The sequence below is a fragment of the Phyllobates terribilis genome, unplaced genomic scaffold, assembly GCF_046119375.1.
Source record: "Phyllobates terribilis strain yellow unplaced genomic scaffold, ASM4611937v1 Scaffold_10__3_contigs__length_209671492, whole genome shotgun sequence".
Lineage (NCBI taxonomy): Eukaryota > Metazoa > Chordata > Amphibia > Anura > Dendrobatidae > Phyllobates > Phyllobates terribilis.
The window spans coordinates 109830322-109902410 of NW_027362770.1; positions in this window are offsets into that span (position 1 = coordinate 109830322).

Below are 72089 nucleotides of genomic sequence, written 5' to 3' on the forward strand. Positions count from 1 at the left end.
AAAAAAAGATAGATTTATTAAAGTCCATAAATCTTCCCAGAAAAGAAACAGCCTTTCCTTGGCACAAAGGTAAAAATAAAATAAACAGTCCTCAGTACAACAGACAGGGGCACACCCATTTAAAGCACAGTAAGTTTTGGTCAGTCTCTTCCAACAGACTGCTCAGTATAACGCAGGTCTTTTTCCTCCTTCCTTACAGAGACCATAGTGAGGCAGCACCAGCTGCCTTAAATATCCTGTTCCAAGTCCCGAAACTGGGTGTAAGGGAATGCCCAATCCCTCCCAGCTTTAATGGCTTCTCCTAAACTCGGACCCAATATCCAGGCCCATTAAAAACATTTCTTAGCACTATGCATGGTAGAGCCTGCTTTTCCGGCTCCTACATCACCAAGGCTTGGCACCTCGGTGACACATACCTCCCCTCCAGGACCTATCCAGCTGCCACCTTACACCCTATATAGACATATATAAGCTGTCATGCTCATTTTGGGAGCGCCACCAGCCAGTCCAAGCTTTGCGTAGCGATCCTCATCCGAGATATACAGTCTGACTCTTCCCTAAATCATAATAAAAATGCCTTGTACCTCCCATATGCGTTTTCTAGGTATTTATGTTGATGTGACCCCCAAATTGAGAAGTGACTTTGATACTTGGCAAGCAAACTGGATGCTATTGTGCAATTGCGTTAATAGCGAAATGTCGAAATAGGCCAAAAATAAATGCTTGCGTGCTAAAATTTTAAAAAGCAATTAAATGTAATATAAATCGTGTTGATGTGTGTTGTTCCAGTCTTTGTTGCATCTTCTCAACTTTTTCGCTTCCTGCGGGACACACTTAGAACAACTTGAAGCTATTTATTCCCGCTGGCCTTTGCCTTTTTTTTCTTCGTCGTCCACATTTGAAATAATCGGGTTGGCGTTGTATACGTCTGTGTAGCGGGACTTGTTATCTTGTTTCCAGCTGCCCCTGCTGAATACTGCAATGTGCCTGGGCATATACATAAGCAATCTTACTAAGTGTGGCACCAAAGTCATTTAAAATGTTCTCAATAGCTTTTAGGCAGGGTCTGAAAATCACACTCTACATTGAAAACTGCTGATTTAAGACGGCTTTAAATTCCATTGAATAGACTCCATCTACAATGGAAAAGCACAGTGCAAGATGATGCAAAGCAGAGTTTTCATTGTCTGTAGTCAGTGTAAAAGTTTTTTCAATGCCTCTGGCAACTTTTCCTTAGTGAAGAACTGCTGAATAGGAATAATCCCGCAAACACTTCTGGATTCTGCTATGGAATCTGAAATATTTTTATTGAAATAATATTCTCCCTCTGCCTGTTATAAAGACTTTAAATTACCACTTTCATATTTTAGGTGAGATCATATAAAACATACTTAACCCTTAGATGCTATGTCTGCAAAAGGTATGTTATTAAAGTACTTTAACCTTGGAAGGTCACATTAAAAATGAGAAAAGGAAAAGCAATCAATTTAAGGAAATCTACGTAAAGGGAGTCTGATAGCAGTAAGTAACTGTTCAAACTAAGCACAGGCGCTCGTGTACCCTTGGCATGGCCGAGCGGTTCAATGCACCGGGAAATAAGTATTGAACACGTCACCAATTTTCCAAGTAAATAAAAGGTTTCTAAAGGTACTATTGACATGAAATGTCATAGATGTCCATAAATTTAATTTTGTGCAATAATGAGAAATGAGACAGGGAAAAAGTATTGAACACATGACGAAAGAGAGGTGCAAAAAGCTGTGGAAAGGCCTGACACCAGCTGAAATCTATCAGTAATTAGAAAGCTATCCTGCCACTTAGTGAAAAATAATATTACCTGGTTCAACGGGTCAACTGATGGCATATAAAAAGGTGTCTCATTACCAATGTCCCTTCGCAACTTTATTGTTTCAAACATACTGATGGCATTAGTTACAGAAGAATTTCTAAACAACTGAAGGCTCCAGTGAGCACTGCTGGCACCATAATCAGTAAGTGGAAAAAACATCATTTCACCATAAACCGGGCATACCTGGTGCTCCCCGCAAGATTTCAGAAAGAGGAATGAAAATAATTATCAGACGAGTTGTCCAAGAGCCATAGACTAGAAATGAGCGGTGTTCGACTCGAACTGTTCGCCAATCTCAAATTCGAGCTGTTTTGGGCGATGTTCAAGCCGTTCGACGAACACGAACGATTTGAAAAAAATCCGGCTGTTCGAGGTTATGTTCGATAACTTTTCGTGCACCAAAATCGTAACTGGATTTTTTCACAGTAATGCTGTTAATCAATGTTAATACACAGTTTGAGAGTACAGTGGGTGGGGGGAGGGGCAGGGGATGGATCTCTGCAGAAATAATGAAGATCTCCATTTTTTTTTTCTTTCCCGCATTTACAGTGGGGAGGTGCAGTCTGTCAGCCTATCAGCAGCGCACACACGCAGCAAAGTGCTTTTATTCACACAAGCAAGGGCATGTGTCATTGGCTGTGTATGTCACATGTCCTTGCCCTATAAGACCCAGCCATTTTCCACGTCGCCACCATTTTCTCACTGCTGCAGCTGAGTGTTAGACGGCACGGCTGCTGCTGTGGGCGCTATACTTTTTAACTGTGTGAATTGCAAGCGAATTTGCTCTTAAATAGACAGATAGGTTGGGAGTAGGGACTAGTTGTAATTGCAGCCCTTTTGAGGGCTAGGTTACAGCATTTCCTATGACTTTTTGCCAGGCAGGTCTGTTTTAGTGCTGTGCAAGTGTTTTTCACAGAATTTGGCTAAATCTAGCTAAGCAAATCCTTTTGGGCCTCTTGCAGTGTGTGTTAGTCAGTGGAGTAGCCTATCTGTGTTGCAAGCTACACCACCTGTGTATGTATTATGAAATTTTACTGCACCTAGCCAAGTAAAACCTTTTGGGCATAGTAGCAGTGTGTGGTACTCAATCTATTAGGCCATCTCTACTAAGCTCCACCAGCTTTGAAATTAATAATAATTTTTAGCTGCATCTAGCCCAGAAAATAATTTTGGGCCTGTAGCAGTGTGTGGTGCTCAATCTATTAGGCCATCTATACTAAGCTCCACCAGCTTTGAAATTAATAATAATTTTTAGCTGCATCTAGCCCGGAAAATAATTTTGGGCATAGTAGCAGTGTGTGGTACTCATTGTATTAGGCCATCTATACCAAGCTCCACCAGCTTTGAAATTAATAATAATTTTTAGCTGCACCTAGCCCGGAAAATAATTTTTCTTCCCAATAGTGGTAGCAATAGAAATATGGGGCACGCGCCTGGCTAACAAAAATATACGCTTCATAACAAAAAACACCAGCCTAGCGCATTAATAAGATGGCATCATTGTCTCTCCCAGTGCTAGGCCTACTATGCCGGCTAGCATTCCTGTGCCTAAAACACAATGTATGGGTCCGAGCTAGCCACGATGCTGAGGGGTCTAACGCTGCTGCTAGCGCTTTATTACAATTCAATTGGCAGATTTTCACAGAGCTCCTCCCCAATGCCCACCCATCGGGCAACAGTCCCCCCCCCTCTATGGGATCTAGTGGCGAATAGTTGATGCCATTAATCAGAGCGTCAGTTGCCCCGTCGACGTGGCAAGCATACGGTAAGGCATGGGAAGAGTGGGCACGACTAGTAGCAGGCAGACGGGTTGACCAATGTGAACAAGCCAGATTACAAGTCACCATAGAATTTCTCCACCAGCTAATGATGACGGGCATATCAGGTACACTGAGTCGGGTAACAATAGTGAAAACATATATAACCATCAGATCACAAAGTAATTTCTTCCTATCACACATTGATGGAATACCATTATCAAGATACTAGTTCCAAGCTATATTTAATAAATGCCTAACATCTGCAGGGAACCACCGCAAAGATTACGGGACACACTCATTCCGCATAGGCGCGGCCACGGAAGCAGCAAGAGCAGGACTGTCAGAAACGGAAGTTCAGAGGATAGGGAGATGGCGATCCACGTGTTTGGCGAGATACATAAGACCGGACTTGTTATCCTAACGTGGTTTGTTTCTTTTACAGGTGACGCTAAGCCAACATTGTGGGTGATAGGCCACTCGTATATATATTGGGCAGAAAAAAGGGCGAAAGTCCGCCCAGGCAGGAGGAAATTAGAGTTTCATAACACATATTTCAACTGGAGAGGTTTTAGAGGCCTGCAATGGCCACAGGTACTCATGGAGGAAATCAAGGTAGGGAGAGAGGCAAGAGGTCCGGTCATCTTAGTTATACAGGCCGGGGGAAACGACCTAGGTCATCACAAGAGCGCATAACTAATGGCAATAATGAAACTAGACACTGAGCGCTTCAGAGAATTTTTCACAAAACTAACTATAGTATGGTCAGAGATTGTGCCGATAGCGGTATGGCAAGGTGCGCGAGACATCACGGCCATCGAACGGACAAGGCGGGTAATAAATATTCGGATGGCAAAATTTAGAAGAGACAGAGGTGGTGTAGTGATATGACATCGACAACTGGAAGGAGATAAAGCAGGCCTCATACGGCCTGACGGTATTCACTTAATGGATTTTGGACTGGACATATTCCTGTCAGGACTCCAGGACGGAGTGTTACAAGCGTTAAGAGTGATGGATGGGGGTCAGAGTCCTGTATACGAGTACGCGGGATCCTCCGTGGCCTGGAAATAGAAAGGACATGTTGGAGAGTTACACTTGTTAGCCAACTTGCCAGTGTGGAGACACAGGGCATGCTGCAACAAGCTGAATTATTTTAGAAATAAAATGCCTTTCTAATGGAATGAGTATAAAGAGTTAATAAAGCTGTGACTGATCCTCACCCATCCAGTTGTAAGAGTTACATTATTGTATTGTCAAGGAAAGGGGGGCGGTAGGAGGGCTGAGCGTCTGGGTTTGGTTGAGGGTCCCCACAGTCTGCCTAGGCTAGATGCAGTTAAAAATTCTTATTAGATACACAGGCGGTGTAGCTTGCTTCAGAGCTGGGCTACTACGCTGACTAGCAGACACTGAAGCTTTGGAGCAGACCTCTGAGTAAACAACTCTTCAGACTCAATCATCTGTGTTACCCCAAGCCATAGTGTATGTAGTTTCTTATGGTTAAAAGGAGGGGGGCGACCCAACCCACCAGGAATTGACAATGCCAATGTCACGTAAAACACAGCCAGGGGACTCCAAAAAGAGTCTCCATTTTTTCCAAAAATTGTGGCACAGACACCACTTAAGCGGCATCAATTGCCCCAGAGTTGCTTAAAATGGTTGGTGAGGTGATTTTACTAAATCCTCAAGCTTTTAGTCTCCCCAGGATGACACAGCGGTAGAAAAGTCCTTGCGGATCCATGATTTGTTCATCTTTATGAACGTGAGTCTGTCTACATTCTCAGTGGACAGCCGAGTGTGCTTATCTGTTAGCACACCACCAGCAGCGCTGAACACAGAGAGAACGCTGGCTGCAGGGCATGACAAGATCTCCAAGGCGTGAGTGGCGAGCTCCGGACATTTTTCCAGATTAGAAGCCCAAAATGAGCAAGGGTCCAGTGATACAGTCATGGCTTCGATGTTCACTTGGAGATACTCCTGTACCATCCTCTCTAGGCGTTGACTATGTGTCAGACTTCTTGTTTCCTGTGGCCTTGCAAAGGATGGTCTAAAAAAGTGGTGAAACGATTCCACAAAATTGCTGTTACCAGCAGATACTGTGTTACTGTTACGGTTTGAGTGATGAAGACTCGACAGTCTGACGGTTGGCAAGTTAGAACTGTGAGATTCATTACGTGCACCACTGGTGTTTTGTGGAAAAGCACATGTAAGATTCTGTAACAGCCTCTGCTGATACTCCTGCATGCGTGAATCCCTTTCTATGGCAGGAATTATTTAATCAAATTTACTTTTGTACCGGGGATCTAAGAGTGTGGCAACCCAGTAGTCGGGATTACTTAGAATTCTGATAATCCGAGGGTCATGTTGCAGGTAGTGCAGCAAGAAGGCACTCATGTATCTTGCACATCCAGGAGGACCAAGTTCTTGTTGTGTTGGTAGCGAGTAGTGTTGAGCCACCCCCGTAGTGTTCGGGTTCTGTTCGGTTCGTCGAACACCGGGATGTTCGAGGAACTGTTCGTCGAACTGTTCGTCGAACACCTTAGAACACCGTCGAACACCGTTAAAACCAATGGCAGGCAAACAAAAACACATAGAAACACATAGAAAACACCTTCAAAGGTGTCCAAAAGCTGACAAACTGCTCAGAAGACGCTTTCTTTAAAAAAGCCGGCCGGCAATTCAGCAGCGGCATACACCGGTACCCGACAATTTAGACAAGAAGGAATAGAGCCTCACACATAGATTAGATAGATAGAAACATGTCAGTCACATATATATGAAGTACATTGACAGTGTTGCTTACTGTACTTGTCATTTAGTGTAAAGGATTTATTAAAAAATATAATAGTGTTTTCATGCACTGTCTCTTTAAAAAAGCTGGCCGGCAATTCAGCATCTGTACCCGACAATTTATAACAGACAGAATAGAGCTTCACACATAGATTAGATAGATAGAAACATGTCAGTCACATATATATGAAGTACAGTGACAGTGTTGCTTACTGTACTTGTCATTTAGTGTAAAGGATTTATTAAAAAAAATAATAGTGTTTTCATGCACCGTCTCTTTAAAAAAGCCGGCCGGCAATTCAGCATCTGTACCCGACAATTTATAACAGACAGAATAGAGCTTCACACATAGATTAGATAGATAGAAACATGTCAGTCACATATATATGAAGTACAGTGATAGTGTTGGTTACTGTACTTGTCATTTAGTATTAAAATAAAGGATTTATTATTAAAAAAAATTGGCGTGGGGTTCCCCTTAATTTTAGTCTCTAGCGGAGGTTAAGCAGACAGCTGGGGCAGATGTTTGAAGCCTGGGAAGGGGGTAATACCCACGGAGCTTCCCAGGCTACTAATATGAGCCCCCAGCTGAATACATAGCCTTTACTAGCTATTAAAATGGGGGACCCCCCCCAAAAAATGACGTGGGGTCCCCCCTAATTTAATAGCTAGCACAGGCTAGGCAGACAGCTGGGGGCTGATATTAATAGCTCAGGAAGGGTGCCATGAATATTGGCCCCCTCCCAGGCTAGAAACACCAGCCGTCAGCCGCCCCAGAAATGGCGCATTCATAGGATGCGCCAATTCTGGCACTTAGCCTCGCTCTTCCACGCTGCCCTGTAGCGGTGGCAGGGGGTAATAGGGCTGGGGTTGATGTCAGCTTATAATGCCAGCTGACATCAAGCCCAGGTTAGTAATGGAGAGGCGTCTATAAGACACCCCCATTACTAACCCCATAGTCAAAGTTAAAAGAAAACACAAACACCCAGAAAAAAGTCCTTTAATTGAAATAAAGACACAATCCTTTATTGTTCTAAATTAAACCATACTTACCATCATGCCCATTCCAGCTGAAGCCAACGATCTCCTGCAATAAAAGAAAAATAATAAAGCAACATCATCCTTACCTTTCCATGGTTCCCACGACAGCTTCAGCTCTGCTACATCGAGATGACAGGCTGGACCGCAGCAGAACGCAGCCATCCAGCCTGTCATCCCGCAGACACTGAGAAGAGCAGGCATGCTTGCGCTCTGCAGTGTCTGGCTGTGACGGCATAAAGATGAGACGAGTTCATGTCCAATGAACTCGGCGCACCTCATGCTCGTCACTGACAGCGTGGGAAAATTCTCACGCTGAAGCGCTGAGTGCAGGAGAATTCTCCCACGCTGTCAGTGACGTGCATAAGGTGAGCTCATGTCCAATGAACTCAGCTCACCTCCTGCACGTCATTGACAGCGTGGGAGAATTCTCCTGCACTCAGCGCTTCAGCGTGAGAATTCTCCCACGCTGAAGCGCTGAGTGCAGGAGAATTTTCCCACGCTGTCAGTGACGTGCATAAGGTGAGCTCATGTCCAATGAACTCAGCTCACCTCCTGCACGTCACTGACAGCGTGGGAGAATTCTCCTGCACTCAGCGCTTCAGCGTGAGAATTCTCCCACGCTGAAGCGCTGAGTGCAGGAGAATTTTCCCATGCTGTCAGTGACGTGCATAAGGTGAGCTCATGTCCAATGAACTCAGCTCACCTCCTGCACGTCACTGACAGCGTGGGAGAATTCTCCTGCACTCAGCGCTTCAGTGTGAGAATTCTCCCACGCTGAAGCGCTGAGTGCAGGAGAATTTTCCCACGCTGTCAGTGACGTGCATGAGGTGAGCCGAGTTCATTGGACATTAACTCGGCTCATCTGGATGCCCTCACAGAGAGACACTGTGGAGCGCAAGCAAGCCTGCGCTTCTCAGTGTCTGCGGGATGACAGGCTGGATGGCAGCGTTCTGCTGCGGTCCAGCCTGTCATCTCGATGTAGCAGAGCTGAAGCTGTCATGGGAACCATGGAAAGGTAAGGATGATGTTGCTTTATTATTTTTCTTTTATTTCAGGAGATCGTTGGCTTCAGCTGGAATGGGCGTGACGGTAAGTATGGTTTAATTTAGAACAATAAAGAATTGTGTGTTTATTTCAATTAAAGGACTTTTTTCTGGGTGTTGTGTTTTTTTTAAATACTTTACTAGAAATTCATGGTGGTCATGTCTAATATTGGCGTGACCCCATGAATTTTGGGCTTATTGCCAGCTGATAATGCCAAGCTGGCCCTAACCCCTTTATTACCCAGTGAGCCACCGCATCAGGGCCCTGGATGAGTTGGGTACAGCGCCAGAAGATGGCGCTTCTATGAACGCGCCATTTTCCGGGGTGGCTGCGGACTGCAATTTGCAGCGGGGGTGGCCCAGAAAGCTTGGGCCTCCCTGCGCTGCGGATTCCAGCCCCCAGCTGCCTAGTTGTACCTGGCTGGACACAAAAACAGGGCGAAGCCCCACGTCAATTTTCTTTAAATTATTTCATGAAATAATTAAGAAAAAAAGGGCTTCCCTATATTGTTGTGTCCGGCCAGGTACAAATAGGCAGCTGGTGGTTGGGGGCAGCCCGTTCCTGCCTGCTGCACCTGACTGGACACAAATATAGTGCGAAGCCCCACGTCAATTTTTTTTTAATTATTTCATGAATTTCCTGAAATAATTTAAAAAAATTGAAGTGGGGCTTCGCACTATATTTGTGTCCAGCCAGGTACAGCAGGCAGGAATGGGCTGCCCCCAACCACCAGCTGCCTATTTGTACCTGGCCGGACACAACAATATAGGGAAGCCCTTTTTTTCTTAATTATTTCATGAATTTCATGAAATAATTAAAAAAAATTGAAGTGGGGCTTCGCACTATATTTGTGTCCAGCCAGGTACAGCAGGCAGGAACGGGCTGCCCCCAACCACCAGCTGACTATTTGTACCTGGTCGGACACAACAATATAGGGAAGGCCTTTTTTTCTTAATTATTTCATGAATTTCATGAAATAATTAAAAAAAAAATACGTGGGGCTTCGCCATATTTTTGTGTCCAGCCAGGTACAACTAGGCAGCTGGGGGCTGGAATCTGCAGCGCAGGGAGGCCCAAGCTTTCTGGGCCCCCCCCGCTGCAAATTGCAGTCCGCAGCCACCCCGGAAAATGGCGCGTTCATAGAAGCGCCATCTTCTGGCGCTGTACCCAACTCATCCAGGGCCCTGGTGCGGTGGCTCACTGGGTAATAAAGGGGTTAGGGCCAGCTTGGTATTATCAGCTGGCCCCAAGCCCAAAATTCATGGGGTCACGCCAGTATTAGACATGACCGCCATGAATTTCTAGTAAAGTATTTAAAAAAAACACAACACCCAGAATAAAGTCCTTTAATTGAAATAAACACACAATTCTTTATTGTTCTAAATTAAACTATACTTACCGTTACGCCCATTCCAGCTGAAGCCAACGATCTCCTGCAATAAAAGAAAAATAATAAACCAACCTCATCCTTACCTTTCCATGGTTCCCACGACAGCTTCAGCTCTGCTACATCGAGATGACAGGCTGGACCGCAGCAGAACGCTGCCATCCAGCCTGACATCCCGCAGACACTGAGAAGAGCAGGCATGCTTGCGCTCCTCAGTGTCTGGCTGTGACGGCATCCAGATGAGCCGAGGTCATGTCCAATGAACTCGGCTCACCTCATGCACGTCACTGACAGCGTGGGAAAATTCTCACGCTGAAGTGCTGAGTGCAGGAGAATTCTCCCACGCTGTCAGTGACGTGCATGAGGTGAGCTCATGTCCAATGAACTCAGCTCACCTCATGCACCTCACTGACAGCGTGGGAAAATTCTCCTGCACTCAGCGCTTCAGCGTGAGAATTCTCCCACGCTGTAAGTGACGTGCATGAGGTGAGCCGAGTTCATTGGACATGACCTCGGCTCATCTTTATGCCGTCACAGAGAGACAATGTGGAGCGCAAGCAAGCCTGCTCTTCTCAGTGTCTGCGGGATGACAGGCTGGATGGTGGCGTTCTGCTGCGGTCCAGCCTGTCATCTCGATGTAGCAGAGCTGAAGCTGTCGTGGGAACCATGGAAAGGTAAGGATGAGGTTGCTTTATTATTTTATTTTTATTACAGGAGATCGTTGGCTTCAGCTGGAATGGGCGTGATGGTAGGTATGGTTTAATTTAGAACAATAAAGAATTGTGTCTTTATTTCAATTAAAGGACTTTATTCTGGGTGTTTGTGTTTTTTTTAACTTTGACTATGGGGTTAGTAATGGGGGTGTCTTATAGACGCCTCTCCATTACTAACCTGGGCTTGATGTCAGCTGGCATTATAAGCTGACATCAACCACAGCCCTATTACCCCCTGCCACCGCACCAGGGCAGCGTGGAAGAGCGAGGCTAAGTGCCAGAATTGGCGCATCCTATGAATGCGCCATTTCTGGGGCGGCTGACGGCTGGTGTTTCTAGCCTGAGAGGGGGCCAATATTCATGGCTCCCTTCCTGGGCTATTAATATCAGCCCCCAGCTGTCTGCCTAGCCTTTGCTAGCTATTAAATTAGGGGGGACCCCACGTCATTTTTTTGGGGGGGTCCCCCATTTTAATAGCTAGTAAAGGCTATGTATTCAGCTGGGGGCTCATATTAGTAGCCTGGGAAGCTCCGTGGGTATTACCCCCTTCCCAGGCTTCAAACATCTGCCCCAGTCGTCTGCTTAACCTCCGCTAGAGACTAAAATTAAGGGGAACCCCACGCCAATTTTTTTAATAATAAATCCTTTATTTTAATACTAAATGACAAGTACAGTAACCAACACTATCACTGTACTTCATATATATGTGACTGACATGTTTCTATCTATCCAATCTATGTGTGAAGCTCTATTCTGTCTGTTATAAATTGTCGGGTACAGATGCTGAATTGCCGGCCGGCTTTCTTAAAGAGACGGTGCATGAAAACACTATTATTTATTTTAATAAATCCTTTACACTAAATGACAAGTACAGTAAGCAACACTGTCACTGTACTTCATATATATGTGACTGACATGTTTCTATCTATCTAATCTATGTGTGATTCTCTATTCCTTCTATTCTAAATTGTTGGGTACAGATGCTGAATTGCCGGCCGGCTTTTTTAAAGAGACGGTGCATGAAAACACTATTATTTTTTTTGATAAATCCTTTACATTAAATGACAAGTACAGTAATCAACACTGTCACTGTACTTCATATATATGTGACTGACATGTTTCTATCTATCTAATCTATGTGTGATTCTCTATTCCTTCTATTCTAAATTGTCGGGTACCGCTGCTGAATTGCCGGCCGGCTTTTTTAAAGAGACGGTGCATGAAAACACTATTATTTTTTTTGATAAATCCTTTACGCTAAATGACAAGTACAGTAAGCAGCACTTTCACTGTACTTCGTATATATGTGGCTGACATGTTTATATCTATCTAATCTATGTGTGAAGCTCTATTCTTTCGTTTCTAAATTGTCGGGTACCGGTGTATGCCGCTGCTGAATTGCCGGCTTTTCATGTTTCACTGTTGGCACTGTTCCCATCGATTTGGGCAATCACTGTAATGCCACAACCACCATGGCTGTGGCATTACAGTGAGTGGCAGACAATCCCTGCATGATTGGTGCTCTAAATAGCACCAGACATGCAGGACACGCTTTTGGTGCACGAACAGTTATCGAACATAACCTCGAACAGCCGAATTTTTTGCAAATCGTTCGGGTTCGTCGAACAACTCGAACACCGCCCAAAACAGCTCGAATTTGAGATTGGCGAACAGTTCTAGTCGAACACCGCTCATCTCTAGTAGCGAGGTAAGAATCATGCTTCCTTCCTCTGCCCTCTCCGCCCAACCTCGCACAACAGAAATGTGATCAAGGTCTCCCTCATCTGAGTCTTCCATGACCATCGCCAGTTCGTCCTCCACTTCTTTCTCGGCTCCTGAACCTTCCTCAACAGTTTGGCTGTTACCATGCGCCCTGGTTAATCCCTCTCCCCCACCCTCCCATGCCTGCCGCCTTGGTGCTGCCGACCATCTGGACCTTGGAGATGTTATCCCTTCCACATACGACTCCTCCTCTACTTCCTCCACCTCCTCTTGTCCCACCACCTGCCTCCGAATTCTGTTTAACATGTGCTCCAGCATGTAAATCACCGGAATAGTCATGCTGATAATGGCATCGTCAGCACTAAACATATTCGTCGCCATTTCAAAACTGTGCAGAAGGTTGCATAGGTCCCTGATCTGAGACCACTCCTGCAGCATGATTTGCCCCACCTCTGGATATCGTTGGCCCAGGCTATACATCAGAAGGTATTGCACAAGGGCTTGTCGGTGCTGCCACAGTCGCTGCAACATGTGCAGAGTTGAATTCCACCGTGTCGGCACATCGCATTTCAGCCGGTGAACTGGCAGGCCCAACGACTTCTGTAGAGAAGTAAGTCGTTGAGCTGCGGGATGCGAACGGCGGAAGTAAGCACACAGCGACTGTGCCCTCTGCAGAAAGCCATCTAGTACGGGATAGTGGGCTAAAAATTGCTGGACATCCAGGTTCAACACGTGAGCCATACAAGGCACGTGTGTGACATTGCCCCGGCGAAGGGCCACACCCAGGTTTGCAGCATTGTCGCACACGGCCTTCCCTGGTTGCTGGTCCAGTGGAGACAACCTTTCATGAAACTGGGTCTCCAGAGCTGACCACATCTCCTCAGCTGTGTGACTCACATTTCCCAGACATTTCAAAGTAAACACCGCCTGATGCCGTTGAGCCCTACTGCCAGCATAGTAAGGAGGTGTGCAGGATTCCTTCTGCGCAGTTAGAAAGCGGGTGGCATTACCAGACAGGCTTTGGGTGCAGGTGGAGGACCGAGAGGAGGTTGAGGAGTCAGAAGCAGTGGAGGAACTTCTAGATAAAGAGGATTGACGCACAACTCGTGGGGACGGCAAGACTTGGACAGCAGCCCCTTGTCCTGCTGTCACCATAGTTACCCAGTGCCCAGTCAGCGACATGTAACGCCCCTGTCCATGCCTACTCGTCCAAGTGTCTGTGGTGAAATTCACCCTGTCACACACAGAGTTTCCCAAAGAAGCGGTGATGTTGTGTGTGACATGCTGGTGTAGGGCAGGCACACCTTTCTTTGAGAAGTAGTACCGACTGGGCATCTGGTACTGGGGCACTGCGACGGACATAAGGTCTCGAAAATCCTCTGTGTCCACCAGGCGGAAAGGCAGCATTTCTGTAGCCAACAGCTTGCAGATGGTGAAATTCAACCTCTTAGCTTTCTCATGGCTAGGAGGAAATGGTCTTTTACTTGTCCACATCTGAGGGACCGAGGGCTGGCTGTTGTGCTTAGACGGGGTTGAGTAGGGTGTCCCCGGAAAACTGCCGGTTTGTGAGGAAGATGCAGACGGAAAAGTTAGGTTGCCTTGATCCAAAGGTGGTGCTCTCGATGTCGGAGAGCGCTCAACACCAGCTGGTGTTTCCACTTCCAAATGAAATGATGACCTGCCAATCACACTGGCTGTTGCAGGTAAAGAGGTGGCAGGTCTGCGTCCAAAACATGTGTGACTGCTGTCCCCCCAGTCACAGAGGATGAAGAGGTCGCGGATGCACAAGTGGGGCAGACGGTGGTTGGCCTGGCCCGCTAGGCCTCATTTGTAGCACAGTGAGCTTCCCACTGCAACTTATGCTTCATATCCATGTGACGGTTCATGCATGAAGTACTCAAACTATGGATTTTTTGGCCTCTACTTAGCTTTTGGTGACAAATATTACAGATAACACGAGTTGAGTCATCCTTATCGATCTGAAAAAATGCCCAGGCTATGCAAGGCTTAGAGCCCATGCGACCTGAAGAGCCACCACGACTTGTGGTCAGAGGCAGAGTTGTGGTTGAGGATGTAGTTGTTGACGTGCTTCCAGTACTCCGTCTCTGTCCAGGAAGGAGCAACCTAACCTCTTCGTCAATACCATCCTCCTCCACCTCCTCTGCTGACCTCATCGACTGGCTGACTGCGGGATGACAGTAAGTGGGATCTCCAACCTCGTCATCATCACCCTGTGTGCTCTCACACCCGTCGTCCTCAGAGCCAACCTCTTCCTGCCCTGACCGAAAAGTCAAGTTGTCGCTCTAATCAGGTATTTGAGTCTCATCATCGCCTTCATCATTGTCTCCACCAACAGGAGTTACAGTTTGGGAATGAGGGTCTACATTATGCTCAGAACCTTCTTCATCTGGTCCTGGATCCGACTCATAAAGATTCTGGGCATCAGTGCAGATCATTTCCTCGTCTGGATTCACAGAAGCTCTGGAGCAGACCTCCATTTCCCAGGCTATAGTATGAGTAAACAGCTCTGCAGACTCAACCATCTGTGTTACCCCATACTCAGACGGGCAGCTGGAGACTTGGGAGCTGTGAGGAAGCTAGTGCGTTTGGGGTGACAGCTCTGAGGACTGGAGTATTTGTGATGTTGAAGTTGAGGTGGAGGAGAGCCCACTTGAAGGAGCACTTGATATCCGTTGATGCACCTGCTGTTTTTGTGCCTCATCTGGAATTTGCAGCGATGGGCGTGTCCGTAAGAAATGGATCGTATCACATTGACCACGAAAAGAAGCAGACATCTTAGCTTGGCTGGAAGATGGTCTTTCTTCTGCAGATGTTACTCCCCCCCACCACGGTGGGGCTCGACCCACCAGCGGACAGGCACCAGTATTGGGAGAGGGGAGCTAGCCGTCAGGGTCCACCGTGGCTCTGGCACAAACCCGGCGACACGGAGGTCGCACGGGCAGGAACGGACTGGCCGTGTCGGCTACGCACTCCAGCGTAGTCCCTCTGCCCGCTCGGACCCGTAACCTCAAAGAGAGAGGGAGTGCGCGCGCGCCCTAAGCATAGTGCCCGGGAAGCTGCGCGTGCCGACAGCAGCAGGAAGAGGAGCGCGGGAGGACACCGCGCGGGGAGCGGGGAGGTGAGAGGGACAGCATCTCTGCATAGCAGGGGGCAGAGACGCCGATGCTCCAGTCTGGGTGTTGGTAGGCTGATTTTAGATTTTTACTCCAGCCTTTCTTGATTTTAGAAGGGCACGACATGCCTATATCTGTGTCTCCCCCTCCTTTTACTCCTCCACCTTTTTTCTTTTCGCATGACTATATGTACTTGTCACTTTTCCATGTGTTAGTTGTGTCTTCTGAGCAGTTTGCCAGCTTTTGGACACCTTTGAAGGTGTTTTCCATGTGTTTCTGTTTGCCTGCCTTTGGTTTTAACGGTGTTCGACGGTGTTCGACGGTGTTCGACGAACAGTTCGGCGAACATACCGGTGTTCGATGAACCGAACCAAACCCGAACACTACGGGGGTGGCTCAACACTACCAAGGACCACCTGTGATGAGCGACCTGAAATCAGCAGGTACAATTATTTCAAAGAAAACTATAAGTAATGCACTTAACCTCCATGACCTGTATACATGCTCACCACACAAGACTCCTTAGCTGAACAAAAAGCATGTTCAAGCGTCTTTATAGTTTGCTCAACAACATTTAGACAAGCCTGAGAAATACCTGGAGATTATAGTCTGGTTAGATAAGACCAAAATTGAACTCTTTGGATGCCTTAATACACACCATGTTTGGAGGCCAAAAGGCACTGCATATCACCCCAAAAACACCATGCAATGTATTTAACCCCTTTACGATCTTGGATGTATGAGCACGTCCAAAGTAATATCCCTGCACTCCATGCAGGCTCCAGTGCTGAGCATGTATGTTTTCGGGCACATGATGGCTGATCTGTACAGCTGACATGTGCCCCTAACAGCGATCCACCCGCGGCTGTTAAAATGTTAAACGGCACTGTTAAACTCTTACAGCGGCATTTAACATGCATGGGCCAAAAGCACATCACTAATCACCCATTGGTGCCCGTGTCACATGACTGCGGGTCGCTGATGGGTTGGCATGACAACCCGTGCTCTGGAGGAGACCCCTGCGATTGTCATTGCCACGATGCTATGAGCGCTGCCCAGTGGTCAGCGCTCAAAGCAAATGAGCAATTCTACTGCACACACCAGGGCTGAAGCCCTGCTATGTGTAACACAGGAAATGAGAAGATCACAGCTTCTAGTCTCCCATGGAAACTATTGAAGCCAGTGTAAAGTAAAATTTTTTAAAAATATGAAAAAAATACAATATATATATAAAAGTTCAAATCACCCCCCTTTCACCCTATTCAAAATAAAACAATAAAAAAATCAAATATACACATATTTGGTATCACTGCGTTCAGAATCGCATGATCTATCAGTATAAAAAAAGAATTAATCAAATTGGTAAATGGCGTAACGAGAAAAAAAATCTAAACGCCAGAATTCCGATTTTTTTGGTCAACGCAACATTTAAATAAAATGCAATAACGGGCTATCAAAACATCGTACCTACCCCAAAATTGTATCAATAAAACTGCTTGGCGCGCAAAACATAAGCCCTCACCCGGCCCCAGATCACAAAAAATGGAGATGCTACGGGTCTCTGAAAATGGGAACTTTTTTTTTTTGAAAACTTTGGATTTTTTTTCATCACTTAACCCCTTTAAAGCCCATGACGTATTAATACGCGTCTGTGCCCTGGGCTTTAAGAGCCTGATCCGTATTAATACGTCATGGCGATCGCGCGCGCACGCAGGCTATGCGGGCGCGATTGCCGCCGGGTGTCAGCTGATTGTCACAGCTGACACCCGGTGTTATGTGCTGGGAGCGGTCCTGCACCGCTACCGGCACATTAACCCCCGCAGTGCTGTGATCGAAGTCGATCGCAGCATTGCGGTGGCAAGGGGAGGTGATCGCAATACTCACCTCCTCTTCCGGCCTACAGCGCTGTCTGCCGCGGCTTCCCGGATGTTGCCATGATGACCCGATGTCGTCCTGATAACCCGATGTCGTCATGACAACATCCGGGTCACCAGACAGCAGGAAGATTTTTTGGTCATGCGCAGTGCATGACCAAACTATCTTCTCACTGTGCAGCGCTGACTGCCTGCATAGCACATATATGGTGCTCCATCCCTATGCTATGCAGGCGATCAGAATAAAAAAAGTGAAAGTCCCATAGTGGGACAAAGTAAACAAATAAAAAATCTGTTAGAAAGTGAAAAAAAAAATAAAAAAAAAATTGTAAAATATTAAAAAATAAATAAAAAAATAATCCACCAAAAATAAAAATATAATGTACCCATCAATAAATATTATTATGAAAAAAAAACAAAACAAACAATAAAAGTACACATATTTAGTATTGCCGCGTCCGGAACGATCTGACCTATAAAATTCTCCCACTAGTTTACCCCTTCAGTGAACACGGTAAAAAAAATAATTAAAAAACGAAGCAAAAAACAATGCTTTATCATCATACTGCCAAACAAAAAATGGAATAACACGCGATCAAAAAGACGAATATAAATAAAAATGGTACCGCTGAAAACATCATCTTGTCCTGCAAAAAACAAGCCGCATGCACCTCCATTTTTGAAAAATCAAAAAGTTATAGCTCTCAGAATAAAGCGATGCAAAAAAATATTTTTTTCCATAAAATAGCTTTTATTGTGTAAAAGCACCAAAACATAGAAAAACGATATAAATGTGGTACCGCTGTAAACGTACTGACCCGAAGAATAAAGCTACCTTATCAATTTTATCACACTTGGAGCAGAATAAAAAAATGTAAAAAAACCACAATTCCTGAATTGTTGGTTTTTGTTTATTCTGCCTCCCAAAAATCGGAATAGAAAGTGATCAAAAATTGTCACGTGCCTAAAAATGGTACCAATAAAAACGTCAACTCATCACGCAAAAAACAAGCTGTCACAAGACTTTGTCGGCCAAAATATGGAAAAATTTTAGCTCTCAAAATATGGCGATGCATAAACTAGATTTTACAAAAAAATGTGTCTTTTAGTGTGTGACAGCTGTCAATCATAAAAACCTGACATGATTCTGGCATCACTGTAGTCGCACCGACCCGAAGAATAAAGTCATCTAATCACTTATACCGCATTAGGAACGGCATAAAAAATTAACGCTAGAGTTGGGGTAAGGTTGGACTAGGGTTAGGGTTTTTTTTTTCAAAAGTAAAAAAAAAAAAGATGACGATATGGCAACTAGTGTTGAGCGCAAGTGCTCATTATTTGAGTTTGTATTGGGTGCTTGGGTATGCATTGAGTATCGTGGGTGCTCGAGTGACATGCTCGAGTCACCGCCCCATATGCTTCGCGGCCAAAAAAACCTCGTGGGGATTGCCTGCCATGCACGAGCGATCCCCGCATGTTTTTTTTTTGGGTGTCTAATAACCGTGAAACATGCGGGCGGGGACTCGAGCATGTCACTCGAGCACCCTTGATACATGGTGCATACCTGAGTACCCGATGCAAACTCAAGTAGCGAGTAGAGATGAGCGGTGTTCGACTCGAACTGTTCGCCAATCTCAAATTCGAGCTGTTTTGGTCGGTGTTCGAGCCGTTCGGCGAACACGAACAATTTGAAAAAAATTCGGCTGTTCGAGGTTATGTTCGATAACTGTTCGTGCACCAAAATCATAACTGGATTTTTTTCTCAGTAATGCTGAAAATTAATGTTAATACGCAGTTTGAGTGTACAGCAGGGCGGGGGAGGGGCAGGGGATGGATCTCTGCAGAAATAATGAAGATCTCCATTTTTTTTTCTCTTTCCCGCATTTACAGTGGGGAGGTGCAATCTGTCAGCCTATCAGCAGCACACACACGGAGCGAAGAGCTTTTTTTCACACAAGCAAGGGCATGTGTCATTGGCAGTGTATGTCACATGTCCTTGCCCTATAAGACCCAGCCATTTTCTCCGTTGCCACCATTTTATCACTGCTGCAGCTGCGTGTTAGACGGCACCACTGTTGCTGTGTGCGATATACTTTCAGTGTTAATTTCAAGCCAATTTTCGCACAAATCTCCAGATAGCTTCGGAGTAGGCAATAGTTGTGGTTGCAGTCCTTTTAAGGACTAGGTTACATCATTTCCTACGACTTTTATCAGGCAGGTCTGTGCTCTAAAATAGATAGGTTGGGAGTAAAGACTAATTGTAATTGCAGTCCTTTTAAGGGCTAGGTTACATCAGTTCCTAACACTTTTATCAGGCAGGTCTGTGCTCTTAAATAGATAGGTTGGGAGTAAAGACTAATTGTAATTGCAGTCCTTTTGAGGGCTAGGTTGCATCAGTTCCTATCACTTTTTGCCAGGCAGGTCTGTGCCAGTGCTGTGCAAGTTTTTTTCACAGCATTTGGCTAAATCTAGCAAAGAAAATCCTTTTTGGCCTCTTGCAGTGTGTGTTAGTCAGTGGAGTAGCCTATCTGTGTTGCAAGCTACACCACCTAGTTAAGTAAAACCTTTTGGGCACAGCATCATTCTATTAGTCCATCTATACTAACCTCCACCAGGTTGCAAATTCAAAATCATTTTTATCTGCATCTAGCTCTGAAAAAATAATTGGGCTTGGGTTTGTAGCAGTGTGTGGGACTTGTTCTATTAGTCCATCTATACTAACCTCCACCAGGTTGCAAATTCAATATAATTTTTATCTGCATCTAGCACTGAAAAAATATTTCGGCTTGTAGCAGTGTGTGGGACTTGTTCTATTAGTCCATCTATACTAACCTCCACCAGGTTGCAAATTCAAAATAATTTTTATCTGCATCTAGCTCTGAAAAAATATTTCGGCTTAGAGCAGTGTGTTGGACTTGTTCTATTGGTCCATCTATACTAACCTCCACCAGGTTGCAAATTCAATATAATTTTTTTCTGCATCTAGCTCTGAAAAAATATTTCGGCTTGTAGCAGTGTGTGGGACTTGTTCTATTAGTCCATTTATACTAACCTCCACCAGGTTGCAAATTCAATATAAATTTTTTCTGCATCTAGCTCTGAAAAAATATTTCGGCTTGTAGCAGTGTGTGGGACTTGTTCTATTAGTCCATTTATACTAACCTCCACCAGGTTGCAAATTCAATATAATTTTTTTCTGCATCTAGCACTGAAAAAATATTTCAGCTTCTAGCAGTGTGTGGGACTTGTTCTATTAGTCCATCTATACTAACCTCCACCAGGTTGCAAATTCAAATTAATTTTTCTCTGCATCTAGCTCTGAAAAAATATTTCGGCTTGTAGCAGTGTGTGGGACTTGTTCTATTAGTCCATCTATACTAACCTCCACCAGGTTGCAAATTCAATATAAATTTTTTTCTGCATCTAGCTCTGAAAATTTTTTTTCGGCTTGTAGCGGTGTGTGGGACTTGTTCTATTAGTCCATCTATACTAACCTCCACCAGGTTGCAAATTCAAAATAATTTTTATCTGCATCTAGCTCTGAAAAACTATTTCGGCTTGTAGCAGTGTGTGGGACTTGTTCTATTAGTCCATCTTTACTAACCTCCACCAGGTTGCAAATTCAAAATAATTTTTATCTGCATCTAGCTCTGAAAAAATATTTCGGCTTGTAGCGGTGTGTGGGACTTGTTCTATTAGTCCATCTATACTAACCTCCACCAGGTTGCAAATTCAAAATAATATTTATCTGCATCTAGCTCTGAAAAAATATTTCGGCTTGTAGCAGAGCGTGGGACTTGTTCTATTAGTCCATCTATACTAACCTCCACTAGGTTGCAAATTCAATATAATTTTTTTCTGCATCTAGCTCTGAAAAAATATTTCAGCTTGTAGCAGTGTGTGGGACTTGTTCTATTAGTCCATCTATACTAACCTCCACCAGGTTGCAAATTGAAAATAATTTTTATCTACATCTAGCTCTGAAAATTATTTGGGCTTGGGCTTGTAGCCGTGTGTGGGACTTGTTCTATTAGTCCATCTATACTAACCTCCACCAGGTTGCAAATTCAAAATAATTTTTATCTGCATCTAGCTCTGAAATAATATTTCGGCTTGTAGCGGTGTGTGGGACTTGTTCTATTAGTCCATCTATACTAACCTCCACCAGGTTGCAAATTCAATATAATTTTTATCTGCATCTAGCTCTGAAAAAATATTTCGGCTTGTAGCAGTTTGTGGGACTTGTTCTATTAGTCCGTCTATACTAACCTCCACCAGGTTGCAAATTCAATATAATTTGTTTTTGCATCTAGCTCTGAAAAAATATTTCGGCTTGTAGCAGTGTGTGGGACTTGTTCTATTAGTCCATCAATACTAACCTCCACCAGGTTGCAAATTCAAAATAATTTTTGTCTGCATCTAGCTCTGAAAAAATATTTCGGCTTGTAGAAGTGTGTGGGACTTGTTCTATTAGTCCATCTATACTAACCTCCACCAGGTTGCAAAATCAATCTAATTTTTTTCTGCATCAGGCTCTGAAAAAATATTTCGGCTTGTAGCAGTGTGTGGGACTTGTTCTATTAGTCCATTTATACTAAGCTCCACCAGGTTGCAAATTCAAAATAATTTTTAACTGCATCTAGCTCTGAAAAAATATTTCGTCTTGTAGCAGTGTGTGGGACTTGTTCCATTAGTCCATCTATACTAACCTCCACCAGGTTGCAAATTCAAAATAATTTTTATCTGCATCTAGCTCTGAAAAAATATTTGGGCTTGTAGCAGTGTTTGGGACTTGTTCTATTAGTCCATCTATACTAACCTCCACCAGGTTGCAAATTCAATATAATTTTTTTCTGCATCTAGCTCTGAAAAAATATTTCGGCTTGTAGCAGTGTGTGGGACTTGTTCTATTAGTCCATCTAATCTAACCTCCACCAGGTTGCAAATTAAAATAATTTTTATCTGCATCTAACCCAGCCAATACTTTTGGGCTAATACCACAGTTTGGCCACTCAGCTCTGCTCGGTTCCCATCCACTGTTTTTTGTGCAAACAACTCCAGAGTTGTCAATTAGTTAACCATCAAAATGAGTGGAAAAAGGCCTGCTGCTGGTGGAAAGGGGAATAGGCGTGTTGGGAAGGGAAAAAAAGGTTGTGTCCGTGGGGTAGGTGTTAAAGCACCAGTAACATCTGCTGAAGAAAGACCATCTTCCAGCCAAACTAAGATGTCTACTTCATTTAGCGGACAATGTGATAAGATCTCTTTTTTTACGGCCATGCCAATCGCTACAAACTCCAGATGAGGCACAAAAACAGCAGGTGCTTCAACCGATATCAAGTGCTCCTTTAAGTTGGCTCTCCTCCAACTCAACTTCAATATCACAAATACTCCAGTCCTCAGAGGTGTCACCCCAATTGCACATGCTTCCTCACAGCTCCCAAGTCTCCAGCTGCCTGTCTGAGTATGGGGCAGAACAGATGGTTGAGTCTGCAGAGCTGTTTACTCATACTATAGCCTGGGAATCAGAGGTCGGCTCCAGAGCTTCTGTGAATCTAGACGAGGAAATGATCTGCACTGATGCCCAGAATCTTTATGAGTCGGATCCAGGACCAGACGCAGAAGGTTCTGACCATAATGTAGACCCTCGTTCCCAAACTGTAACTCCAGTTGGTGGAGACAATGAGGAAGACGATGATGAGACTCAAATACCTGATTGGAGCGACAACTTTAGTTTTTTGTCAGGGCAGGAAGAGATTGGCTCTGAGGACGAAAGGTGTGATAACACCAGCGTCATGATGACGGGGTTGGAGATCCCACTTACTGTCAACCCACAGTCAGCCAGTCGATGAGGTCAGCAGAGGAGGAGGAGGAGGATGCTAGTGACGATGAGGTCAGGTTGCGCCTTCCTGGACAGAGACGTAGTACTGGAAGCATTTCAACAACTGCATCCTCAAACATAACTCTGCCTCTGACCACAAGTCGTGGTGGCTCTTCAGGTCGCACGGGTGCTAATCCTTGCATAGCCTGGGCATTTTTTCAGATCGATAAAGATAACCCAACTCGTGTTATCTGTAACATTTGTCAGCAAAAGCTAAGAAGAGGCCAAAAAATACATAGTTTGAGTACTTCATGCATGAACTGGCACATGGATATGAAGCATAAGTTGCAGTGGGAAGCTCACTGTGCTACAATGCGGCCTAGCCGGCCAGGCCAACCACTGTTTGCCACATCTTGTGCATCCGCGGCCTCTTCATTCTCTGTGACTTGGGGGACAGCAGTCACACCTGTATTGGGACACAGACCTGCCACCTCTTTACCTGCAACAGCCAGTGTGATTGACAGGTCATCATTTTCTTTGGAGGTGGAAACACCAGCTGGTGTTCAGCGCTGTCCGACATCGATAGCACCACCTTTGGATCAAGGCAACATGTCCGTCTGCATCTTCCTCACAGACCAGCAGTTTGCCGGGGACACCCTTCTCAACCCCGTCTAAGCACAACAGCCAGCCCTCGGTCCCTCAGATGTGGACAAGTAAAAGACCATTTCCTCCTAGCCATGAGAAAGCTAAGAGGTTGAATTTCACCATCTGCAAGCTCTTGGCTACAGAAATGCTGCCTTTCTGCCTGGTGGACACAGAGGCTTTTCGAGACCTTATGTACGTCGCAGTGCCCCAGTACCAGATGCCCAGTCGGCACTACTTCTCAAAGAAAGGTGTGCCTGTGCTCCACCAGCATGTCGCACACAACATCACCGCTTCTTTGAGAAACTCTGTGTGTGACAGGGTGCATTTCACCACAGACACTTGGACGAGTAGGCATGGGCAGGGGCGTTACATGTCGCTGACTGGGCACTGGGTAACTATGGTGACAGCAGGACAAGGGGCTGCTGTCCAAGTCTTGCCGTCCCCACGAGTTGTGCGTCAATCCTTTTTATCTCGAAGTTCCTCCACTGCATCTGCCTCCTCAACCTCCTCTCGGTCCTCGACCTGCACCCAAAGCCTGTCTGGTCATGCCACAAGTTTTCTAACTGCGCAGAAGGGATCCTGCACACCTCCTTACTATGCTGGCAGCAGGGCTCAACGTCATCAAGCAGTTTTTACTTTGAAATGTCTGGGAAATGTGAGTCACACAGCTGAGGAGTTGTGGTCAGCTCTGGAGAACCAGTTTCATGAATGGTTGTCTCCACTGGACCTGAAACCAGGGAAGGCCGTGTGCGACAATGCTGCAAACCTGGGTGCGGCCCTTCGCCGGGGCAATATCACACACGTGCCTTGTATGGCTCACGTGTTGAACCTGGTTGTCCAGCAAGTTTTAGCCCACTATCCCGGACTAGATGGCCTTCTGCAGAGGGCACGGTCACTGCGTGCTCACTTCCGCCATTCGCATCCCGCAGCTCAGCGACTTACATCTCTACAGAAGTTGTTGGTAGAGATGAGCGTTGTTCTACTCGAACTGTTCGCCAATCTCAAATTCGAGCTGTTTTGGGCGGTGTTCGAGCCGGTCGGCGAACACGAACAATTTGATAAAAATTCGGCTGTTCGAGGTTATGTTCGATAACTGTTCGTGCACCAAAATCATAACTGGATTTTTTCTCAGTAATGATGAAAATTAATGTTAATACGCAGTTTGAGTGTACAGCGGGGCGGGGGGAGGGGCAGGGGATGGATCTCTGCAGGAACAATGAAGATCTCCATTTTTTTTTCTCTTTCCCGCATTTGCAGTGGGGAGGTGCAATCTGTCAGCCTATCAGCAGCGCACACACGGAGCGAAGTGCTTTTTTTCACACAAGCAAGGGCATGTGTGATTGGCAGTGTATGTCACATGTCCTTGCCTTATAAGACCAAGCCATTTTCCCCGTCGCCACCATTTTCTCACTGCTGCAGCTGCGTGTTAGACGGCACCGCTGTTGCTGTGTGCGATATACCTTGTTAATTTCAAGCCAATTTTCGCACAAATATACAGATAGCTTGGGAGTAGGGAATAGTTGTGATTGCAGTCCTTTTAAGGACTAGGTTACAGCATTTCCTACGACTTTTATCAGGCAGGTCTGTGCTCTTAAATAGATAGATTGTGGGAGTAAAGACTAATTGTAATTGGAGTCCTTTTCAGGACTAGGTTACATCAGTTCCAATCAGTTTTTGCCAGGCAGGTCTGTGCCAGTGCTGTGCAAGTTTTTTTCACAGCATTTGGCTGAATCTAGCAAAGCTAATCCTTTTTGGCCTATTGCAGAGTGTGTTAGTCAGTGGAGTAGCCTATCTGTGTTGCAAGATATACCACCTGTGTATAGAATACCAATTTTTTTACTGCACCTAGTGAAGTAAAATCTTTTGGGCATAGCATCATTCTATTAGTCCATCTATACTGACCTCCATCAGGTTGCAAACTGAATATAATTTTTTTCTGCATCTAGCTCTGAAAAAATATTTGGGCTTCTAGCGGTGTGTGGGACTTGGTCTATTAGTCCATCTATACTGACCTCCATCAGGTTGCAAATTAAAAATAATTTTTTTCTGCATCTAGCTCTGAAAAAATATTTGGGCTTCTAGCAGTGTGTGGGACTTGGTCTATTAGTCCATCTATACTGACCTCCATCAGGTTGCAAATTAAAAATAATTTTTTTCTTCATTTATCTCTGAAAAAATATTTGGGCTTCTAGCAGCGTGTGGGACTTGTTCTATTAGTCCATCTATACTGACCTCCATCAGGTTGCAAATTAAAAATAATTTTTTTCTGCATCTAGCTCTGAAAAAATATTTGGGCTTCTAGCAGTGTGTGGGACTTGGTCTATTAGTCCATCTATACTGACCTCCATCAGGTTGCAAATTAAAAATAATTTTTTTCTGCATCTAGCTCTGAAAAAATATTTGGGCTTCTAGCAGTGTGTGGGACTTGGTCTATTAGTCCATCTATACTGACCTCCATCAGGTTGCAAATTGAATAAAAAAATTTTCTGCATCTAGCTCTGAAAAAATATTTGGGCTTCTAGCGGTGTGTGGGACTTGGTCTATTAGTCCATCTATACTGACCTCCATCAGGTTGCAAATTAAAAATAATTTTTTTCTGCATCTAGCTCTGAAAAAATATTTGGGCTTCTAGCAGTGTGTGGGACTTGGTCTATTAGTCCATCTATACTGACCTCCATCAGGTTGCAAATTAAAAATAATTTTTTTCTTCATTTAGCTCTGAAAAAATATTTGGGCTTCTAGCAGTGTGTGGGACTTGTTCTATTAGTCCTTCTATACAGACGTCCAGCAGGTTGCAAATTGAATATAATTTTTTTCTGCATCTAGCTCTGAAAAAATATTTGGGCTTCTAGCGGTGTGTGGGACTTGGTCTATTAGTCCATCTATACTGACCTCCATCAGGTTGCAAATTAAAAATAATTTTTTTCTGCATCTAGCTCTGAAAAAATATTTGGGCTTCTAGCAGTGTGTGGGACTTGGTCTATTAGTCCATCTATACTGACCTCCATCAGGTTGCAAATTAAAAATAATTTTTTTCTGCATCTAGCTCTGAAAAAATATTTGGGCTTCTAGCAGTGTGTGGGACTTGGTCTATTAGTCCATCTATACTGACCTCCATCAGGTTACAAATTAAAAATAATTTTTTTCTGCATCTAGCTCTGAAAAAATATTTGGGCTTCTAGCAGTGTGTGGGACTTGGTCTATTAGTCCATCTATACTGACCTCCATCAGGTTGCAAATTAAAAATAATTTTTTTCTGCATCTAGCTCTGAAAAAATATTTGGGCTTCTAGCAGTGTGTGGGACTTGGTCTATTAGTCCATCTATACTGACCTCCATCAGGTTGCAAATTAAAAATAATTTTTTTCTGCATCTAGCTCTGAAAAAATATTTGGGCTTCTAGCAGTGTGTGGGACTTGGTCTATTAGTCCATCTATACTGACCTCCATCAGGTTGCAAATTGAATAAAAAAATTTTCTGCATCTAGCTCTGAAAAAATATTTGGGCTTCTAGCGGTGTGTGGGACTTGGTCTATTAGTCCATCTATACTGACCTCCATCAGGTTGCAAATTAAAAATAATTTTTTTCTGCATCTAGCTCTGAAAAAATATTTGGGCTTCTAGCAGTGTGTGGGACTTGATCTATTAGTCCATCTATACTGACCTCCATCAGGTTGCAAATTAAAAATAATTTTTTTCTTCATTTAGCTCTGAAAAAATATTTGGGCTTCTAGCAGTGTGTGGGACTTGTTCTATTAGTCCTTCTATACTGACGTCCAGCAGGTTGCAAATTGAATATAATTTTTTTCTGCATCTAGCTCTGAAAAAATATTTGGGCTTCTAGCGGTGTGTGGGTCTTGGTCTATTAGTCCATCTATACTGACCTCCATCAGGTTGAAAATTAAAAATAATTTTTTTCTGCATCTAGCTCTGAAAAAATATTTGGGCTTCTAGCAGTGTGTGGGACTTGGTCTATTAGTCCATCTATACTGACCTCCATCAGGTTGCAAATTAAAAATAATTTTTTTCTGCATCTAGCTCTGAAAAAATATTTGGGCTTCTAGCAGTGTGTGGGACTTGGTCTATTAGTCCATCTATACTGACCTCCATCAGGTTGCAAATTAAAAATAATTTTTTTCTGCATCTAGCTCTGAAAAAATATTTGGGCTTCTAGCAGTGTGTGGGACTTGGTCTATTAGTCCATCTATACTGACCTCCATCAGGTTGCAAATTAAAAATAATTTTTTTCTGCATCTAGCTCTGAAAAAATATTTGGGCTTCTAGCAGTGTGTGGGACTTGGTCTATTAGTCCATCTATACTGACCTCCATCAGGTTGCAAATTAAAAATAATTTTTTTCTGCATCTAGCTCTGAAAAAATATTTGGGCTTCTAGCAGTGTGTGGGACTTGGTCTATTAGTCCATCTATACTGACCTCCATCAGGTTGCAAATTGAATAAAAACATTTTCTGCATCTAGCTCTGAAAAAATATTTGGGCTTCTATCGGTGTGTGGGACTTGGTCTATTAGTCCATCTATACTGACCTCCATCAGGTTGCAAATTAAAAATAATTTTTTTCTGCATCTAACCCAGCCAATAGTTTTGGCCTAATACCACAGTTTGGCCACTCAGCTCTGCTCGGTTACCATCCATTGTTTTTTTGTGCAAACAACTCCAGAGTTGTGAATTAGTTAACCACCAAAATGAGTGGAAAAAGGCCTGCTGCTGGTGGAAAGTGGAATAGGCGTGTTGGGAAGGGGAAAAAAGGTTGTGTCCGTGGGGTAGGTGCAGAAGAAAGACCATCTTCCAGCCAAACTAAAATGTCTACTTCTTTTAGCGGACAATGTGATAAGATCCCTTTCTTACGGCCACGCCAATCGCTACAAATTCCAGATGAGGCACAAAAACAGCAGGTGCTTCAACGGATATCAAGTGCTCCTTTAAGTGGGCTCTACTCCACATCAACTTCAACATCACAAATACTCCAGTCCTCAAAGGTGTCACCCAAATCGCACTTGCTTCCTCACAGCTCCTAAATCTCCAGCTGCCCGCCTGAGTATGAGGAAGAACAGATGGTTGAGTCTGCAGAGCTGTTTACTCATACTATAGCCTGGGAATCAGAGGTCGACTCCAGCGCTTCTGTGAATCCAGACGAGGAAATGATCTGCACTGATGCCCAGAATCTTTATGAGTCGGATCCAGGACCAGACGCAGAAGGTTCTGACCATAATGTAGACCCTCATTCCCAAACTGTAACTCCTGTTGGTGGAGACAATGAGGAAGACGATGATAAGACTCAAATACCTGATTGGAGCGACAACTTTAGTTTTTTGTCAGGGCAGGAACAGGTTGGCTCTGAGGACGACGGGTGTGATAACGCACAGGGTGATGATGATGAGGTCGGAGATCCCACTTACTGTCAACCCACAGTCAGCCAAGAGATGAGGTCAGCAGAGGAGGTGGAGGAAGATGCTAGTGACGACGAGGTCAGGTTGCGCCTTCCTGGACAGAGACGTAGTACTGGAAGCACGTCAACAACTGCATCCTCAAACACAACTCTGCCTCTCACCACAAGTCGTGGTGGCTCTTCAGGTCGCATGGGTGCTAAGCCTTGCATAGCCTGGGCATTTTTTCAGATCGATAAAGATGACCCAACTCGTGTTATCTGTAACATTTGTCAGCAAAAGCTAAGTAGAGGCCAAAAAATACATAGTTTGAGTACTTCATGCATGAACCGGCACATGGACATGAAGCATAAGTTGCAGTGGGAAGCTCAGTGTGCTACAATGCGGCCTAGCCGGCCCGGCCAACCACCGTCTGCCATATCTTGTGCATCCGCGGCCTCTTCATCCTCTGTGACTGGGGGGACAGCAGTCACACCTGTTTTGGGGCGCAGACCTGCCACCTCTTTACCCGCAACAGCCAGCGTGATTGGCAGGTCATCATTTTCTTTGGAGGTGGTAACACCAGCTGGTCTTGAGCGCTGTCCGACATCGATAGCACCACCTTTGGATCAAGGCAACCTAACATGTCCGCCTGCATCTTCCTCACAGACCGACAGTTTGCCGGGGACACCCTTATCAACCCCGTCTAAGCACAATAGCCAGCCCTCGGTCCCTCAGATGTGGACAAGTAAAAGACCATTTCCTCCTAGCCATGAGAAAGCTAAGAGGTTGAATTTCACCATCTGCAAGCTCTTGGCTACAGAAATGCTGCCTTTCCGCCTGGTGGACACAGAGGATTTTCGAGACCTTATGTCCGTCGCAGTGCCCCAGTACCAGATGCCCAGTCGGTACTACTTCTCAAAGAAAGGTGTGCCTGCGCTCCACCAGCATGTCGCACACAACATCACCGCTTCTTTGAGAAACTCTGTGTGTGACAGGGTGCATTTCACCACAGACACTTGGACGAGTAGGCATGGACAGGGGCGTTACATGTCGCTGACTGGGCACTGGGTAACTATGGTGACAGCAGGACAAGGGGCTGCTGTCCAAGTCTTGCCGTCCCCACGAGTTGTGCGTCAATCCTCTTTATGTCAAAGTTCCTCCACTGCTTCTGCCTCCTCAACCTCCTCTCGGTCTTCCACCTGCACCCAAAGCCTGTCTGGTCATGCCACAAGCTTTCTAACTGCGCAGAAGGGATCCTGCACACCTCCTTACTATGCTGGCAGTAGGGCTCAACGTCATCAGGCGGTTTTTACATTGAAATGTCTGGGAAATGTGAGTCACACAGCTGAGGAGTTGTGGTCAGCTCTGGAGAACCAATTTCATGAATGGTTGTCTCCACTGGACCTGAAACCAGGGAAGGCCGTGTGCGACAATGCTGCAAACCTGGGTGCGGCCCTTCGCCGGGGCAATGTCACACACGTGCCTTGTATGGCTCACGTGTTGAACCTGGTTGTCCAGCAATTTTTAGCCCACTATCCCAGACTAGATGGCCTTCTGCAGAGGGCACGGTCGCTGTGTGCTCACTTCCGCCGTTCGCATCTCGCAGCTCAGCGACTTACATCTCTACAGAAGTCGTTGGGCCTGCCACTTCACCGGCTAAAATGCGATGTGCCTACCCGGTGGAATTCAACTCTGCACATGTTGCAGCGACTGTGGCAGCACCGACAAGCCCTGGTGCAATACGTTCTGACGTATAGCCTGGGCCAACGAGATTCAGAGGTGGGGCAAATCACGCTGGAGGAGTGGTCTCAGATCAGGGACCTATGCACCCTTCTGCACAGTTTTGAAATGGCGACGAAGATGTTTAGTGCTGACGATGCCATTATCAGCATGACTATTCCGGTGATTTACATGCTGGAGCACATGTTAAACAGAATTCGGAGTCAGGTGGTGGCACAAGAGGAGGTGGAGGAAGTAGAGGAGGAGGAGTTGTATGCGGAAGGGCTAACATCTGCAAGGTCCAGACGGTCGGCAGCACCAAGGCGGCAGGCATGTGAGGGTGGGGGAGATGATTTTACCAGGGCGCATGGTAGCAGCCAAACTAGTGAGGAAGGTGCAGGAGCCCAGGAAGAAGTGGAGGACGAACTGATGGAAGACTCATCAGATGAGGGAGACCTTGATCACATTTCTGTTGTGCGAGGTTGGGGGGAGAGGACAGAGGAAGGAAGCATGATTGTTACCTCGCCACCAACACAACAGGGACTTGGTGCTCCTGGATGCGCAACACACATGAGTGCCTTCTTGCTGCACTACCTGCAACATGACCCTCGAATTGTGAGAATTAGAAATAATCCTGACTACTGGGTTGCCACACTGTTAGATCCCCGGTACAAAAGTAAATTTGCAGAAATTATTCCTGCCATAGAAAGGGATGCACGCATGCAGGAGTATCAGCAGAGACTGTTGCAGAATCTTACATGTGCTTTTCCACAAAATACCAGTGGTGCATGTAGTGAATCTCACAGTTCCAACTTGCCAACCGTGGGACCGTCAAGTGTTCAGCACTCAAACCGTAACAGAACCACAGTATCTGCTGGTAACATCAATTTTGCGGAATCATTTCACCACTTTTTTAGCCCATCCTTTGCAAGGCCACAGGAGACAAGAAGTCTGACACATAGTCAATGCCTAGAGACGATGGTACAGGAGTATCTCCAAGTAAACATTGAAGCCACGACTGTGTCACTGGACCCTTGCTCTTTTTGGGCTTCCAATCTGGATAAATGGCCGGAGCTAGCCACTTACGCCTTGGAGATCTTGTCATGCCCCGCAGCCAGCGTTCTGTCTGAACGTGTGTTCAGCGCTGCTGGTGGTGTGCTGACAGATAAGCGCACGCGGCTCTCCACTGATAATGTAGACAGACTCACGTTCATAAAGATGAACAAATCATGGATCCGAAACGACTTTTCTACCCCTGTGTCATCCTGGGGAGAGTAAAAGCTTGATGATTGGTTAAAATCACCCTACCAACCGTTTTAAGCTTTCAAATTACTAATCATGTTTATCTGTATCTTGACTGGAAAATAATTTGGGCTTTGTAGCAGTGTGCAGCACTGATCCTATTAGGCCATCTATAATAAGCTTCACCAGATTTAAAATTAAAAATAATTTTTAGCTGCATCTAGCCCGGAAAATAATTTTGGGGCTCCGAGATGCGCAAGACACATAAGTGCCTTCTTGCTGCACTACCTGCAGCATGACCCTCATATTGTCAGAATTCGAAGTAATCATGACTACTGGGTTGCCACACTCTTAGATCCCCCAAACTTTTCGATCAACCTTTTCATTTTAATAAAGACCAAAAAAATGGTCATTTTTGAAATTATAAGCATTAGCAGGTTGTTAGAAACTGAAATCAAACAGTTTTCAACTCAAAACTTTATTCTAGGTGATGTTACATTTTCACATAGGACCCCTTGTTCGAAAGGAGCTTCTGAACTCTCTCGTCCATTGAATTTGTCAGGTTTTGGATGGTTTCTGCTTCAATTGTTTTGCATGAGGACAGAATACCCTCCCAGAGCTGTTGCTTAGATGTGAACTGCCTCCCGCCATCATAGACACTCCTTTTAATGATGCTCCAAAGGTTCTGAATGGGGTAGAGGTCAGGGGAGCATGGGGGTCACACCATAAGTTTGACCCCTTTTATGCCCATATCAGCCAGAGATGCAGATGTTTTATGTGCAGCATGAGATGGTGCATTATCATGCAGAAAAATGATCTTGCTGTGAAATACACGGTTCTTCTTCTTGAACCATGGCAGGAAGTGCTGTTTGAGAAAATCCACATACATTATGGAGTTCATCTTTAGCGCCTTCAGGGATCCTAAAGGGGCCGACAATCTCTCTCACCATGATTCCAGCCCAAAACATTACTCCACCTCCTCCTTGTTGGCGCTGTAGCCGTGTTTGCGTGGGGTGTCCATCAACCAGCCATCCTCCACTCCATTCATCTGGACCATCGAGCGCTGCACGGCACTCATCCGTGAACAAAACAGTTTTGAAATCAGTCTTCATGTAATGTTTGGCCCACTGGAGCCGTTTCTGCTTGTGTGAAGTGGATAGAGGAGGTCGACAGGATGGCGTATGCACAGCTGCAAACCTCTGAAGGACCCTGCATCTTGTTGTTCGGGGGACGTTGGAGGCACAAGCAGCTTCAAAAACTTGTCTGCTGCTATGACAAGGCTTTTTTGCCGCTGCTCTTTCAACCTGACGTAATTGCCTGTAGGAAAGAGTCCTCAATTTGCCCTTATCAGCACGCACACGTGTGTACTGTGAATCAGCTACATACTTCTTGATTGCCAAGACAGTTCATCCTGATCATCGCACAATGTTGATTGTAGTCATGCCTTGACCTAAACACTCCACAATTTGTTGCTTCTCAGCAGCCGACACATCCTTTTTCTTTCCCATTTTGGCAGAAAATGTAGGCTGCTTAATAATGTGAGAGAGCCTTCTTAAGTAGTCTTGCCTTTCATTGGACACACCTGCCAAACTAATTAGCACAGGTGTCTGCAATTGCTTACAGTGATATAAAGAGCCCTGACACACATCACCATCAATGAGTTTAACTGACAAACAAACAAATTCTTCCCTTATCACTCCTAAACACTTTTTGCATAATAATTTGGAACGCGGTGTACATGTGCTTTTCCACAAAACACCAGTGGTTCACGTAGTGAATCTTACAGTTCTAACTTGCCAACCGTGGTCTGTATGGAATTGTTCAATAAAGGGCCCAAAATTAAGATAACATAGATGGGAGAGGTCTCTATGAATAGGAATTCCTAAGTATTTGATACCCTGTGAGGGCCAGGCAAAGGGAAAGTTGGACTGGATGGAATCCTATATGGATTTAGGGAGGGAGTCATCGAGGGCCTCAGACTTCGCTGCATTGATTTTAAAATTTTACCATGTAACAAAGTGATCTATTTCAGCCATAACAGCAGGGATGGATATATGTGATTGAGTGATATATACTAGGACATCATCAGCAAATAGAGAGCACTTGTACTCGGTGCCTCCCACCTCAATCCACCTAATATTGGGGTTATGGCGAATTGATGAGAGCAGGTGCTCCATCACTAGGATGTATAAGAGAGGGGACAGAGGACATCCCTGCCTTGTCCCATTGGTGATTGTGAAAGGTGATGAAAATGTTCTGACGCACCCCCTGGGCCTTGGGACACCCGGAGCCGGACCCTTTTTGGTGGATGCTGGTGGTTGTAGTCTTCGTGGCGGCGATCCGGTTCCGTGGCTCAGGGCGGTCAAACCAGTGGCGGAACTATTTATGTGGTTTTGATGTTTAAATGTCCGACTACGCCACCCGTGGATTGCGGTCAGAGTGAACCGCCGCTACAGGGCAGACCGCTAAGGCTGGTGTTGTGGGTGCAGCAGAGCGTAGCATAACTCCCCACAGGAGGAGTATAGCCTCAGGGCAGTGTATGCGGAGGATGGGGGTGATGGTGCAGGGCAGCAGCAGTAACGACACGGAGTCAGTGATGCAGTTCAGGGCCTTTACTCACAGTTCTTATTATCCAGACCATGTCTGCAGGTAACGGCTGCCCACGTCGTACTGTGCTCACCAGGTGAGGGGCTCAGACAACTCCCAGATAACTTTGGAGCGCTTCACAGGACCCCCTTTGTGTGTCCTTTGTCTGGCCTTTCTTACCAACACTTCTGTCCGGCTGCCTCGGGCCTCCTCTTGGTAAACTTGGCGCCAGTTTCCCTGACCCTATGTGGTGCCTTCCTAGCGGGTGGAGCAAGGGGCTGCGCCACATAAAATGTCAGAGCCTCCGGTTTCTAGCTGAGGGTCGTTTCCTGCCTCCACTAGTTCGGGGACCGGTCTCCCCCTTTGGCCTGACCCCTCCACGCAGGTGGATTCGGGCGTGCGGTGGCGACTCGCCCGTCCGCACCCCTGGGATCCCTTCATTCCTCGTTCCTGGAGCCTTCTCCGCTCCTCTTCCTTCCTTCTCCCTCTTGCAGGCCTGGGCCTCTGTTACTAGGCCCGCCTCCGGAGCAGAGCTCATGCAGAGCCCCTGCTCCCTGCCACTTCTGCTCAGACTTCTCTGCACTGAGCTAAGATGGTGCCCACCTTTTATACTCCCTTCTCAATGCACCCAGGAACTGCTTCCTCCCTGCTCCTGCACTGCAGGGTTCCCCTTCCTCAGTGTTCCCTCCCCCCACTCCAGCCAGGGACAGGGACTGTCGTGCCCATCTCAGGGGCATATTGGTCGCCCTGCCCCACGGCAATGTGGTGTAATGCATGCAGGTGTCGGGTCCTGATCCACACTCCATCCTTATCTGAGAGTGAGATATCACACCTCTGGGTGAGGTGCAATACGTCTGTAGCAACCGAGCCCTCGGTGCTACAGTTCCATTTATCTTCAGCCTAGGTGACGTATTGTGATACAGGGCCGTGATTTTGGCTATAAAAGGGTCCCCTAGACCCCTACCCCAAGCTTTTTAAGAGAATCATATATGGCGTGCCAGGAGACTCTATGGAATGCTTTCTCAGCATCCAACGAGAGTATCTACTTACAAATTTTTTACTGCATCTAGCCCAGGAAATACTTTGTGCCTAGTAGCAGTGTCTGCTAGTCAGCGGATTATCCCGGCTGTTAAGCAAGCTACACCACCTGTAGTTTGGACACTTAATTTTTTCAAAGGAAATGCTTCGGGACCACGGGATACTTAGTGAAGAGCATCAGGAGGCACCCCAAGGCATAGGGGCTGGGACTGGCACTAGGATGCCTTGCGGTGGACAGCCGAGCTCGATCCTTATAAAAGCTTTTTAACTGCAGCAGCTTTAGTGGACGCTACTGGAGCTGGAATTACGCGGCTGCTGGCATGAGACTTGCCCTCCAATAGATCCTTGTAAATGGATTTAAAGTGTATTCATTCAAATTAGAGGGACAATTTAAATTAAAAAGCTTAGAGCTGCCTCCACCACAGGGGGGCTCTCTCGACCCACCAGCGGACAGGCACCAGTATTGGGAGAGGGGGGCTGGCCGTCAGGGTTCACCGCGGCTCTGGCACAAACCCGGCGACACGGAGGTGGCACGGGCAGGAGCGGACTGGCCGTCTCGGCTTCTCACTTTTTGGATTTTAGAAGGGCATGACATGCCTATATCTGTGTCTCCCCCTCCTTTTACTCCTCCACCTCTTTTATTTTCGCATGACTATATGTACTTGTCACTTTTCCATGTGTTAGTTGTGTCTTCTGAGCAGTTTGTCAGCTTTTGGACACCTTTGAAGGTGTTTTCTATGTGTTTCTATGTGTTTTTGTTTGCCTGCCATTGGTTTTAACGGTGTTCGAAGGTGTTCGACGAACAGTTCGACGAACAGTTCGGCGAACACACGGGTGTTCGACGAACCGAACCGAACTCGAACACTACGGGGGTGGCTCAACACTAGTCGTTGGGCCTGCCACTTCACCGGCTAAAATGCGATGTGCCTACCTGGTGGAATTCAACTCTGCACATGTTGCAGCGACTTTGGCAGCACCGACAAGCCCTGGTGCAATACGTTCTGACGTATAGCCTGGGCCAACGAGATCCAGAGGATTGGCAAATCACGCTAGAGGAGTGGTCTCAGATCAGGGACCTATGCACCCTTCTGCACAGTTTTGAAATGGCGACGAAGATGTCTAGTGCTGACGATGCCATTATCAGCATGACTATTCCGTTGATTTACATGCTGGAGTACATGTTAAACAGAATTCGGAGTCAGGTGGTGGGACAAGAGGAGGTGGAGGAAGTAGAGGAGGAGGAGTTGTATGCGGAAGGGCTAACATCTGCAAGGTCCAGACGGTCGGCAGCACCAAGGCGGCAGGCATGTGAGGGTGGGGGAGATGGTTTTACCAGGGCGCATTGTAGCAGCCAAACTAGTGAGGTGCAGGAGCCCAGGAAGAAGTGGAGGACGAACTGATGGAAGACTCATCAGATGAGGGAGACCTTGATCACATTTCTGTTGTGCGAGGTTGGGGGGAGAGGGCAGAGGAAGGAAGCATGATTGTTACCTCGCCACCAACACAACAGGGACTTGGTGCTCCTGGATGCGCAAGACACATGAGTGCCTTCTTGCTGCACTAACTGCAACATGACCCTCGAATTGTGAGAATTAGAAATAATCCTGACTACTGGGTTGCCACACTGTTAGATCCCCGGTACAAAAGTAAATTTCCAGAAATTATTCCTGCCATAGAAAGAGATGCACACATGCAGGAGTATCAGCAGAGACTGTTGCAGAATCTTACATGTGCTTTTCCACAAAACACTAGTGGTGCACGTAGTGAATCTCACAGTTCCAACTTGCCAACCGTGGGACCGTCAAGTGTTCAGCACTCAAAACGTAACAGAAACACAGTATCTGCTGGTAACATCAATTTTGCGGAATAATTTCACCACTTTTTTAGCCCATTCTTTGCAATGCAACAGGAGGTAAGAAGTCTAACACATAGTCAACGCCTAGAGACGATGGTACAGGAGTATCTCCAAGTAAACATTGAAGCCATGACTGTGTCACTGGACCCTTGCTCTTTTTGGGCTTCCAATCTGGATAAATGGCCGGAGCTCGCCACTTACGCCTTGGAGATCTTGTCATGCCCCGCAGCCAGCATTGTGTCTGAACGTGTGTTCAGCACTGCTGGTGGTGTGCTGACAGATAAGCGCACGCGGCTCTCCACTGATAATGTAGACAGACTCACGTTCATAAAGATGAACAAATCGTGGATCCGAAACGACTTTTCTACCCCTGTGTCATCCTGGGGAGAGTAAAAGCTTGATGATTTGTTAAAATCACCTCACCAACCATTTTAAGCTTTCAAATTACTAATCATGTTTATCTGCATCTTGGCTGGAAAATAATTTGGGCCTTGTAGCAGTGTGCAGTACTGATTCTATTAGGCAATTTATACTAAACTCCACCTGATTTAAAATTACAAATCATGTTTATCTGTATCTTGGCTGGAAAATAATTTGGGCCTTGTAGCAGTTTGCAGTACTGGTTCTATTAGGCCATCTATACTAAGCTCCACCAGCTTTCAAATTAATAATAATTTTTAGCTGCATCTAGCCCGGAAAATAATTTTGGGGCTCCTAGATGCGCAAGACACATGAGTGCCTTCTTGCTGCACTACCTGCAACATGACCCTCAGATTGTCAGAATTCAAAATAATCCTGACTACTGGGTTGCCACACTCTTAGATCACCCCACACTCTTCGATCAACCTTTTCATTTTAATAAAGAACAAAAAAATGGTCATTTTTGAAATTATAAGCATTAGCATGAGGACAGAATGCCCTCGTAGAGCTGTTGCTTAGACGTGAACTGTCTCCTGCCATCATAGACACTCCTTTTTATGATGCTCCAGAGGTTCTCAATGGGGTTGAGGTCAGGGGAGCATGGGGGTCAGGTTTGTCCCCTTTTATGCCCATATCAGCCAGAGATGCAGATGTGTTATGAGCAGCATGAGACGGTGCATTATCATGCATGAAAATGATCTTGCTGCGGAATACACGGTTCTTCTTCTTGAACCATGGCAGGAAGTGCTGTTTGAGAAACTCCACATACATTATGAAGTTCATCTTTACCCCTTCAGGGATCCTAAAGGGGCCGACAATCTCTCTCCCATGATTCCAGCCCAAAACATTACTCCACCTCCTCCTTGTTGGCGCCGTAGCCGTGTTTGCATGGGGTGTCCATCAACCAGCCAACCTCAACTCCATCCATCTGGACCATCGAGCGTTGCACGGCACTCATCGGTGAACAAAACAGTTTTGAAGTCAGTCTTCATGTATTGTTTGGCCCACTGAAGCCGTTTCTGCTTGTGTACAGTGGATAGAGGAGGTCGACGGGATGGCTTACGCACAGCTGCAAACCTCTGAAGGACCCTACATCTTGTTGTTTGGGGGATGTTGGAGGCACCAGCAGCTGCAAAAACTTGTCTGCTGCTATGACTAGGCTTTTTTGCCGCAGCTCTTTTAACCTGACGTAATTGCCTGTAGGAAAGAGTCCTCAATTTTCCCTTATCAGCACGCACACGTGTGTACTGTGAAACAGCTACATACTTCTTGATTGTGCGATGATCAGGATGAAGTGCCTTGGCAATGTTGATTGTAGTCATGCCTTGACCTAAACACTCCACAATTTGTTGCTTCTCAGCAGCCGACACATCCTTTTTCTTTCCCATTTTGGCAGAAAATGTAGGCTGCTTAATAATGTGGGACAGCCTTCTTAAGTAGTCTTGCCTTTCATTGGACACATCTGCCAAACTGAGTAGCACAGGTGTCTGCAATTGCTTACAGTGATATAAAGAGCCCTGACACACATCAACATCAAAAAGTTTAACTGACAAACAAAAAAATTCTTACCTTATCACTCCTAAACACTTTTTGCATAATAATTTGGAACACAGTGTACATGTGCTTTTCCACAAAACACCAGTGGTTCACGTAGTGAATCTTACAGTTCTAACTTGCCAACCGTGGTCTGTATGGAGTTGTTCAATAAAGGGCCCAAAATTAAGATAACATAGACGGGAGAGGTCTCTATGAATACGAATTTCTAAACATTTTATACCCTGTGAGGGCCAGGCAAAGGGAAAGTTGGACTGGATGGAATCATGTATGGATTTGGGGAGGGAGACATCGAGGGCCTCAGACTTCGCTGCATTTATTTTAAAAATTGACCATGTAACAAAGTGATCTATTTCAGCCATAACAGCATGGATGGATATATGTGATTGAGTGATATATACTAGGACATCATCAGCAAATGCAGAGCACTTGTACTCGGTGCCTCCCACCTTAATCCACCTAATATTGGGGTTATGGCGAATTGATCAGAGCAGGTGCTTCATCACTAGGATGTACAAGAGAGGGGACAGAGGACATCCCTGCCTTGTCCCATTGGTGATTATGAAAGGTCATGAAAATGTTCCATTTATCTTCAGCCTAGGTGACGTATTGCGATACAGGGCCATGAATTTGCCTATAAAAGGGTCCCCTAGACCCCTACCCCAAGCTTTTTAAGAGAATAATATATGGCGTGCCAGGAGACTCTATGGAATGCTTTCTCAGCATCCAACGAGAGTATCTAATTACAAATTTTTAACTGCATCTAGCCCAGGAAATACTTAGTAGCAGTGTCTGCTAGTCAGCGGATTATCCCAGCTGTTAAGCTTGCTACACCACCTGTAGTTTGGACACTTAATTTTTTCAAAGGAAATGGTTCGGGCCCCTGGGACACTCAGTGAAGAGCATCGGGGTGGCACCCCAGGGCACAGGGGCTGGGACTGGTGGTAGGACCGCCAAGCTCGATCCTTATAAAAGCTTTTTAACTGCAGCAGCTTTAGTGGACGCTACTGGAGCTGGAATTACCGCGGCTGCTGGCATGAGACTTGCCCTTCAATAGATCCTTGTAAAAGAATTTAAAGTGTACTTATTCAAATTAGACAGACAATTTAAATTAAAAAGATTAGACCTGCCTCCACAGCAGGGGGGCTCGCTCGACCCACCAGCGGACAGGCACCAGTATTGGGAGAGGGGGGCTGGCCGTCAGGGTCCACTACTGCTCTGGCACAAACCCGGCGACACGGAGGTCGTACGGGCAGGAACGGACTGGCCGTGTCGGTTTCGCACTTTTTTGGTTTTAGAAGGGCATTACATGCCTATATCTGTGTCTCCCCATCCTTTTACTCCTCCACCTCTTTTCTTTTTGCATGACTATATGTATTTGTCACTTTTCCATGTGTTAGTTGTGTCTTCTGAGCAGTTTGTCAGCTTTTGGACACCTTTGAAGGTGTTTCTATGTGTTTTTGTTTGCCTGCCATTCGTGTTCGAAGGTGTTCGACGAACAGTTCGACGAACATTTCGGCGAACATACGGGTGTTCGACGAACCGAACCGAACTCGAACACTACGGTGGTGGCTCAACACTAGTAGCGAGCACTTGCGCTCAAGACTAATGACAACTTATTCAATATGATGACCTAATGTTATAAAATTCTGTGTCTTACCTCTGGGTTCAAAATGTTCACTATACCCCTTGATAAAATCCTTGAGGGGTGTAGTTTCGAAAATGGCGTCACTTGTGGGAGTTTCCACTATTTAGGCACATCAGGGGCTCTCCAAATGCGACATGGCGTCCGCTCTCGATTCCAGCCGATTTTGCGTTCAAAAAGTCACACAGTGCTCCTTCCCTTCTGAACTCTGCCGTGCACCCAAACGCTGTATTTTCCCCACATATGGAGTATTGGCGTACTCAGGAGAAATTGCACAAAAGTTTTTGGTGTCCATTTTCTCCTCTTACCCTTGTGAAAATAAAAAAATTGGGGCTAAAACATCATTTTTGTGGAAAAAGTTAGATTTTTTTATTTTCACGGCTCCATGTTATAAATTTCTGTAAAGGACTTGGGGGCTCAAGGTGCTCACCACCCATCTAGATAAGTTCCCTGAGGGGTCTAGTTTCCAAAATGATGTCACTTGTGGGGGGTTTCCACTGTTTAGGCACATCAGGGGCTCCCCAAATGCAACATGGCGTCCGCTAATTATTCAAGCATATTTCACAATCAAAAAGTCAAATGGCGCTCCTTCCCTTCCGAACCCTGCCGTGCACTCAAACAGTGGTTTTACCCCACATATGGGGTATCTCCTTACTCAGGAGAAATTGAACAACAAACTGCATGGTGCAATTTCTCCTGTTGCCCTTATGAAAATGCAAAAGAGGGGGCTGAAAAACATTTTTGTGGGAAAAATGTGAAAATTTTATTTTTACGGCTCAATGTTATAAACTTCTGTGAAGCACCTGGTGGTTCAAGGCGCTCACCTCACATCTAGATAAGTTCTCTGTGGGGTCTAGTTACCAAAATGGTGGCACTTGTGGGGGGTTTCCACTGTTTAGGCACATCAGGGGCTCCCCAAATGCAACATGGCGTCCGCTAATTATTCAAGCAAATTTTACATTCAAAAAGTCAAATGGCGCTCCTTCCCTTCCAAACCCTGCCGTGCGCCCAAACAGTGGTTTTCCCCACATATTGGGTATCTGCGTGCCCAGGGGAAATTGCACAACAAATTTTGGGGTCCATTTTTTCTTGTTATCCCTGCGAAAATAAAAAAATTGGGTCTAAAGTAACATTTTTGTGAAAAAAGTTAAATGTTAATTTTTTTCTTCCACATTCCAAAAATTCCTGTGGAGAACCTGAAGGGTTAATAAAGATCTTGAATGTGGTTTTGAGCACCTTGAGGGGTGCAGTTTTTAGAATGGTGTCACTTTTTGGTATTTGCTGTCATAAAGGCCTCTCAAAGTCACTTCAAATATGATGTGGTCCTTAAAAAAATGGTTTTGTAAATTTTGTTGGAAAAATGAGAAATCGCTTGTCAACTTTTAACCCTTATAGCTCCCCAATAAAAAAAAAAATTTGGTTCCAAAATTGTGCTGATGTAAAGTAGACATGTGGGAAATGTTATTTATTAACTATTTTGTGTGACATATCTCTCTGATTTAATGGCATAGAAATTAAAATTTTGAAAGTTGCAAAATTTTCTAAATTTTCGCCAAATTTCCATTTTTTTCACAAATAAATGCAAATGATATCGAAGAAATTTTACCACAATCATGAAGTACAATATGTCACGAAAAAACATTCTCATAATCAGGGGGATCTGTTGAAACGTTCCAGAGTAATTACCTCATAAATTGACAGTGGTCAGAATTGTAAAAATTGGCCTGGTCATTAACGTGCAAACCACCTTGGGTTGTAAAGGGGTTAAATAAAAAAAAGCTATACATGTTTGGTATATACAAACTCGTAATGACCTGGAGAATCATATTGGTTGGCCAGTTTTAGCATTAAGTGAACATGGTAAAATAAAAATAATTGTGAAATTGCACTTTTTTGCAATTTCACCGCACTTTGATTACTTTCAGGTTTTCCTGTACACGATATGGTAAAAGCAATAATGTTGTTCATAAATACAACTCGTTACTCAAAAAACAAGCCCTCATATGGCCATATTGACAGAAAAATAAAAGACCTATGGCTCTGGGAAGACAGGGAGCACAAAACAGAAACGCAAAAATTGAAAAACCCAAGGTGCTAAAGGGGTTAAAGGGTTATTCCCATTTTTACAATGGATATAGTCAGATAGTGTTGTAAATACAAGTAGGCTTGCAATTTATTGTTTATTGAAATTTTAACTTGTTCTTGACTTGTTAACTTTCCTTGGAGAGTGACCATCGCTGCTGCACAGTAGAAAATGTACAATGCTTACAAGCTTTATTCTATTCAGCTTGTAAGCATTGTTGTGATCTTGGCCAGGATCACTGGAGAGAGCTGTTACCTCCTGCTCCTAGCCTGCTTCAGATCAGCTCTCACAAACTAGAACACAGCTGTAGACGATCTCTTGGCAACAAGCTATTAATAAAAAACAAGAAAAGTGTTAAAGAAAATGTCCAGTACTTTTTACTATGCCCCCAATGTATTTACCCTCTTCAGATAAGGCTTTTTGTAAATACCTCTCTTTGTCCTTCTGTCCTGTGAGCGGCGCTATCACTGGCCACTCACAGGCATCACATGACCCCCGGCTGCAACCGGCTCTGACATCGACTGATGTCACGTCAAGTTCCAGCTGCAGCCGGACGTGACTCAGTGCTGCGCTCCACGATGAGTGATGGGCTGTGGGAGAGGGTACTCCGCGCGTCATACCTAGCATTCACCGCGTGCTCTCCCTCTCCTCATTCATTGGGAAAGCCGGCGGTGGATGCTGGGTATGATGCCCATATGATTAAATAGAGTATGGGTATGATTAAATAGAGTCATGGCATGCATCAGAAGAGGAATAGGGGCATATGATGAGAACATTGTTCTTCCTCTGTATAAAGCGCTGGTAAGGCCGCACTTAGAATATTGTGCACAGTTCTGGGCTCCGGTGCTCAGGAAAGACATATTGGAGCTAGAGAGGGTACAAAGGAGGGCGACTAAGGTAATAAAGGGAATGGAGGGACTAGAATACCCAGAGAGGTTGTCAAAATTAGGCCTATTTACATTGGAAAAGAGAAGGCTTAGGGGAGACCTCATAAACATGTATAAATACATCAGGGGGCAGTACAGAGATCTCTCCCATGACCTGTTTATACCAAGGATGGTGACAAAGACGAGGGGGCACACTATGCGTCTGGAGGAAAGGAGGTTCCTGCACCAGCATAGAAGGGGATTCTTTACGGTCAGAGCCGTGAGACTCTGGAACTCTCTGGGAGAGGAAGTGGTGATGTCCAACTCACTTAAAGAGTTCAAGAGAGGCCTGGACGCCTTTCTTGAGAACAATAAAATTACATTTTATGCTTATAATCCAGGGATTTAATCTTACTGCCAGATTGGTGTCGGGAAGTGAATTTTTCCTCAGTGATGTAAATTGGCCTATACCTCATGGTTTTTTGTTGCCTTCCCCTGGATCAACGCTGCGGAATAGCTGCAGTGCACAAGAAATAGGCTGAACTGGATGGACGCTTGTCTTTTTTCGGCCTTATAAACTATGTAACTATGTAACTATGTAACCCCGCCCACAGCCCAGCATCCATTGTGGGGTTCGCGTCACTGATGTCACGCCTCACTTGATGTGACATCAGAGGAGGCTGAAGCCGGGGGTCACGTGAGGCCTGTGAGTGGCCAGCGGTAGCGCCGCTCACAGGCAAGAAGGACAAAGAGAGGTATTTACAAAAACCCTTATCTGAAGAGGGTAAATACATTGGGGGACATTTGGGCCATACTACAAAGTACTGGACAACTCCTTTAATATCTCAAGAACGGCTCCAAATCTTAACAAGCAATAAATTGCAAAAGTGCTCTCCAAGCTCTATCTCACACACTAGAGACTATGGAGAGCACCATCCAATTAATATGGGATCAACATGCAGCATACCAAATATAAGTAGACCTGAACAAACATCGAAAGGGGTATGCTCTTGTACAGTGATCACCAAATATACACAATAATTCAATAAATTACAATAAATTTTGACAAACCCCTGATGAAGCCACCTTGTGTGGCGACACGCGTTGGGCATTGATTGCCCACTGACACCATCCCGGTGTAGGCTCTCCCGTATTTGGGGATTAATGATCTCAGTGTTAATGGGAACAGCAGGGGCACTAACAGCATGAATGAGGGGTTTATTGTGGTCTAGACATTGTTTTTTCTGGTGTGGGATTATATATGATTCACCAGTTTAATGCCCTGGTCTTGTGTTGTTTGTGCCTTGGATTATTTTACCAAATATTTTGAAATTTACATCTTCTGTTATAGTATATATATTTTTTGATATTCTGTGGTATTGTACATTCCCTATAACACTGGTGGTGATTAGCCACAGTTATTGCACCCAGGTGTAAAATTGATCACCAGGGACAGCCTAAGTGTGTATTTTATCCTGTTACTATCTGATTTATTGTGATCATGTGTTTCTCTGGGATGGTTTTTGGAGTAGGTGGGTTTTCAAACAGTGGATAATCCCACTATAATAAGTTTTACTTGTGTTTTAATGAAATGGATTGTGACATAGTTTTGTATGTATTTATTTATAAAATAAAATTTATTGTAATTTATTGAATTATTGTGTATATTTGGTGATCACTGTACAAGAGCATACCCCTTTCGATGTTTGTTCAGGTCTACAAGCTCTATCTGACAATATCCAACTATGGAGATGAGGAATTATCCTTTGAGGGGTTAAGTGGGCATTTTGTGGCACTTTTTGGACACTGTAAGCCACTATTGATGTAGTTTCTATGAAATGAAGACCACATAGGCTTCATGAGTCATGACTTTTTACTAATTATTAAGGCAGGGAGACCAAAGTATTTTTTTTGTAATTCTGTCAGGTGAGAGCAGTAGAATTTCACGGCACCTCAGTGAAGATGAACACTATACATACAAAACAGTATTAGAGAGATGGCAGATAAAAATGTAAATATTCAAGACATTCCAGATTTTTATGACTTTGTGTCACATGGAGGTTTTTCCAGGTATCAGCGAATGTCATGGCGGCATCCGAATCTGTGGAATCCAGAGATTCTTGCTATGATCAGCGCAAGGAGACCCGGGAGTTGATTCAAAGATTTGAAACTCTTAGGAAGGTTAGCAAGAGTTAAATCACTGCTGGGCTAGGTTGTTAATCTCCTTTAGTTACTTGCTGTGGAATAACCAGTCATATCTTCTCTCCTCCTATATATGCTAGCTTGACTGTTCAGGTTATGTCAGCAATTGTTTTTCTATTCTGGTCTGGAGAGGTGGACATATCCAGGCTTAGTGGTGGTTACTTCTAAGTTTGTTGTGTGCAGTTTTTGGTGTAGCCTTTCCTAGCGTATTTTAGAAGCATAGCTAGGAATGAGACCCAGGTGTCCCCACCATCAGGGGTAATCATCGGGACAGGGATATTCTAGGGTCCCTTAGCCTGAGGAACAGAATAGGAGCCCATTGTCCCTTGCTATCCCACAGTCACACCGTGACACTTTGATGTTTGTCAACAATTGGATAACAGCTGCTATGGTCAATGTATGAGCCAATATTAGTGATTGTCATCCAATATCTATATAAAAGACCAAAAAAAATTAAAATAACTGAAAAGACACAAAAGGACAACTCAAAAAATTATATTTGCAGGAAATGCTCTTTAATAGTGGCAAGAATTGCTAGAAATAAATTTCACCATAGCTAAGCTTGTTCCTGTGCTTTGAATTAGCTCCTACTTCAAAAAATAAACATTTCATTTCCGATGCACCGGGAAAGAGGAGCTGTTTTATACCACACCAAGCAAAACCGCGACATGATTCAACAAGAAACTGGTAATGACTTGTGATCGTATTTGTGAAATGTGGAGACGCGTCTGGAAGCAGTTTTCATCTGCTTTCAAATTCCTCCGTCAGATGCGAGACCTTTTTTTTTTTTTTCTTTTTTATTAACTTGAGGACGACTCTATATCAAGCAAAATCTTTTCTGTAATATTCCGCTCCATTCTTGACATATCAATAATCTCGCATGCTTGACTTGCTCTTAAGTCATCCAAATACTTTCTGGCCCTAACCTTTCTCCCTCCAAATAAAGATGACATTTTCTATCTATTATTACCTCTCCCTCATTATGCTCATCCATATTTTTCTTTTAATAATCTTCCCTTTTCTGGAACCCTTTGTTCCTTTCTAAAAGCTTGTCATTTATCCTAAATACTCGCCTTTTATATGTCTTCTTTAAGTAGATTGCTTTTCTCGTCTGATATTTCAATCTTGCAGGGATGAAGGCAGGTTGTGCTCCATCACTAACCCCGTTTTAAATACCTCTTCCCTGCTCTCCTTCGTAGCATATTCTCCATGTCTGCTGCGTTTCAAGTCTACAGCTTTTGAACTGGTGCCTTTCGCACAAAGTCTCATGAATATTCATCCAGGATGATCATCAGAAGCGAAGGTTTTGCCAATTCCTATCCGCGCTATAATAACTGCCGTCATTTGTGGGAGAGGGGCCAGCGTTGCTCCAAGCTTTTATTCCTGAATTAATGTAATGTGTTATATGAGATTTTTTTCTTTTTTTATTTGCTTTGAAACAAGTACACAGAAAAAGCCGACAGAAGGAACCCAATATCCATCCTTCCCCCATAGCGGCATAGTCTTTAACCTCCGCTGCCTTTCGACAGACGGATGAGAGATGAATTGTCTATTCTCTCGTATTTTTCATATTTTGGATATTATCGTGATAGAATGATTACATGTTGTGTTGTGTCATACGGGATGTGTTACCATGTTAAATCCGGAATAGCCAAGATTTTTTTCTAAAAGGGTTCTTTGCTAATTGAACATATCCTAGTTTCATCTGTAGGATTTAACTCTATAGGCTTTAAGAAGTTGACAAGCACTTTTTAATGCAAAAGTATTTTGATTTTTTTTCCAGAATGTGATACAGTTATTCGACTATATGTAAATTTATGGCTTTTAAACCTATTGCCATGTGTTTTATTTTGTAGAAATTTACCATTGGATGTAGCAGCAGCTTTGGGTCCCAGAGGCTAAGAGGTGCATTAGGTGCAGGAAAGCAGGTTTGGGAGAAGCCATAGATTTAAATTTAAGATTATTTCTGCCTGCAGCCATCACTAGAGGGAACTTCTTAAATAGAAGCTGTCACCTCTCCTGACATGTCTGTTTTAGTATAGAATTGCATTTCCATAATATAACAATTCTAAGTTATAGTTTTCTATAACTCAAGTGTTGTGCTTTTCCTCTGATATTACTACTCAAAATGTAAAAATAAACAACTGGGTGTTACCAACTGGAGGTGTGTCTATGCCCACTGACACTGTCCAATCAGTGCTGATAGTACCAGAGTGTATAAGGACACACCCTTTTGACAAGGGGGAATGCTAATGCCAATTTGTTAATTTATTCATACATTTTTTTAAGAAATTGAAGAGGAAAAGCACAAAGTTCTAATAAAAGATGCCCCAGGCTTGTTAGTTCAAGGTAAATACATGTATTTACTAAGAATTATGTGCCAGAAAATACGAAAGATCATCTTTAAAGTGACAGTATGTTGTGAAAATGTGTGAGAGAACAGCATGGTGAGAGTGTGAGGGGACAGTATAAGGTGAGTGGGAGGGGACAGTATTAGGAAAAGTGAGAGGGGAGAGTATGGGTGAAGTGTGATGTGACAGTACGGGGGAAGATTGATGGGACAGTATGGGAGGAAGTGTGAGGGGACAGTTTGGGGGAAGGGAATACTGTGAGAGTATAGTATGAGAAGGAATAGTGTGAGAAGACAGTATGGGGAGAGTATGAGGGGACAGTATTGAGGGAGAGAATTTTGAGGACACAGTATGAGGGGATATGCGAGAGGACAGTGTATGTTTTGGGGAAAATGTGATAGGATAGTATTGAGAAGAGTGTGAGGGGACAGTATGGGGGTATGTGAGTAGACAGTATGTAGAGGAAATGTGTAAGGAGACAGAATGAGGTCAAAAGTGTAGGGAGACAGTATAAGGAGGAAGTTTGAGAGGAGATTATGGGGAGGAGTTTGAGAGGACAGTATGGAAGGGATAAGTGTGAGGAGACAGTATGTAGGGAAAAACTAAGGACAGTGTGAGGGCAAAGAAAGGGGCCTGTATTTGGTGGAAAAGTGAGAGGGGACAGTATGAGAGGGAGAGTATAAGGGGACAGCATGTAGGGAAATGTGTGAGGGGAGAGAATTGAGTAGGAAGTGTGAGGGGACAGTACATGGGGAGAAAGTGTGAGGGGACAATATTAGGGATGAAGTGTGAGGGGACAGTATGGGTGCAAGGGGACAGTATTGAGAGAAAAATTGTGAGGCGGAAGTGTGAGAGGACAGTATGGGTGTGAGGGGACAGTATGGGAGGAAAATTGTGAGGTATAAGCATGAGGGGAAACTGTGAGAAGACAGCATTGGAGGGAAAATTTTGAAGGGAAAGTATTATGGGGAAGTGTTAGGGGACGGTATGAGGAGGGAACTGAGGTAACAGCATGGGGAAAAGTGTAAGGAAACTATGGATGGAATAAGTGTAAGGGGACAGTATGGTGGAGAAAAGTGTGAGGAAACCATATGGGGTGAAAAGTGTGAGGGGACAATATGTAGGGGAAAAGTGAGGGCGCACAGTATAGAAACTGGGTAGTGTGGGTGTCACAGGTGTGTCAGATGTGACAGTCGCCCTTCTGTTGCTTGCAGAAGATCTCTTTGTTTGACATTACAGACACCTTCTTAGCTGTTTCACTCAAGGACCCAGCAGCCACCTCCCTCCAACACTAATTGACACCCCTGCCTGGGTGTTTAAATAGTTTCACTTTGCTGCAGGCCAGTGTCCGTGATATTCACCTTTCCTTGTGAAAGCTTGAAGCGAGTGCAGTCTGTTTACTTCCTCTCTGGTGCTAAAATGACATGTGTGCTATCTCTCTGAAGTCGGCTCAAGCTAAGTTATTTTTCCCTCGTGTCTGTCTACCTTGTTGTCTTTAGTTGTTAGTGGGGATCGACTAGTTCTCACCCCCCCCCTTCCCTATCCAGGGCCAAGCGCTAGGAAAATACAGGAGTAGGTTCCTGTGCAGCGATTGGTGAAGAACCAATATAGGGACAGTAGGGGAAACAGGGTGATATCAGTTCAGCCTAGGAGGTCTCCACTCCCCCCTTTCCCTAGTGTCTGTTCTCCCTTCCCCTCTTCCCTTTGTGTTTCACTTAGTCTTTTCCACACCTTGCGTGACAGTGGGTGGTCAGTATAGAGAGGGGACAGTATGAGGGCACAGCAATGAGACAGGAAAAGTGTGAGGGAACAGTATGAGAGTGAAGTGCGAGGGAACAACATGGAGGGAAAAGAGTGAGGGCACAGTATGGGATGTAATAGTGTGAGGAGACAGCATAGATAGAGCATAAAGAGCAATTATCAAACAAGAATAGTGTAAGGAGAGTATGGGGAACTGAAGAGACAGTATAAGGTTTTGGAAAAGTGAGTATCGTGTTGAATAGTATGAGAAGACGGTATGGTGAGGAAATGTAAGGGGACAGTATCAAGGGAAGAGTGTGAGGAAACAGTATGGGGAGTGTGAGGAGACAGTATGGGATTTTGATAAAGTGTGAGGGGACAGTATTGGGGAGTAGTGTGAGGGGACAGTATGGGGTAATGTGAGTAGACAATACATGGGTGAAATGTGTGAGGGGACAGATCAAGGTGGGAAGTGTTAGTACACAGTATGAGGAGAAAAGTGTGAGGGGACAGTATGAGGGATGAACTGTGAAGAGATAGTATGGGTAGAGTGTGAGAGGACAATGTGGGAGGGAAAAGTGTGAGAGGAAAGTATGAGGCAGAAAATGTGTGGGGACAGTATAAGGGGGCAAGTGAGAGAGAAAACCATGAGGATAAAGAGTGTGAGGAGACAGTGTGGAGGGGAAAAATGTGAGGGAGCACAGTTAAGAAACTGTGTAGTGTGGAGGCAGTATAGAGATGGGACAGCTTGAGGACACAGGGGGGACAGAGTGGAGTCAATATACCATAAGAGAGACAAGATAGGGAGCTCGTCTTCTCCCACATACCAAGTTCCAAATGTTGGTAAGCATGTTTTTACTTCAAAGAAGAAACTCAATTTTGCCTGCTATTGATTGGCAATGACATGCATAGAATGCCCTTCTCAAAAGGCACGAAAATTGAAAAATAAAAATAAAAGAACAAACATGGCCATTTTGCCCTACAAACAAGGATTGGCATGGGTGATAGGAAAAAAGGCAAAAAATAGTATCAGCTCCTGATTTAAAAATTATCAAAATTTTATTGAAAACAGGCTGAAATAGCATGGCACTAGGCTGGTTTAATAAAAGAAATAATAAAAAAAGTGACGCGTTCCGACCTCTCAGATTAAGACCGCGATTGCGGTTGAAATGCGTTGCCTTTTCTACTATTAGTCCTCATGGGATTACAACGGAGTTCCATGGTCCTGAATGAACTTATGAGTGGTGAGCTGATTTTTTTCTCTCCACGACTTTATGGATGATAGGACCCAGCAATTGAATGGGGCTGCCTCATGATTTTTTCTCCGCAGCACCCTCTGCTCTCTGAAGCTCCTTGAGATAAGATTTTGATGCATTGAAAATTAACATTTCCACATTGACTCTCTGAACATTACATTACACTTTTAGCACCCGCACATGAATACATAAAATATTTGATTTGGGATAAAACAAGTACACAATGTTCTAGTTATTGTGAGTGCTGATAAAACAAGCATTGTAATATTTTTTTACTACTTTGTATCATTGCGTGTAGAATTAACGCATGTACATCAGGATGTGATTGGAGCAGTGAAATTACCGTAGACTGGCTTTAGAATGCACATATTTTATAGGAGGATGCTTTTTTTGTTTTATCTGTGTACATGATATATCCCTCCTCAGCCGCCGCTGGCAAAAAGCGAGTTGACATAAACCTCGCAGACTAATAATCTGCTCCAGGAACAAAAACGATTGATAGGAAAGGTTCTCAGATAGATGCAAATGGAGGAAAATAGTGCAATGAGTTCTCCATGCTGAAAACCCTATGGAATAATTTGCAAATAATTCAGTGACAGGGCCATCAAAGACTCATTTTATTATTCCTCTTATGTTGAGGCTAATGTGAAAAATAACAGCTTCATATGGAGTTGCTCATTTTCCAAATGGTTTGCAAAGTGCAATAGTTTGTGATTACCAGAGAACACAAAGAATATACCCCCATCCTTTCACACTAGGTGTGTTGTGTCTGGAACATATGCAGATAATGGTACCGATCCAAGTTCACGGGGGGGAGATGCAGGAATGATATGCAGACATGAATGATGTATTCATAGGTGCCATTATATTCATCACGTGAATTGAATTTTCGTACAATACAGATGCATTTTCTTTCACTCCATTATTTTCGTTCTGATATTTTTTATGCAGAAATGTATTGCATTTTTTTAATCTTGTTACACTGAGCATTTAAATCGACTTGTATTTAGAACCCATACTAGGTTGGACCAGGTTAACGAATAACTATAATATCCCAAATAATACAATAAGCCTCAGTGACTCAGCAGAAGACAGCTTGGCTAAAATCATTGAGAAGGTGGTAGGTGTCCGCGTGACCTGATAGTATGGGTGTCACCACTAATAGGTTGTAAGCTGGCATGGTGCACTACACGTCATCATGTGATTGGCAGGGTATGTGCAAGAAACCCTTTTCATGTATAAGTGTGTAACAGCTGTTCATCAGTATTCTTCACTTTCTTCCATACAGTATCGTCACTTACTGATGTTGTAGTTCTTAAAAATACTTGTTTTGTAAGCTTCGCTGATTGTTATTTGTGGAGACGGACACTCATTTACTTTGTATGTGATGTGGCCACTAAAGTAGGTGGGAATCGAATTGCATGTCCAATTCGATCAGCCATGAAAATGGTCCATGGACAGTGGAACGGGAAAGGGAATACAGCTTCTTATCTGCTGGTCTTCGCGGCTCTTTTTGTTGCAGTGTTATGCACATGTGATGCTGCATCGGGCCAGCTAATGAAAAGAAGAGGTATGGATGCCAGTAGATAAGAGGTGAATCTCCCTCCCTCCTTCCAGTGACCATTGACCATGGCCGATGGAATGAAAAACGCAAATAAATTTGCACCAACTCTAATGGCCACCCTTGGCAAATAGCCATGGCACCATGGTATATGTATCTGCAGAACTGGTGCCCCTTTCATTGAAACAAGAATTATGGCTTTTTTCTGCAATCTCCAAAGAAAATAACAAAATTTGCTGGTGATTTTTGGGTCTGTCAATTTCCACCAGGATCTAACAGATGTAGTAAGCTCCAAATGAATGTTTGTTGCACTACAATATTAAAGAAGCACTCTCATCAAATTTTTTATCCTCTTAATATATTGCAATCATCATATTTTATAGCACTGTGTCAGAGGCGCAGCTAAGGGTTCAGCTCGGGGGGTGGGCAAAACATCTGAGTGGGTCCCTAACCAGTAATCTTGATAAGAAATATGGTGGAGCACTGATATTCCCGCCATATGGTGACATATAGTGGTAGATACTAGTCCTGCTGAACATACAAGTGATTACAGTACAGTTATATAGTAACTTACAGCTGACGTTCTTTTTGATGGAGTTGTTCACTTTTCTGATCTTTTCCATTTGGCCCAGACCGACATGACGACTTCTCCTGCTACAACTCGTCTGCAGAGATTACAACAAAGGCACATCTGACTTCTTACATTTCCAGCACTGTCCTCATCTATTCCCAACCTGCACAAACGCCTCATCCTACTGATACCCCAATACTGAGTCACTGCTGCTGTTATGATCTGCAACAAGTACTAAGGAAAAATAGGGGAAAGCTGTCCCTACAGTAAGACTAAGCTGAATACCTACGATGTAGCGGGCTGCCTGTTCCAAGTGAACAGACCCGCCTTAGTCCTCGGCTAGTTTGAACGAAGACCTATAGCGTAGGGGGAGGGGTCCCTAAAAGAACTAAGGACTGGGACAAAAAAAGGACACCTCCTAAACAGAGAAGTTGTTTCAGAACACAAAATGACAAACAGACAAAAATGTACTAGAGGTCCCAGAAGGACCAAACAAACTGACAGAGAAAGGCACAGAAGCATCTGGCTAGAAAAAGAGTCAAACACTGAAGTCCAGCACAGCCAGGAGGGCGGAGCTGGAATATAAAGGCAGGTGGTCACGTGACCGCAAAACACAAGATGGAAAAACAAACAGGAGAGTTCTAACAGCTGCCATGTGTCCCTATTATTGTACCTACTATTTGGCACAATAATAGTGTTCTTCTTACTGCCCCACATAATAATGCCCCACTGTGCCCCTTACATAGTTATAATGCCTTCTTTTTGCCCTCTAGATGGTAAAATTGCTCCCTAGAAAATTGTAATGCTGTGTGCAAATGCCCTAGAAAACAGTGCCCACATTTTGTCCCTTTGTTGGCCCTTATAACAATAATGCTTCTTAAGTGCCCACTTAACATGTAATAATGTCCACTGAGTCCCCCAGTGTATAGCTCCTCTATACACACTTTGTTGGGCCCACAGCTCCCCTATACACAGTATGGTGGACCTACAGCTCCCTTATACAGAGTATGATGTCCCCACAGCTCCACTATATACAGTATGATCGGTCCACAACTCCCCTATAATCAGTATGATACCCCCCAGCTTCTCTATACATAGTATGATTTCCCCATTACTCCCCCAAAACATAGTATAATGACCCCACAGAAGCCCTCACACTGTATAATGGTCCCACAAAAGCACCCATACTATATAATGTCCCCCACCCTTTATAATGGCTTCCACGTCCCCACACTAACCTCAAACTGTATAATGGCCCCCACAGTAAGGCCAAAACTGTACAGTGGTCCTCACATTAGCCCCAAACTGTATAATTGCCCACGCATTAGACTCCAAACTGTATAATGGCCACTGCCTCAGCCCCTAAATTGTATAATGGCCCTCACATTAGCTTCCATGCTATATAATGGCTCTCACATTAACTCCCAAACTTTATAATGGCTCTCACATTAGCTCCAACACTGTATAATGGGCCCCACACTATCTCCTATACTATATATTGTGCCATAGATTAGATCCTATACTGCACAATGGGACCCACATTAGCTCCAACACTGTATAATGGTCCTCACATTAGTTCCTACACTGTATAATGGATTCAAACGTATTCACCGTAAAGTGATAGATGTACATAATCAACAACTGTTCACCGTTTCAACTTCGTACTCTTCGAAAAATACACTTAAAATATAACCTTTAATACTTATTTAATAAAATACAATACAAAAGACACATCACCGTAGTGAAAAACATTTATAAAAGAAAGGGAACTACATGTCCCTATAGCTCATACTCAAACTCACCCCTACCTGCCAGCGGAGGTTGGCACCCTTTTTCCTACTCCAGTGGCGCCCCCGCTTCTCGGCGGCTGTCCCTCCTTGCCCAAAAGGCCCTAATATTAGAGGAAACTGGGACACAAGTACCACTAAATGATATTGCTGTCATATAACCTTATTTTTGATGTCTTGTTCCATGGTGTTACCAAAGTAGAAAAAAGTGCCGGTGCTAAAAACCTTAAAGACTGACTTTAAGATATACCCTTTAGATACGGGGCAAAAAAATAATATATATAAAGTGCTTGTGCTCTAGATATATATACCGGTGGCTCCTAACAAAATATTGACTTAATGATAAGAGTATAGACACGGCTTATTGCGCATTTCCCCAAGAATCAGCCAGCAACAGTTTGTCACCAATAGCACTTCTAAGTCAAATGGTGAATGAGTAGCAGACCAAAAAAAGACCATATGTCACCTTATAAACTCAGGGCCATATTAACACATATATAATGGTTTAAATCGTTATAAGTCATACTAGCGATTGAACCTGTTCTACGCCCGGGTGGCGAACATTTTTATTGGTATATGGTCCCCCATCCAGTTATGTGCTGCCCCCATCCTGTTATGTGCTGTCCCAATCCTGTTATGTGCTGTCCCAATCCTGGTATTTGTGCTGCCCCATCATGGTATTTGTGCTACCCAATCCTGTTCCCCCATCCTCTTATGTGATGCCCCCATCCTATCCTGGTATGCATGGCACCCCTCATCCTTATCCTGGTATGCATGGTACCCCTCGTCCCTATTTTGGTATGCATGGTACCACCTCATCCCCAATCCTGGTATGTATGGCACCCCTCATCCCCATTCCTGGTATGTATGGCACCCCTCATCCCCAATCCTGGTATACTTGGCACCCCTCATCCTCAATCCTGGTATGCATGGCCCCCCTCATCCCCAATCCTAGTATGCATGGCACCCCTCATTCCAATACTGGTATGCATGGCACCCCATCCCTCATCCTGGTATGCATGGCCCCTTCATCCCCAATCCTGGTATGCATGGCACCCCTCATCCAAAATCTTGTATGCATGGCATCCCTCATATCAATCCTGGTATGCATGGCTCTCTCATCCCCAATCCTGGTATGTATGGCCCCCTCAGCCTTATGCTGATATGCATGGTACCACTCATCCCCATCCTGGTATGCATGGCACCCCTCATCCCACAATCCTGGTGTGCATGGCACCCCATCCCTCATCCTAGTATGTATGGTACCCCTCATCCCCAATCCTGGTATGCATGGCACCCCTCATCCCCAATCCTGGTATGTATGGTACCCCTCATCCCTATCCTGGTATGTATGCAACACTCCTCTGGGTCAGATAATTATGTAAGTGTGGCGCCGAAGATCGCAGTATGCGTTCAGTGCCTACACATACCGCGATCTCCGGCGCCATACACTCCTCTTACCTGTAACGGCTCGATGCGTTCTTCTGTCTGGAGCCAGACTGCGCAGGTACGTCGCGCTTGCGCAGTCTATAAAGGCTTCGCCCCAGCAAGTTTTAAGTAAAATAAAAAAACATCATATACTCACCTAATCCAGGATCCTGATGACCCCACCAGCAAGGCTAGGGCAGATCAACTCACTGTCGTAGAACCGACACATGCACTGAAAGTCAGAGTCCTGGCGCAGCACGATGATATCACCACGCTGGGACTTTGACGTTGTGCACTTGTGGCGGCGCCTTGGCTTTTCTGTATACTACAGGCTTAAAGCACCCTGCTGTTAACAAGAACAGAGAAGGGTAGTGAATGGAGATCACATCTCCCTGCTCTAACACAGGGTTTAACTGTATCGGCGTGCTGCACACACTGATACAGTTAAGGGTAGTGTAGCTCAGGGTGGGCCCCTCTGAGCGCGTGGCCTAGAGCGACTGCACCCTTTGCCCCCCCGGTAGCTACACTACTGCACTGTGCACTTACAATTGCTCATTTTGCCTTTCTACCCAGTTAATTCTTCTTTTTTCTCTGCCCTATGTAGAAACAGTAAGTCTCTTTTCCCTGCATTAATCATTCCCTTCTCCAGCTTCTGACCCAGCTGCTCCCTCCTCCCCTCTGCCAAGGACTTTTGTAGTGAATGAAAATTTGTCTCCTGTTTCTGCATAGAGCTTAGAAGGATTCAGCTAGTCATTTTTAATCACGTGATGTCATAGACCTAATGGAAAAGAGAAGAATTAACCGGGTGGAAGGAAAAATGAGCAATTGTAAGTACACAGTGCTATATCATAGAATCATAGAATGGTAGAGTTGGAAGGGACCTCCTGGGTCATCTGGTCCAACCCCCTGCTCAAAGCAGGATTCACTAGATCATCTCAGACAGATGTCTGTCCAGCCTCTGTTTGAAGACGTCCATTGAAGGGGAACTCACCACCTCTCGTGGCAGCCTGTTCCACTCATTAATCACCCTGTCAAAAAGTTTTTTCTAATATCTAATCTATATATAATATGATGACTGCAATATATTAAGAGGATACAATTTTTGATAGGAGGAGGAGTGCTTTTTTATCTTTAAATGCTTAACATTCAATTTTTTGTGTAGCACCTGTTAAGAATATTAATGGCATGCTATGCAAATACTGTGGGTGCACTAGGCTAATGTCATTTCTTGCTTTCGTAATCATGTTAACAGCTGGCTCGAAACATCCCATGATGTGACCAGCTATAAAAAAAAACAACTTTGTGCATTATTCTGCTGGGCCTTGTGCGTGATGCAAAATGTCCCTTTTTTATCCAAAGCTACAGCTGTAATAAGTGGTAAACCTACCAATATGGCATGCTCTGCTGTTAAAGGGTTATTGCCAAGTTAGTAATTTATCCCATACCTATAGAGAACGGAAACTTGAAAACCAAGATCTTGAATGGAGAGGAGGTGACTGATCTCCACTCAATTTAATGTTAACCAGGTTGCTGGAAATAGCCAAGCACAAGTATAAAGCATCATGGCATGCTAGGTTAAAGGGAACCTGTCGTATCCCAAAATGCTTTTACATACAGATAAAGGGTTAATCTACAGGTTAATAGTAGAGATGAGTGGATCGATTTGCAGAGGATCGAGTTTGGGTTAAATTTCCTGAAATTCCTGAGATTAGATTCGCAGTTTGAAAAAAAAAAAAAAAACTTTCCCAGCACCATTTCCCACACTTTTGAAGAATCAGAGAGAGGACTGATATCATTTTGTATTGTTGCACAAACTTCTTTAGTGCCCTGCAGCTATGACATCTAGGAAATTATCATACCTTGTACAGTGGTGGTCAGTACCTGGGGCATCACAGATCAGCAATAGAGATGAGTGGTGTTCGACTCGAACTGTTCGCCAATCTCAAATTCAAGTTGTTTTGGGCGGTATTCGAGCCGTTCGGCGAACACGAACAATTTGAAAAAAATTCGGCTGTTCGAGGATATGTTCGATACCTGTTCGTGCACCAAAATCATAACTGGATTTTTTCTCAGTAATGCTGAAAATTAATGTTAACACGCAGTTTGAGTGTACAGCGGGGCGGGGGGAGGGGCAGGGGATGGATCTCTGCATAAATAATGAAGATCTCCATTTTTTTTTCTCTTTCCTGCATTTACAGTGGGGAGGTGCAGTCTGTCAGCCTATCAGCAGCGCACACACGGAGCGAACTGCTTTTTTTCACACAAGCAAGGGCATGTGTCATTGGCAGTGTATGTCACATGTCCTTGCCATATAAGACCCAGCCATTTTCCACGTAGCCGCCATTTTCTCACTGCTGCAGCTGCGTGTTAGATGACATCGCTGTTGCTGTGTGCGCTATACTTTGAGTGTTAATTTCAAGCCAATTTTCGCACAAATCTACAGATAGCTTGGGAGTAGGGAATAGTTGTGATTGCAGTCCTTTTGAGGACTAGGTTACATCATTTCCTACGACTTTTATCAGGCAGGTCTGTGCTCTTAAATACATAGGTTGGGAGTAAAGACTAATTGTAATTGCAGTCCTTTTGAGGGCTAGGTTACATCAGTTCCTATCACTTTTATCAGGCAGGTCTGTGCTCTTAAATAGATAGGTTGGGAGTAAAGACTAATTGTAATTGCAGTCCTTTTCAGGGCTAGGTTACATCAGTTCCTATCATTTTTTGCCAGGCAGGTCTGTGCCAGTGCTGTGCCAGTTTTTTCGCAGCATTTGGCTAAATCTAGCAAAGCAAATCCTTTTTGGCCTCTTGCAGTGCGTGTTAGTCAGTGGAGTAGCCTTTCTGTGTTGCAAGCTACACCACCTGTGTATAGAATACAATTTTTTTTACTGCACCTAGTGAAGTAAAACCTTTTGGGCATAGCATCATTCTATTAGTCCATCTATACTAACCTCCACCAGGTTGCAAATTCAAAATAATTTTTATCTGCATCTAGCTCTGAAAAAATATTTGGGCTTGTAGCAGTGTGTGGGACTTGTTCTATTAGTTCATCTATACTAACCTCCACCAGGTTGCAAATTCAAAATAATTTTTATCTGCATCTAGCTCTGAAAAAATATTTGGGCTTGTAGCAGTGTGTGGGACTTGTTCTATTAGTCCATCTATACTAACCTCCACCAGGTTGCAAATTCAAAATAATTTTTATCTGCATCTAGCTCTGAAAAAATATTTGGGCTTGTAGCAGTGTGTGGGACTTGTTCTATTAGTCCATCTATACTAACCTCCACCAGGTTGCAAATTCAAAATAATTTTTATCTGCATTTAGCTCTGAAAAAATATTTGGGCTTGTAGCAGTGTGTGGGACTTGTTCTATTAGTCCATCTATACTAAGCTCCACCAGCTTTCAAATTACTAATAATTTTTAGCTGCATCTTGCCTGGAAAATAATTTTGGGCATATTAGCAGTGTGTGGTACTCATTCTCTTAGGCCATCTATACTAAGCTCCACCAGCTTTCAAATTACTAATAATTTTTAGCTGTATCTTGCCTGGAAAATAATTTTGGGCATAGTAGTAGTGTGTGGTACTCATTGTATTAGGCCATCTATACCAAGCTCCACCAGCTTTGAAATTATTTAAAATTTTTTGCTGCATCTAGCTGGGAAAATAATTTTAGGCTTAGTAGCAGTGTGTGGTACTCATTGTATTAGGCCATCTATACCAAGCTCCACCAGCTTTGAAATTAATAATAATTTTTAGCTGCATCTTGCCTGTAAAATAATTTTGGGCATATTAGCAGTGTGTGGCACTCATTCTATTAGGCCATCTATACTGAGCTCCACCAGCTTTCTAATTACTAATAATTTTTAGCTGCATCTTGCCTGGAAAATGATTTTGGGCATAGTAGCAGTGTGCAGTATACATTGTATTAGGCCATCTATACCAAGCTCCACCAGCTTTGAAATTAATAATAATTTTTAGCTGAATCTAGCCCGGAAAATAATTTTGGGCTTAGTAGCAGTGTGTGGTACTCATTCTATTAGGCCATCTATACCAAGCTCCACCAACTTTGAAATTAATAATAATTTTTAGCTGCATCTTGCCTGTAAAATAATTTTGGGCATATTAGCAGTGTGTGGTACTCATTGTATTAGCCCATCTATACTAAGCTCCACCAGCTTTCAAATTACTAATAATTTTTAGCTGCATCTTGCCTGGAAAATAATTTTGGGCATAGTAGCAGTGTGTGGTACTCATTGTATTAGGCCATCTATACCAAGCTCCACCAGCTTTGAAATTAATAATAATTTTTAGCTGCATCTAGCCCGGAAAATATTGGTAGCAATAGAAATATGGGGCGTGCTCCTGGCTAACAAAAATATATGCTTCATAACAAAAAACACCAGCCTAGCGCACTGCATTAATAAGATGGCATCATCGTCTCTCCCAGAGCTAAGCCTACTACGCCGGCTAGCATTCCTGTGCCTAAAACACAATGTATGGGTCCGCGCTAGCCACGATGCTGAGGGGTCTAAAGCTGCTGCTAATGCTTTATCACAATTCAATTGGCAGATTTTCACAGAGCTCCTCCCCAACGCCCACCCATCGGGCAACAGTTGCCCACCCTCCCTATGGGATCTAGTGGCGAATAGTTGATGCCATTAATCAGAGCGTCAGTTGCCCCGTCAACGTGTCAAGCACACAGTAAGGCATGGGAAGAGTGGACACGACTAGTAGCAGGCAGACGGGTTGACCAATGTGAACAAGCCAGATTACAAGTCACCATAGAATTTCTCCACCAGCTAATGATGAGGGGCATATCAGGGGTGTCAGCGCAGCGGTGTCTGACCGGAGTAGCATTTCACTTCCAACTACTGAATTGGGGAGATGTGACAAAGAGATTCATCATCAGACAATCCATAAAAGGGTGGAAAAGGGGTCAGCCAAGTCAGGAGTGTAGACGTCCAGTTCCGTGTCACTAAAACTGATTTCTCACATCATATCCCTAACACCATTAACATGACAGTCACAATTTGAAGCAACACTACTGTCTACTGCATTTGCGATCGCCTTCTTTGGGGCACTATGCATAAGCGAATTAGTCCCTCAATCCAAAATTACCACCAGTGGAGGCTTATTACACCAGGACGTAGTCATAGCCAATAATGCAATACATCTACGCATACGCCAATTGAAAACGTTTCCAGTGGGCAGGGGCACTTGGGTAATTCTACAACCCACAAATGGTACACTGAGTCGGGTAACAATAGTAAAAACATATATAACCATCAGATCACAAAGTAATTTCTTCCTATCACACATTGATGGAACGCCATTATCAAGATACCAGTTCCAAGCTATATTTAATAAATGCATAACATCGGCAGGGAACCACCCCAAAGATTACGGGACACACTCATTCCGCATAGGCGCGGCCACGGAAGCAGCAAGAGCAGGACTTTCAGAAACGGAAGTTCAGAGGATAGGGAGATGGCGATCCACGTGTTTGGCGAGATACATAAGACCGGACTTGTTATCCTAACTTGGTTTGTTTCTTTTACAGGTGACGCTAAGCCAACAGTGTGGGTGATAGGCCACTCGTATATATATTGGGCAGAAAAAAGGGCGAAAGTCCGCCCACGCGGGAGGAAATTAGAGTTTCATAACACATATTTCAACTGGAGAGGTATTAGAGGCCTGCTATGGCCACAGGTACTAATGGAGGTAATCAAGGTAGGGAGAGAGGCAAGAGGGTCCGGTCATCTTAGTTATACAGGCCGGGGGAAACAACCTAGGTCATCACAAGAGCGCATAACTAATGGCAATAATGAAACTAGACACTGAGCGCTTCAGAGAATTTTTCAGAAAACTAACTATAGTATGGTCAGAGATTGTGCGAATAGCGGTTTGGCAAGGTGCGCGAGACATCACGGCCATCGAACGGACAAGGCGGGTAATAAATATTCGGATGGCAAAATTTAGAAGAGACAGAGGCGGTGTAGTGATACAAGACCGACAACTGGATGGAGATAAAGCAGGCCTCATACGGCCTGACGGTGTTCACTTAATGGATATTGGACTGGACATATTCCTGTCAGGACTCCAGGACGGAGTGGAAAAAGCGTTAAGAGTGATGGATGGGGGTCAGAGTCCTGCATATGAGTACGCAGGATCCTCCGTGGCCTAGAAATAGAAAGGAGAGTTACACTTGTTGGCCAACTTGCCGGTGTGGAGACCCAGGGCATGCTGCAATAAGCTGAATTATTTTAGAAATAAAATGCCTTTCTAATGGAATGAGTATAAAGAGTTAATAAAGCTGTGACCGATCCTCACCCATCCAGTTGTAAGAGTTACATTATTGTATTGTCAAGGAAAGGGGGGCGGTAGGGGGGCTGAGCGTCTGGGATTGGTTGGGGGTCCCCACAGTCTGCCTAGGCTAGATGCATTTAAAAAATCATTATTAGATACACAGGCGGTGCAGCTTGCTTCGCAGCTGGGCTACTACGCCCAAAGCATTGCCTAGGCTAGATGCAGTTAAAAATTCTACGCTGACTAGCAGACACTGAAGCTTTGGAGCAGACCTCTGAGTAAACAGCTCTTCAGACTCAACCATCTGTGTTACCCCAAGCCATAGTGTATGTAGTTTCTTACAGTTAAAAGGGGGGGGGAGCGACCCAACCCACCTGGAATTGACGATGCCAATGTCACTTAAAACACAGCAAGGGGACTCCAAAAAGAGTCTCCATTTTTTCCAAAAATTGTGGCACAGACACCACTTAAGTGGCATCAATTGCCCCAGAGTGGCTTAAAACGGTTGGTGAGGTGATTTTACCAAATTCTCATGCTTTTAGTCTCCCCAGGATGACACAGGGGTAGAAAAGTCCTTGCGGATCCATGATTTGTTCATCTTTATGAACGTGAGTCTGTCTACATTCTCAGTGGACAGCCGCGTGCGCTTTTCTGTCAGCACACCACCAGCAGCGCTGAACACACGTTCAGAGAGAACGCTGGCTGCAGGGCATGACAAGATCTCCAAGGCGTGAGTGGCGAGCTCCGGCTATTTTTCCAGATTGGAAGCCCAAAATGAGCAAGGGTCCAGTGAAACAGTCATAGCTTCGATGTTCACTTGGAGATACTCCTGTACCATCCTCTCTAGGCGTTGACTATGTGTGAGACTTCTTGTCTCCTGTAGCCTTGCAAAGGATGGTCTAAAAAAGTGGTGAAACGATTCCACAAAATTGCTGTTACCAGCAGATACTGTGTTACTGTTACGGTTTGAGTGATGAAGACTCGACAGTCCCACGGTTTGCAAGTTAGAACTGTGAGATTCACTACGTGCACCTATGGTGTTTTGTGGAAAAGCACATGTAAGATTCTGCAACAGCCTCTGCTGATACTCCTGCATGCGTGAATCCCTTTCTATGACAGGAATTATTTCGGCAAATTTACTTTTGTACCGGGGATCTAAGAGTGTGGCACTGGCAACCCAGTAGTCGGGATTACTTTGAATTCTGATAATCCAAGGGTCATGTTGCAGGTAGTGCAGCAAGAAGGCACTCATGTGTCTTGCGCATCCAGGAGGATCAAGTCCTCGTTGTGTTGGTAGCGAGGTAAGAATCATGCTTCCTTCCTCTGCCCTCTCCCCGCATCCTCACACAACAGAAATGTGATCAAGGTCTCCTTCATCTGATGAGTCTTACATGCCCATCGCCAGTTCGTCCTGCACTTCTTCCTCGGCTCCTGCACCTTCCTCAACAGTTTGGCTGCTACCATGCGCCCTGGTTAATCCCTCTCCCCCACCCTCTCATGCCTGCCGCCTTGGTGCTGCCGACCGTCTGGACCTTGGAGATGTTATCCCTTCCGCATACGACTCCTCCTCTACTTCCTCCACCTCCTCTTGACTCTGAATTCTGTTTAACGTGTGCTTCAGCATGTAAATCACAGGAATAGTCATGCTGATAATGGCATCGTCAGCACTAAACATCTTCGTCTCCATTTCAAAACTGTGCATAAGGGTGTGTGGCGCCCCTGAGGGTTCAGTCGCCACAGAGGTACTGCATCTCACCCAGAGGTGTGGTATCTCACCCTCAAGTAAGGAAGGAGTATGGCTCGGGACCCTAACACCAGCATCCAACACATGCCCGCAGTGGGGGTAGGTCGAGATTGCTCCTAAGGGAGAGCACAGTCCCAGGTCCCTAGCTGGCGGGAGGGTCCTATGTAGTGGGTGTGGGTGGAGAAAGCAGCTTAGGGGAGCACATGACAGGGAGAGTATAAATAGGAAGCCATCTTAGAAAGAGCAAGCCAGTCAGAGGAGGAGAAGTGACAGGAGCAGAGGCTCTGCATGAGCTCTGCTCCGGAGGAGGTCTAGCCTGGGAGGCCCAGGACTGAAGGAGAGAAGAGAGGAGTGGGAGCAGGAGGGCTCCAGGAACCGAAGGTACCGTAGGGGTATGGGCCATGCAGAAGGCCACCCGTACGCCCGCTGCTACCAGGAGGTAGAGGGGTCAGGCCAGATAAGGGGAACCGATCCCGCAACTAGCGGAGAAACTGCAAGGCTCAACTAGAAACCGGAGGCTGCAACATTTCATGTACTGCAGGCCAAAGTCCACACCAGTCTCACTAAGAAGGTAGCCACATAGGACCCAGGGGACGGAACACACGTCGCCCGCCAAGGCCCGAGGATATCGGATAGAAGTGTCACTGGGTGTGAGGTGCAGGGAGAAGGCCAGAGAAAGGACACACAGAAGGGGGTCCTGCTAAGTACTCCGGAGCTATCTGGGGGTGGACTGAGCCCCTCACTGAGTATGCACAGCACGACGGGGGAGATTGCTCTGGTACCTGTAATCTGGACTGCAACAACTGTGAGTAAAGATCTTGGGACTGCATCACACGGACTCTGTGTTCATTACTGACTCCCTGCACTACAACCACCATCATCCACCCACACTGCCCTGAAGCTACACTCTTCCTGTGGGGAGTAATAATACCATTGCTGCAAAACCACCAGCTTCAGAGGACTGTTTCGCAGCGGCGGCCCCTTTGGCCGCACTCCACAGGTGGCGTAGTCAGACATTATAAAACCCATATATACAAATTACCCTTGGATTGACCGCCCTGGGTCACGGACCGGGTCGCCGCCACAGTGGCTACAACCCCCAGCATCTACCGGCCCGGCTCCGGGCACCCCACGGCCCGGGGGGCGCGTCAACTTCATAGGTCCCTGATCTGAGACCACTCCTGCAGCTTGATTTGCCCCACCTCTGGATCTCGTTGGCCCAGGCTATACGTCAGAATGTATTGCACCCGGGCTTGTTGGTGCTGCCACAGTCGCTGCAACATGTGCAGAGTTGAATTCCACCGTGTCGGCACATCGCATTTCAGCCGGTGAACTGGCAGGCCCAACGACTTCTGTAGAGATGTAAGTCGTTGAGCTGCGGGATGCGAACGGCAGAAGTGAGCACATAGCGACCGTGCCCTCTGCAGAAGGCCATCTAGTCCGGGATAGTGGGCTAAAAATTGCTGGACAACCAGGTTCAACACGTGAGCCGTACAAGGCACGTGTGTGACATTGCCCCGGCGAAGGGCCGCACCCAGGTTTGCAGCATTGTCGCACACGGCCTTCCCTGGTTGCAGGTCCAGTGGAGACAACCATTCATGAAACTGGGTCTCCAGAGCTGACCACAACTTCTCAGCTGTGTGACTCACATTTCCCAGACATTTCAAAGTAAACACCGCCTGATGCCGTTGAGCCCTGCTGCCAGCATAGTAAGGAGGTGTGCAGGATTCCTTCTGCGCAGTTAGAAAGCTGGTGGCATTACCAGACAGGCTTTGGGTGCAGGTGGAGGACCGAGTGGAGGTTGAGGAGGCAGAAGCAGTGGAGGAGCTTATAGTTAAAGAGGATTGACGTACAACTCGTGGGGACGGCAAGACTTGGACAGCAGCCCCTTGTCCTGCTGTCACCATAGTTAGCCAGTGCCCGGTCAGTGACATGTAACGCCCCTGTCCATGCCTACTCGCCCAAGTGTCTGTGGTGAAATGCACCGTGTCACACACAGAGTTTCTCAAAGAAGTGGTGATGTTGTGTGTGACATGCTGGTGTAGCGCAGGCACACCTTTCTTTGAAAAGTAGTGCCGACTGGGCATCTGGTACTGGGGCACTGCGACGGACATAAGATCTCGAAAATCCTCTGTGTCCACCACGCGGAAAGGCAGCATTTCTGTAGCCAACAGCTTGCAGATGGTGAAATTCAACCTCTTTGCTTTGTCATGGCTAGGAGGAAATGGTCTTTTACTTGTCCACATCTGAGGGACCGAGGGCTGGCTGTTGTGCTTAGACGGGGTTGAGTAGGGTGTCCCCGGCAAAATTTCCGGTCTGTGAGGAAGATGCAGGCGGAAGAGTTAGGTTGCCTTGATCCAAAGGTGGTGCTCTCGATGTCGGAGAGCGCTCAACACCAGCTGGTGTTTCCACTTCCAAATGAAATGATGACCTGCCAATCACACTGGCTGTTGTGGGTAAAGAGGTGGCAGGTCTGCGTCCAAAAACATGTGTGACTGCTGTCCCCCCAGTCACAGAGGATGAAGAGGCTGCGGATGCACAAGATGTGGCAGACGGTGGTTGGCCCGGCCTGCTAGGCCGCATTGTAGCACAGTGAGCTTTCCACTGCAACTTATGCTTCATATCCATGTAACAGTTCATGCATGAAGTACTCAAACTATGGATTTTTTGGCCTCTACTTAGCTTTTGGTGACAAATATTACAGATAAAACGAGTTGGGTCATCCTTATCGATCTGAAAAAATGCCCAGGCTATGCAAGGCTTAGAGCCCATGCGACCTGAAGAGCCACTACGACTTGTGGTCAGAGGCAGAGTTGTGGTTGAGGATGCAGTTGTTGATGTGCTTCCAGTACTCCGTCTCTGTCCAGGAAGGCGCAACCTAACCTCGTCGTCAATAGCATCTGTGACGCCCAGCTGCGCTTGGTATCACAGATCCTAGAAGAGTGCATTGATGGAATCCTCCACAAGAGGCCCCCATAAACATTCACACATTTCCACCTTCCACCTCAGACCAGCAGAGGGAGCCCATTAGGGATATAAATAGGGAAGGTGGAGCTAGCCAGTTCAGTTCCTCTGAAGAGTTCCTGCAGTAGAGAAGCCTAAGAGAGGTCAGTCTGCAGTGGAGCTCAGTCTAGTCTAGAGAACTCAGTTAATAATTCAGCAGTGGAGCACGAGGCTCCTGTTAGCTAGATTCAGGGAGGCCAGTTAGAGCTTAAGGTGTGCCGGCGCCATAAGATCGGTGAAGCGCGGCAAGCTGCCGTTAGTGTGTATAGCCTAGTGAGGGCCCGAGTAGGCCGAAGGCGAGTGGAGAGTTAGTACATAGGGGGCAGAGGAGCTTAACCAGCTCACCCCGAAGCATTTACCGAGCTTACTGGGATCTCTATGACCCAGTAAGGTATAACCGGAATCCCTGGAGAACTACAAGTCCCAGGATCGCTAAGGTGCTGATACGTAACAGAGCCAGGAGACGCTTAGGCCCCGCATACTGGGAGCGTGAACTCCAAGACAAGGCCCTACCACAAGGTCAGCCAGCGCAGGACAGAGACAAAGTTAGGCCTAGCTCCAGGCAGGTCAGAAACTTACTACGCAGAGGCAAGAAACAGGAGGCCCTACACCCGCTCATTGGGGAGGATCCTGATATGCACCCTTCACCCTACAGTGCTCCGGGATGTGCCTGAATTTCCACCAGTAAAAGGTACTGAAATGACTACCGTGTCCATTCCCGTTCTTGCTCTGACCCAGCTGGGTCTCGCTTGCATTCCCCCTGCATACGCTGCCCTGAGGCCTAGCTCCACCTGTGAGGAGCTATACCATCGAGCTGCTTTATCACCGGCCTCAGTGGACTGCTGCAGCACTGGTGCTTCTCACCAGATACCACAGGTGGCGTCACAAACTCTTATAAAATTAACAATTATCCACCCTTTTATAGAGTGACCCCAGAGTACGGGCCCGGGAACCGACCACAGCGACATCCCCAAGGCCAGGCAAAGGCCCGGGTACCGAGTCATCCCCATCCCCTGGGCTAGTCACATCCTCCTCCACCTCCTCTGCTGACCTCATCGACTGGCTGACTGTGGGTTGACAGTAAGTGGGATCTCCAACCTCTTCATCATCACCCTGTGTGTTCTCACACCCGTCGTCCTCAGAGCCAACCTCTTCCTGCGCTGACCGAAAAGTCAAGTTGTCGCTCCAATCAGGTATTTGAGTCTCATCATCGTCTTCATCATTGTCTCCACCAACAGGAGTTACAGTTTGGGAACGAGGGTCTACATTATGCTCAGAACCTTCTTCATCTGGTCCTGGATCCGACTCATAAAGATTCTGGGCATCAGTGCAGATCATTTTCTCGTCTGTATTAACAGAAGCTCTGGAGCAGACCTCCGTTTCCCAAGCTATAGTATGAGTAAACAGCTGTGCAGACTCAATCATCTGTGTTACCCCATACTCAGATGGGCAGCTGGAGACTTGGGAGCTGTGAGGAAGCAAGTGCGATTGGGGTGACACCTCTGAGGACTGGAGTATTTGTGATGTTGAAGTTGAGGTGGAGGAGAGCCCATTTAAAGGAGCACTTGATATCGGTTGAAGCACCTGCTGTTTTTGTGCCTCATCTGGAATTTGTAGCGATGGGCGTGTTCGTAAGAAAGGGATCATATCACATTGTCCACGAAAAGAAGTAGACATCTTAGTTTGGCTGGAAGATGGTCTTTCTTCTGCAGATGTTACCCCCCCCCCCACACCGCGGGGGGTCTCGACCCACCAGCGAACAGGCAGCAGTATTGAGAGAGGGGGGCTGCCCGTCAGGGTCCACCGCGGCTCTGGCACAAACCCGGCGACACGGAGGTCGCACGGGCAGGAACGGACTGGCCGTGTCGGCTTGGCACTCCAGCATAGTCCCTCTGCCCTCTCGCTCCCGTAACCTCAAAGGGATGCACTTGCGGCTTTTCTTCCCAGGGCTGTTCCCCGCCCAGCAGGAACATGGGGGAGCTCAGGTTGGCCTCCCACTGTACTCCCTTACCTCCCTCGCCCTCTTTCCTTCTTCCGTTCTCCATCTAACCCCTCGGCTCTGTGGTGTCCGCTCTCCCTCCAGCTCTCTCCTTCTCACAAGTGGACTACCGCGTGTATTCACACTATGGCGAATCTTTTGGGCCCAGGCATAAGACGTTGTCGAGGTAATGGATTATATGTGCCCCCTTAGAAACATCCATTGCAACCCATTCGAGGAAGCAACTAAACGCCTCAAATAGTGAGCAGGATCTGGAGCACCCCATGGGCAAACAGCGATCTATATAGTATGCTCCTTCCCAGAAGCAGCCCAATAGGTGGACACTATTCGGAGGCACAGGTAGTAAGTAACCGGAACGCCGCATCAATGTCTGTTTTGGCCATTAGGGTGACCCTTCCCAACTTCTTGATCGGCCTGATTGCCTTGTCAAAGGATGTACAATATATACTACTGTATTTGGTTCCGCGTCGATGTTGTCGTTTACGTACCTGCCCCTTGGATATGACAAATGGCGGATTAGTCCGAATGTATTGGGTTCCGTTTTTGGCACAACTCACAACGGGGATACCACTACATCTTGAAAGGAAAGTGTTCTGAATGGAATCGCCATTCTACCTAAAGATATTTCTTTTTTTAATTTTCTTGTCACGACGTCTGGGTGTTGGTAGGCTGATTTTAGATTTTTACTCCAGCCTTTCTTGATTTTAGAAGGGCATGACATGCCTGTATCTGTGTCTCCCCCTCCTTTTACTCCTCCACCTCTTTTATTTTCGCATGACTATATGTACTTGTCACTTTTCCATGTGTTAGTTGTGTCTTCTGAGCAGTTTGTCAGCTTTTGGACACCTTTGAAGTGTTTTCTATGTGTTTTCTATGTGTTTCTATGTGTTTTTGTTTGCCTGCCATTGGTTTTAACGGTGTTCGACGGTGTTTGACGAACAGTTCGACGAACAGTTCGGCGAATATACGGGTGTTCGACGAACCGAAACGAACTCGAACACTACGGGGGTGGCTCAACACTAATCAGCAATTCCCAGTGGAGCACAGTTTGTATGGCAGGGTCATTTTCCATCTCCAGAGTTATTGGGTAAGTCTCTATAATTTTAAGCATTAGCTCTTATGATCAATGAAGTCCTCTATCTCTCCTGTAGAGTGTAAGTTCTTATATTCAGCTGAGTACTTTCCTGAAGATTATAAGTTTTTATGGTCATCAGAGTCCTCTCCAGTAGTTTGTAAGCTCTTATGGTCAGCAGGGTCCTCTCTCTCTCTCTCCTGTAGAGTGTAAGCTTTTAAGGTCAACAGGGTCCTCTCCTGCAGTGTGTAAGCACTTTGTTACGCACACAGGTGGTGCACTTGGGACAGGCTTACCTTGGAGGGGCATAGCTAATCGGCTACCTGGTGTTCACTGGAGCTCTTGATGGTGGATTCAGGCTTGAGCTCCATTCAGACTAATAGGTTCTGGATCCTCTGCAGAACGGTTTCTGACACGGACTCGCTCTATTTAGACTACTAGGTTCAGGATCCACAGGTAGAATGGTTACTGACACGGAGACTCAGACAGGGCTGATTCAGAGACTGTTAGGACAGGATACATGAAATACTCAGATAGGCACACGTTCAGATACACGGGTCTCGGATACTGATTCAGGGACTGGCAGCACACTGACTGCGGGACAAGGTTCAGGCACTGGCCGCACTAGGACCAAGGACTTCGGGTTCAGGACTGGCTACACAAGGACCAAGGACTACAGGTTCAGGACAGTGGCCACACCAGGACCAGGAGATCTTACAACTCATTAGTAGATTACCACACTGCCTAATGATTCATGGTTGCTTGGCACTTCCCTATTGGGGAAGGTGTTTTTTAAACAAGATGCCTCCCAGCTATCGGCTGGTGGCATTTCACTATGTGCACGTGTTGCCCCTCTAAGAGCAGTGGAGCGTATGCGCGTACGCTGGGAGTGCTGCCGGGAACTGC